Source organism: Acomys russatus, chromosome 1 (assembly GCF_903995435.1).
Source record: "Acomys russatus chromosome 1, mAcoRus1.1, whole genome shotgun sequence".
Lineage (NCBI taxonomy): Eukaryota > Metazoa > Chordata > Mammalia > Rodentia > Muridae > Acomys > Acomys russatus.
In genome coordinates, this window is record NC_067137.1 from 86,327,398 (window position 1) to 86,390,222 (window position 62,825).

The 62,825-nt window shown below is 44.0% G+C and overlaps 3 protein-coding genes across 5 annotated transcripts; 2 read left to right on the forward strand and 1 right to left on the reverse strand.

Annotated features, from left to right (window-relative positions):
* Positions 1-701: 701 nt before the first annotated feature.
* Zbtb25 (zinc finger and BTB domain containing 25) lies at positions 702-21,566 on the reverse strand. 3 transcript variants are annotated; one of them, XM_051147778.1, is made up of 3 exons: positions 21,482-21,566; positions 7,763-7,942; positions 702-1,845 (listed from the first exon to the last, which is right to left on the reverse strand). In XM_051147778.1, exons 2-3 carry the CDS (start codon positions 7,933-7,935, stop codon positions 702-704), a joined length of 1,317 nt encoding a protein of 438 aa, XP_051003735.1. In that variant the 5' UTR covers positions 7,936-7,942; positions 21,482-21,566. The 3 variants fall into 3 exon arrangements, with proteins under 3 accessions (XP_051003735.1, XP_051003718.1, XP_051003727.1); XM_051147761.1 differs by lacking the exon at positions 21,482-21,566 and adding an exon at positions 21,051-21,472; XM_051147770.1 differs by lacking the exon at positions 21,482-21,566 and adding an exon at positions 21,380-21,471.
* Positions 21,567-22,582: 1,016 nt separating this feature from the next.
* On the forward strand, positions 22,583-46,356 carry Zbtb1 (zinc finger and BTB domain containing 1). Its single transcript, XM_051147811.1, is given in 4 exon segments — positions 22,583-22,721; positions 34,821-35,199; positions 35,201-36,726; positions 45,270-46,356. Coding segments are annotated over 3 exon segments (1,926 nt in total). The 5' UTR covers positions 22,583-22,721; positions 34,821-34,836; the 3' UTR covers positions 45,307-46,356.
* A 7,510-nt stretch (positions 46,357-53,866) lies between these two features.
* Positions 53,867-56,679, forward strand: Hspa2 (heat shock protein family A (Hsp70) member 2). The gene is made up of 2 exons (XM_051147824.1): positions 53,867-54,033; positions 54,269-56,679. Exon 2 carries the CDS (start codon positions 54,274-54,276, stop codon positions 56,188-56,190), a length of 1,917 nt encoding a protein of 638 aa, XP_051003781.1. The 5' UTR covers positions 53,867-54,033; positions 54,269-54,273; the 3' UTR covers positions 56,191-56,679.
* The last annotated feature ends 6,146 nt before the right edge of the window (positions 56,680-62,825 follow it).

Below are 62,825 nucleotides of genomic sequence, written 5' to 3' on the forward strand. Positions count from 1 at the left end.
TTCTCCAGTTCTTTCTTTTAGCTGAAATAGTTTTATTGACAGTGAGGTGTACTTGATGTTAAGTAGAGGCTGGAATGCTAGTAAACAGACAGAGCTACTCATGGGGATTTGGTATAGCCATGTCTTAAAACAAACTTTTTAGACATTACAATATATATAGTTCTATATTAAAATAACTATTGATTTCCTATATGGCAGAAAATATTTAAAAATCATTTTCATAAGAACATAATTCATATGAAACTTAAAACAAGAGTGACAGTTTAAAGTGTGTTTGTGTGTAAATGTGTGAGTGCGTGCTGGAGGCGGAACCTAGGGCCTCACATGCTAGGCAAGCACTCTACAGCTGGGCTTCATTCCCAGTCTCTAAAATATTCTTTAAAACAGATCTCATCTACATCATATTCAAGTTCACTCATTTTACTGATTCTGCAACCTGGAAAAACAAGAGATGTTATAAATAGGCATTCACTCTAAAGCTCTACATTAACTTCTGATTATCAAATATGATTTAATTTATGAAAAAGCTCATAGGATAATTTGAAAGTTATGTTTAATAGTCATGTCTTATAATAAAAACTAGTATGTACAACCTCAAAACCAGGGACAGATTATTTTAAGTCAAAAAACTGTGAGGAGGCGATTAAGCCTGGCGTACAAACCTTCCCCGAGACTGCCATAAAATCATGGTGGGGAAACTGCTAGTCAACAAGGATGGCGTCCACGCCCCCTTGGGTGAGCTCTGGCGCTGAGGCACAAGGCGAGTCGTAATGTTCCTGTGACAAGCGAGAACTTTTTAAGGGGACATCGGGCCAGCTATCACAGTACTGCTGAAACCTCTGGGTCAGTGAATTTCCAAACCTGTGGCATCTGTTATATCTGTAAGATTTACCTTTATGTGTGTACATGTGTTCCAGTAACTGGCTCTTTCGAAGAAATTTATGACCACAGATGGTACAACTGATTTTTCTTTTCCTTGAAAAAGAAAAATTACAGTTTAACTCTACTGGCTCTGTGTCTTTGGAGATCAAGGATACTTGACTGATCTGTAAAGGCTCTGAGGTAGCCCGGCTAGAGAGCTCAGGTGGTGGCTGCTGCTGCTCATTCTCCTTGACAATGAAGGAGCTAAGCCTCCTGCACTCTAGAGCCTCGATGCTGTCACTAAGTGGATGCACTTCACCAAGGTCATTACTTTCCAAAATGGAAGCAGGGACCCCAAATGGGAGAGATCCAGACACATGGGTATGGAGGTGCTGTCTCAGGTTACCACGGGATTCGAAACGCTCCCCACAGTAATGGCATAAGTGGACTTTGACACTGTTCTCTGTAAAAGTGGGGCTGGTCACCTCTGACAAGGATGAGGAGTGGCCTTGGGAGCTCACAGATTCTGGGTCACATCTCTCCTGTTTGATGGACACTGGGGGCTTCTGGTGCTCCTCCAGAGCCTGGGCAGCTGGATGGGCCCTCTGCTGCTCGGCATTGCCGTCATCTAGCCCAATCGCAAGAGAGAGCTGCAGCTGAGGGTGGTCGCCTTGGATAGCGGCTCTGTCTCCACTGCTACTGGGAGGAGTTTCTTTGATCTCCAGCCCTTGTTTGACAGCTGCTTTCTGGGCTGTGGAAATCTGAATACCATACAAATTTGAGGTCTGCACAGTCTCTGGTGAGAACACTTGATTCATTTCAGTTGCAATGTGAGAAAGGTAGTCAGCATGAAGAAACCGGATCCCTTCCTCCAAACGGCTATGATCCACAATCTGTTTTGGCCCTTTTCCTGTGTACATAATATGCAACAAGTAGCTGAATATATCGGGCTGGATGTCAGTTGGTTGTATTTTTATGCATTCACTGTTAAAACAAAAACAAAACCACACAAAATGAAATAAACCTAGTTAACCTTTTGGTTTCTAGCAATCTCAGGTTAAAACAAATTCTCCTTTAGAAGTTTAAATCTGGCAACCTGCCTTGATGAAATAGAATAGGAAAAAAAAATCACTCTTCGATTTTGAACTGCACTTAAGGTCCATCAATAAAGCCTTTCTAGATCCAATCTAGTGCCTAACATCAAGAAATACAGACAGATATTTCGATTAGTTCAGCACTGAGCAATTCCTAAGCAATATGATCTGTCCTAGGTGCCCGAGGATCAAAACTTTTTGACTAAAATAGGTGCTCTGCTTTTGTTTTTTTCTGGACAGGGTTTTTCTGTGTAGCCTGGGCTGTCCTGGACTCTCTTTGTAGACCAGGCTGGCCTTGAACTCATAGAGATCTGCCTGCTTCTGCCTTCCTGAATGCTGGGATTACAGGCGTGCACCACCGTGCCCGGTGGTGCTCTGCTTTTATATTCAATATATTAAGAAAAGAACTAAACACAGAAACTCAAAAGGATACCTATATGCTGGTTTCACCATAGCATTATTTATAGTAGCTAATAGCTGGAAACAGCTAAAAATACATCAAAAGATGAATGGAGCCAGGTGTTGTGCTGCAGCCTTTAATCCCAGCATTTGGGAGGCAGAGGCAGGTGCATCTCTTTGAGTTGGAGGTTGGCTTAGTCTAAGTAGAAAGTTCCAGAACAGCCAGGGCTACAAACTCTGTCTGTCTGTCTCGCTCTCTCTGAAGGAAGGAAGGAAGGAAGGAAGGAAGGAAGGAAGGAAAAAAGGAAGGAAGGAAAGGAAGGAAGGAAGGAAAGAAAAATTTAAAAAATGGATATACAAAATGGGGCTGTAAATACAACAGTATGTTACTCTATCATAAAAAACAATTAAGTTCTGATGTGTGTTACCATGTCCATGAAATACCTAAAACAAGGCCTTCAATCCCAGCACTCATAGACAGCCAGGGATAAAGAAACCCTCTCTCAAAAAACCCAAAACAAACAAAAATAGAAATATACAAGAGAAATATATTCAAAGAGATAGAACTGGGCTAGAGAAATGGCTGAGTGGTTAAAAATACTTGCTGTTCTTCTAGAAGACCTGGTTTTGATTCCCAACACCTATATGGTGGTTCAAATTGTCTGTAACTTCAGTTCCAGGGGACTTGATGCCCTCTTCTGTCTTAGTGGGCACCAAGCATGCAAGTGGGGCACAGGCATACATGCAGGACAAATACCCATATACAAGGGACAGGGACAGAGACGTATGGGGTGGGGGAAGCCTACAGTTAAATAAGGGCTGGCTACTGGTGGCTGAAAGAGAATAGAGAGTTACTTACTAGGTACAATATAGTTGCAGGTATAACATTATGAATGTAATTATTGCCATTTAGTTGGATGTTTTAAGTTGGCAATTATAGAGAGACCCTATCTCAGAAAAGCAAAACCAGGGAGCTAGAGAGGTGGCACTTTGCTCTGGCAGAGGACCTGGCTTCAGTATCCATCACCCATATAACAGCTCACATCATACAGGCAAAACACTCACATACATAAATAAATCTTCAAAACAAAGAAAACGACAAACAACCAAAAGTAAAGCAAACTAAACCAAAAATTTATATTTTTAAAGGAATCTAATGAAATTGTTAACAATTAATATGTAAATGATGCTGTTTATTTTGGCTTCTAAATCTTTAAATTATAAATGAAGATAGGTAAAATTTTTATTTTATTTTTTCTGAGACAGGGTTTCTCTGTGTAGCCTTGGCTGTCCTGGACTCATTTTGTAGACCAGGCTGGCCTTGAACTCACAGAGGTCCACATGCCTCTGCCTCCCGAGTGCTGGGATTACAGGTGTGCACCACCATGCCCGGCCTTAGAATTTTTTAAAGCATTAAAATAATTTCTAACTCAGTTTGGTTTCTAGATAGAATAACAGAGTAAAGCTCTGTAAAATTAGAGTAGAAAGTCAAAGGGAAATGACACCATGAAGAAACAGCAGACATGGGGCTGAAGAGATGGCTCAGTGGTTAAGAGCACTGTCTGCTCTACCAGAGGTCATGAGTTCAATTCCCAGCAACCACATGGTGGCTCACAGCCATCTATACTGGGATCTGATGCCTTTTTCTGGACTGCAGGTGACCTGCAGATATAGCTCTCCTACATGTAAAATAAATAAATAAATAAATAAATAAATATTTTAAAAAATAAATAAAAAGAAACCGTGGACAGCATCTGATGGACTCAGTTTCCCTGAGAGTCAGCATACTGGTGATCTAGTTTCTCTAGTCCTTAGTCCTGAGATCCTTGCTTCTTCACTCAGGTTTTGCTTTCTTTGCTCTGCCCTGTCTAGTCACTAGCATGTTCTGGGACAAGCATTTTGGGGTGTAAATTCAAAATTCTATTGCCTGAAGGTGTTTGGTTGATCAATACAAATACAAACAGGGTGGGCCTCACCCTCACAATGCCTATGTTTAGCCAGCACCTGGCTAACAGCAGATGCTACAGAAGCTAAACAGCTCACAGCTCAGAGGAGACTGAGGGGGAGATAGCTTTTGTTATCTACAGTGTCACATCACAGGAAAGGCCTCCAGCAGACAAGGCTTCCCATTACCTGTCTGCACGCCAACGCTGCCTTCTTTTTTTGTTGTTTTAAAGATTTATTATGTATGCAGTGTTCTGTCTGCAGGCCAAAAGAGGGCACCAGATCGCAGTAGAGATGGTTATGAGCCACCATGTGGTTGCTAGGAATTGAACTCAGGATCTTTGGAAGAGCAGCCAGTGCTCTTAACCACTGAGCCATCTCTCTCTACAGCCCCAACTCCATCTTCTTACCGTGCGTGCCGTACTTTCTAGTCACTTTATCTGCTCTGTTGTCGGAATGATCACATCTATAAGTGTTTTATACCATTTTTGTTTCATATTGTTTTTTGAGACAGGGTTTTAATATGTAGTCCAGGCCTAGCACTTGCAGTATAGCCCAGGCTGGCCTTAAACTCACAGTGATCCTCCTGTCTCCGTACCTAAAATGCTGCAATTACAAGCATTAGTTAGCAAACCTTGATCCACGCCATTTCCCCTTCTACTGAAGTACGCCTCCTTATGCTCTTCTGCAACACCTGAAGGACTCTTGACTTTTCTTTCTTTCTTTTTTTTTTTAAGATTTATTTATTATGTATGTAATATTCTGCCTGCATGTATTCCTGCACACCAGAAGAGGACACCAGATCTCATTGTAGATGGTTGTGAGCCACCATGTGGTTGCTGGGAATTGAACTCAGGACCTTAAGAAGAACAGATAGTGCTCTTAACCGCTGAGCCATCTCTCCAGCCCCTTTTTTGGTTTTTCAAGACAGGGTTTGTCTGTGTAGCCCTGGCTGTCCTGGAAGTCTCTCTGTAGACCAGGCTGGCCTCAAACTGCCTGCCTGCCTCTGCCTCCCAAGTGCTGGGATTAAAGGTGTGCACCACCACCAGCCGGCCACTCTTGATTTTTCTAATTTGTAAGGTCTATTACAGACTTCTCACAGCAGGCTTGTTAGAACTCTTCTACTGTGAACGCACTCTGATGTCAGCACAACACTACACAGCTCTGTTCTAAACATTTTAATGTTACTGATCCATCTAATCTTTTAACACAAAAGGTGCCTGTACTAGTCTAGCATTTAACAGACTTGAGAACTGAGTGTTGAAGGTTGAATGTGGCCTGTGCCCTAGAGGCTCAGGCATTACCACCTTGGTAGCCAGCTGATGGGTTTTGGGGAAGGGACTGGGTTAGAAGGACTCTGGCTTCAGCGGTGTGTCAGTCCACTCATGGAATCACAATGTGATGCATCATTAGGAGGTGGTGGAAACTAGGAGATGGGGCCACGGTGGAAGAAGGGTCACTAAGAACACGCCTTCCAGGGCTATCTATCTTGTTCCTGATCTGTCTACATTGTTCCTGCTTTCTTCCTGCCTACTATGAAGTGGGCAGCTTTTCTGTTATGCCCTTCTTTCATGGTATCTCTGCCTTCCCACAATCTTAAAAGCAATGGAGCCAGCCAGCCACAAGTGGACAAAAGCCTAAGACCGCAAGCCAAAACACAAATCCTTGTTTTTTAAGGCATTTTATTGCAGCACCAGAAAGTGACTGACACAAAAAAAGTCAATTACTAGATTTACATTTAATTTCCTATCACACTACAGATTTCTGGAAGACAAAGTATATAACTTACTTTTAACTATGGTCTGGCTCGAACTCTGACATATACGTACTTAGGAAATATTTAAATGATTGAAGAATTAAATATATATATATATATATATAATTAAGGTTTGACATCTTAATTTCACGTAAGGTCTTTTAAAAGAAACAAAACAACAGCCCTCCCCGCATCCAAATATATGTGGAACCAAGCCTGGTGGCATATACCTATAATTCTAGCTACTCAGAAGGCTGAGACAGAAAGATCACAAGTTCAAGGTCCTCCTGGGCTACAGAGTGAGTTCAAGGCCAACCTAGGCAATTTAGTGAAACTCTATCTCAAAATTTATAAATAAACAAATAATTACATAAGGGCTATTCTAGAAGGAATTAAACCTAGACTAAAATTAATCTTTTGCCAGAGCTCAGAATTTGAATCTCCATACTACCTGAATTCAAAAAATGGAAAAGAATTTTTTTTAAAAAGTGGAACAAACAATCTGACTGATGATGTGAAGCATGTGATGGTAGAACTGGCACTGAAATGTTGCTACACCAGAAAGCAGCGACCTAGTGTACAACTTCAGACAGGGTTACAGTCAGCCCAACCAGTCAGCTGTTTAATCCTGGACGGGCCCTCTAACAGCTCAGGCTCAGTTGCTGTTTCTCTACACCAGGACAACAGTGGAATTTACATTATAGGACTTGATGCTTGGGTTTGGCTAAGCATTTTTGTTGATAGATTCTTTTATTTTAGATAGATTTGTTTGTTTATTATGTATACAGTGTGTTGCCTGCATGTACACCCACAGACCAGAAGAGGGCATCTGATCACATTACAGATGGTTGTGAGCCACCATGTGGTTGCTGGGAGTTGAACTCAGGACCTCTAGAAGAGCAGTCAGTGCTCTTAAGCACTGAGCCATCTTTCCAGCCTGGTAGTATTCTTTTGAGACAGGATCTCACTACATAGGCAAGCTGGCCTCAAACTCAGAGATGTATTTGCCTAAGATTGCCTAAGATTAAAGGAGTGTGGGGCTGGAGAGATGGCTCTGAGCTTAAGAGCACTGACTGTTCTTCCAAAGATCCTGAGTTCAATTCCCAGCAACCACGTGGTGGCTCACAACCATCTATAATGAGATCTGGTGCCCTCTTCTGGCATGCACATGTACATGCAGGCAAAACACTTAATATATACTTGATAAATAAATACATCTTTAAAAAAAAAAAAAAAGATTAAAGGAGTATACCACTACACCTGATGGGACTAATCCTTTAATCAATTTTAGTTACACTTGTCTTCATTAGTATGTTCTACCATGGATATCATGTACTGAATTTAATAACAATACATAAATGTTACTATAACTAAAAATTTGTATTAGGGTAACCCCATAATAATCCCTTAAGCCAGTGGGTCTCAACCTATGGGTTATGACTTGTTTTGAGAGGGGGTCAAACAATCCTTTCACAGGAGTCGACTATCAGATATCTTGCATATCAGATATTTACGTAACAATTCATAACAGTAGCAAAATGAATTATGAAGTAGCAACAAAATTTTATCATTGGAGGTTACCATGACATGAGGAACTGTATTAAAGGGCCTCAGCATTAGGAAGGTTGAGAAACCACTGCCTTAAACGATATTGTAAGGCATATATATCACAATATAAAAATTCTCATTTACAAAAGCACATTCTTACCTTGTTTGGTGAATAAATATCATCTTGAAATAGTTAGAAAAAGCAGCAAGTACTGCTCTGTGGGCTTTGAAGTAAACATCCCCTATAGCAACTGTGCAGTCACACAGAAAACCAAATTCTCGCTGCATGTTCAGCTGCTGCAGAAGAACAAGGCTATGGCTAGCAGTATCCATTGCGGCTCTGAGAAAAACCAACATAAATATACATATTTTTGGGATATATAGATATTTATATACACATATATACATACATATGTATGTATGTATACACACACACACACGCACGCTTATACACAAAACTAGTTACAATTCACACAAAACTAGAACATTAAAGCCTAATTTTTTTTGTTGTTTTTTTTTGAGACAGGGTTTCTCTGTGTAGCCTTGGCTGTCCTGGACTCACTTTGTAGACCAGGCTGGCCTCAAACTCACAGAGATTCACCTGCCTCTGCCTCCCAAGTGCTAGGATTAAAGGCGTGCGCCACCACCTGGTTTACGGCCTAATTTTATATGAGATTAGCACTGTTAACTTCACTCCCTATCTAACATTAAGGCCCTAAATTATGACAACTGAAATAAACTCTACTGAACCGTAAGATAGTCTTTTTTCTTTAACCAAGGAAGAAGGTAATTTGTATGAGTAATACATGAGTAAAGAAATGCTCAACCTTTTCCGTGTGTGTGTGTGTGTGTGTGTGTGTGTGTGTGTGTGTGTGTACCCGCACGTATTTGACCAAACCTAGGGCCTTGCACATGCCAGGCAAGCCCCACTGTTACTTCCCTTATGGTTCTAGAGATGAGCCCAAGGCTTCATTTACAGCAGGTAAACACCCTGCTACTGAGCTGCACCCGCATCTTGCCATCGTGTTTCTAATGCTGCTTCTGAACTGCAGAGAAGGGAATGAGATAGTAATGTGTGGCTCAGAGTTAGATGAGAAAACTTAAGTGAAAACCAGGTTGTAAGGGAAAGTGCTATTCAAATGTTAGTTTTAAGTAGGAATAACAGGGCATCCTACCTGGTTGTGAGCCTAAGCTATCTCTCCAGCTGATGGGCATCCTACCTGGACTAGAACTGTCACTTTCTTCAGAGATCCTCTGGCATTTAGGAGACACTGACCTCCTGGTTGTCATAAAATATTTGGGGGACTTAGCAGTCACAGATGTCAAGCCATGCATACCCAGATTTACATGGGGCCTGGGAGCTCACAAGAAAAAATCTATACCCTGATCTCACACACACCTGGATACAGATTCTCCAAGAAAAGAAAAGGGAAATACGGCAAATGAGCCTCGAGAGGAAAATCCAGACGACACGACCATGAACAACAAGGACACAGGAAGTCAGTTTCAGGCAGGTGGGAGACTGAACTCCACCACCATCTCTGCTCTAGCCATGCACACAGCCATGGTGCTTTGGGGAGAAGGCAGCTGAAGTTCAGTGGGTGGCACTGGGGACATCCTTTGAAAGAGCAGGTTTTGAAAATGGCAATGAGGCTTCTTTGGTAACCAGACAGACCAAGGTCTAAGGAGGTCAGTGGTGGAGGGTAGAGCTAACCTTCAGATTAGAGTAGCAGACAGGTGAGCAATCAGTAATACAATAAAAATAGCTAATACTTCACAGTGCTTCCTATGTGTTAGGCACTTTAACCAATTCAGTTCTTAACAGAACTTCACAAGCAAAGGAACACTAAGTTCCCTTTACAGATTAAGGACTGCATGACAAACACCCAAGACCACACTGCTAGTAAGGGGCAGGAACAGAGGGTTCAAACCCCAGCTCCAAAGCCCAAATCTGCCTCCCCATATTCCCTAAAAGGGAACATGACTCACAAACTAGAGGGACACAGAGAAGAGCCACAGATAAAAACCTCCACGGGAAGCTTTAGGAATATTTGCAAATAGGAATTAAGGAAAAACTTGGATTTCCTGTTGGTTAGCAGATGCTATACAGCAAAAGCAATTTATGTATTAGCCAATGAAGTTCAGACTATAACATAATGACAGCGATGCCACTGCTGACGAAAGGGCCTGGTTTTATTAAAAAATATAAATATATTAGTACAACATAATCTCTAAAATGTATTTATAAGAAGAAAAAACAGTATAATACTACATAAAGGAGCTGGGCGTGGTGGCGCACACCTTTAATCCCAGCACTCAGGAGGGCAGAGGCACATGGATCGCTGTGAGTTCAAGGTCAGCCTGGTCTACAAAGCAAGTCCAGGATAGACAAGGCTACACAGAGAAACCCTGTCTTGAAAACAAAACAACAACAACAAAAACACACACACACACACACACAAAAAATCCCAGCACTTGCAAGGCAGAGGCAGACGGGTCTCTGCAAGTTCGAGGCCAGCCTGGTCGGTCTACAGAGTGAGTTCCAGGACAGCCAAGGCTACACAGAGAAATCCTGTCTCAAAAAACCAAAAAAGAAAAAAGAAATAAAAAATAAGCCTATCCTCACTGCCGACACAGGAAATATCCATTACACACATGGTAGAAACTCCTTGGCATGTTCCTCATTTCACCCTCCACCTACCTTGCTTCTAAACACAACCACCATCCTGAATTCAGTGTTTTTACTTTCTTATTTACATGATTATATTCCTCCTATGTAGGACTATATCCTTGACTGAAGGGTAGTATTATTTACAAGTTTTATTTTTCAAATAATTAACTTCAGAAACTCTGTAACTTGATTCTTTTAACTCTATACTCAGATATTACTTTAAGAAAGCTTCCGCCCCCCACCCACCCCTGAATCATGTGTCTGTGTGTGGACACTGGACATGAGTGCAGATGCTCCTGGAGGTGTTAGATCCCCAGAAGCTGGAGTTACAGGTCACTGGGAGTCACTTTGTGTTGGTGCTAGGAATCAAACATGGGTTCTCTGCAAGAGGTGATCTTAGTCACTTTAAGAAATTTTTATGTCGGGGCGGGGCGGGGGGGAGGGTTGAAGAGATGGCTTAGAGATTAAATGCACTGGCTGTTCTTCCAAAGGTCCTTAGTTCAATTCCCAGCAACCACATGGTGGCTCATAACCATCTATAATGAGATCTGGTGCCTTCTTCTGGTGTGCAGGCACACATGCAGGCAGAACATTGTATATGTGACAAATAAATAAATCTTGTTCTTGTTGTTGTTTTGTTTTTTTGTTTTTTTCGAGACAGGGTTTCTCTGTGTTGCTTTGACCCACTTTGTGGACCAGGCTGGCCTCGAACTCACAGTGATCCGCCTGCCTCTGCCTCCCAAGTGCTGGGATTAAAGGCGTGTGCCACCACTGCCTGGCGTTTTTGTTTGTTTTTCAAGACAGGGTTTCTCTGTGTGATAGCCCTGGCTGTCCTGGAACACTCTTTGTAGACCAGGCTGGCCTTGAACTCAGAGATCTGCCTGCCTCTGCCTTCTGAGTGAATACATTTTCTAAAAGAATTTTTAAAAATGTGTATGGATGGGTGTTTTGCATGAATTTATGTCTGTGCACAACATGCATACAGTGCCAACAAAGGCCAGAAGAAGCAAGGCGTGGTGTCATATGCCTTTAATTCCAGCACTCAGGAGGCAGAAGGCAGATCTCTGTAAGTTTGAGGCCAGCTTGGTCTACAAAATTGAGTCCAGGACAGGTGACACAGAGAGAAACTCTGTCTCAAAAAAACAAAACGGGGGTGGGGGGGGGGCAAAGGGCAGAGGAAAGGTATTGCCATTAATTATACGGAACTGGAGTTAAAAATGGTTCTAAGTTATTATGTGGGTGCTGGAAACCAAACTCAGGTCTTCTCCAAGAGTAACAGATGTTCTTAATTGCTAAGTGAGCTCCCCAGAGTCCTCATGTATTACTCTTATTCCATACTTATTTAATAATGTCTCCATTCATCCTCCAATAAAACAAAACCCTAACTCTCCATCATCTTACTTACATTTAAAACATTATTATAGGGCTGATGAGATGGCTCAGCAGTTAAGAGTGCTTCTTGCTCAATCGTGAAGAGCAGATTTCAGATCCCAGCACTGACATAACACACCAGGTGTCTTGCTAAATGCCTTTACCTACAGCTTCTGGCCTCCATGCCACTCATGCACATGCACATATGCAAACACTAAGTAAGCTATAGTGTGTGTGTGTGTGTGTGTGTGTGTGTGTGTGTGTGTGTGTACACATAAATGTCATGGGGCATGTCCACAGATAAGATGACAACTTGCAGAAGTGTCACAGTTCTATAATTCTACCACAGAGGTCCGGGGGTTCAAATTTAGGTTGTCAGGCTTGGCAGTAAGCAGCTTTACTGCTAAGTCATACCACTTAAAAACTTACTATTATTATTATTACTCTGTATGTGTGTGGGCATGCAGCCAGGGTGTGTATATGAAGGTCAGAGCACAGTGCTGTGGGTTTTGGTGCTCTCTCTGCTATGTGGGTTCAGGGCTCATGCTCAAGCCATCAGACCTGGACAGCAAGTGCCTTTGTATACTGAGCCATCTTGCTGGCCTTCCCTCATTTCATACAACAAAACAAAACTTTCAGTATCACTGAAATAATTAAGCAGAAGCTACAGAAACTTTAGCCTATCCTTTGAAATAAAACTGTAAACTGTGGGTCTTACTCCAAGAGAGGTTTTTTTGACCAAAAGTTACTACTTACAATCACCACATTTGGTTTTAAAACATCAATTTACAAGTTGTTTGTTTGTTTTTTAATCTGTTGTTGTTTTCTCTGTTTAGCCTTAGCTGTCCTGGACTCAATTTTATAGACCAGGCTGGTCTGCACAGTGGTCTGCCTGACTCTGCCTCCCTGAGTACTGGGATTACAGGAGTGTGCCACCATGCCGGCAAGGAGGTTTTTTTGTTTTTGTTTTTGTTTTTAAGCCCTGTATCTGAAGTTTTAGCATACAAAGACACTTTAGAGTCAATAAAATGGCTCAAAGTGGAGTATCTCAATCAGCTGTTTAAAAAAATGCTTCACAAAAAACTTCACCAAATTCTTGGATCATAGGTATTATGGTCCATTGGCATAACCAGCTATTAAACCTTACAGACATGAAAAATAGCACACACAAAGCTACAATACAAAAGGCTTGTGGTTAATGGGCTGAGCAACAGTTAAAATTTTCACTTCCTCAGCAGATAACTCATTGAAACACACACATAAAAAGTATGTCGTACTAAGCTAAAAAAAAAAAAAAAAAAAAAGACACAAATGCTAAAATCAAGTACATGGCTAAGCAAGAAGATAAAACACAAAACAATAATTATATTACAAATTGAAAATGTTAAAGTGTCACCAGAACAGCTGGAGATAAGTACGGAGAAGACAGTGAAAGTAAGACATTCAACCTGGTCTTACTTCAACAGGCAGACAGAGATAAAACTGAGTAACATTACTGAGAGGGGTGTGAATATTTTGATGTCAGAAGAATTCAATCTGGTATAAAGAGGCAGGGGAAAAAAAGAGTAAACAGAAGGAAATGCCAGGCCCAGTTCACTGAGGATACAAAGTATGCCACAGTTGTACTTGAAGGTACTGTTTGAAATGTTTGAAAAGAGCTATATAAGATGCTTGTGTGGGAACAGCGCTGTCAGTTACTTATTCTGTGGCAGAGAGAAGAGTATAGAACTGAAAGTGTGGACTATGAAACCCAACTACTTGAAGAATTTCAGCTCTGCCACTAACTAGCTCTATAATCTTGACAGGACATTCACTTCTCTGGGCCTCAGTTTCACTTACAGAATATGGATGATGGCAGTATTCCTGAGAGGTATCATAGGAAGACAGACATGGTGGCACACACCTCTAAGCACTCAGGAGACTGAGGCAGAAAGGTCTGGAACATAAGGCCAGGCTGAACTACATAGTGAGACTTTGTTAATGAGGATGTAGGGTGGGGGGACAAAAGGGTATATAAATTTGATAGCGGAGTCCATAGTAAGTGTTCAGTAAGTACTAGACCATATCATTACTAGGTCTGTCAGTCAAAGAGTCCACTAGAAACCATGCAATGGCGGTGGGAATAAAGGGAGAACACAAGAGCTATGCCACACAGAACCGGCACAGCTTGGCAGCAGACCGGATGCAGTGAACCACAGACTGCAAGTTAAAGGTGAGTCTCAGAACTCCAGGTTGGGTTACTAGACAATGCCACTTATTTTCAGAGTAACTGCCATGTTCTTGGTGTTGATAAAAAGGTAAAACACCAGAGCTACCCACAGGAACTGGCTTAGTAGAGGAGGTTTCAGTGAGTTCAAAGTGTCTACTTCAGGAAAAGGAAGTAGAAATGTTTGGTGATGAGTAAAGACTGTTCTAGAAGGAGCAGAGGCAGAGGGAGGAGGCCTTTGAAATGACAGGACTGAAGTTTCTAAATATGTATAGAGCTATACGGTGAAACCAAACTAAGAGGAAAAAAAATTAACAAGCTAAGTATGAGGTGGGCCTGGTGGTACAGGCAATGCTGTAATCAAAGCTACCCTGGATGCCAAGGTACTTATGTCACCAATCCTGAGATAGAGCATAAGCTTAAGACCAATTTGGGAAACTTAGACCTTGTGTCAAAAAAGAAAAAAATTGTGTGCGTGCATGTGGAGACGGGGGTGGGGGGGTGTTTATCTGTGTAGCCTCATTTTGTAGACCAGCTGGCCTCAAACTCACAGCAATCCTCCTGCCTTGCCTCCCCAGGCATGCACCACTGCACCCAGCTTAAAAATATTTTATTAAAAAGAGTTTAGATGATGGTAGAAGACTGTCCTGCATGCATAAGCACCCTGATTCATTCTCCAGTATTTAAAAAAAAAAGTTAAGTACCAAAACTTGCAAGACAGAAAAGATAGAATAAAACAAAAACAAAACAGGAAAACACCAGAACTGAGCAGGGAGGCAAAGGAGGTGAGGAAAAGGCAGGAACCTTGGGAGAGGAGGGCGTGTGACTCCCACAAGTGCAGGGAATGGCTAAGGCAAGCTTTCTGATTAAAGGGACCGTTCAGAATAGACAACATGAGGCAGGCAGAGTGAGGGGAGGTGGGGCACTGAGGCGCTGCAGCTCCAAGGAGGAACTCGGGGTGGAAGCGAGCCCTCTGAGAGCCAAAGGCAAGCTGAAGAAAACCTGGGAGTTACCTGGATCTCTTTGCAACCGCAGAGATGACCGAGGATGGCTGTCTGAGCATTTAACTCACAGCTCTGAAGTCAGTCCACATGGAAAGGGAAAGGGAACCTCAACTACTAAGAGGACTGAACTGTGTAAGGAACTGTGTAAGGAACTGCCATACACAAGACCTTTCTACTTTAGTTCCCATTAACGTATCCTTTGAAGTCACTGATGCCTGCCTTTTCTAATTGGTTAAACCCACTCCATGAGATTCCAGCTCTTTTCTGTTCAGGTTGAAAATTTGTTCAATTCTTGCCTCACTTTTCTCCAAGCGTGTAACCTTTCCTTTATCTTTGCCAGAATTTCTCAGGAAGGCGCTGAATCACAAGCCGGCAGCCATGCCCTCTTAGGCTTTGGTGCCATTCCTTTTTTTGAAGTATTTTCTGTGCTATTTGCTTACAACCATTTTTGTTTTTGTTTTTGTTTTTGAAGACAAGATTTCTCCATGTAGCCTTGGCTGTCCTGGACTCACTCTAGACCAGGTTGGCCTCGAACTGACAGCAATCCTCCTGCCTCTGCCTCCCCAGTGCTGGGGCTAGAGGTGTGCACCACCGCGCCTGGCTTTACAACCTTTTATCTTTGAACTACTAACTTTTGTATCATTGTGGGGTGTTCATTTTTTCCCCTCATGTCTAGTCATTTGTATCCTAAAATCTATGAGTAGGGACTAGAGCGATGGCTTGGTAACTGAAGAATTTACTGCTCTTGTAAAAGACTTGGGTTCAGTTCCAGCACCCACAGGGTGACCCATAACCTTCTCTAGCTCCAGTTCAAGGAAACTGCATGTCCTCTTCCTCCTCTGGATTCCATAAACACCAGGCACACACAGGGTATGTGCGCACACACACATACATATGAAGAACTCATACACTAAAATAAAATATGATTAACGTAAGAGACTCTAGATTTAGTACTATTCCTCCAAAGAGTGATGTTTTTTGTTTTTATAGTTATGCTGGCTGAACTTAACACTCCCAAGTTCTACCCCCTCAATCACAGGCAGCAACTGAAATCCATGGTTTTTGGCCCTAGGTATGCTGTTTGGAGGCTGCTGTAAACATGTCCAGTTCAGTAGTGACAAGCCTCAGAGTATAAACCAGGTCGGGGTGGCACACACCTTTAATCCCAGCCCTTGGGAGGCAGAGATAGGAGGATCTCTGAGGCCAGCCTGGTCTACTTAACGAGTTCCAGGACAGCCAAGACTACACAGAGAAACCCTGTCTCAAAAATCAAAAAAACCCTCTAACAAACAAACTCAGTGTATACACATCACCCCAACACACCATTTCTTGGGTAGCCCCTCACTTTGCCTGGTCTGTGTTTTGCCTTTTTTTTTTTTTTTTTCCCTTCCAGCAATAAAGTTACTCCTGCCTTAGCCAGCCACCAAAGCATAAAAACAGAAGCATCTACTGCTAAGCCTACTGCCATTTCAATTTTCAGTCACACATGTATGACAAGACATACATGTAGGCAAGCACCCACATACCAAAGTAATTTTAAAAAACAAAACAAAAAAACAAGGGCTGGAGAGATAGCTCAATGGTTAAGAGCACCACCTGCTTTTCCAAGGGTCCTGAGTTCAATCCCCAAAAACCACTTGGTGGTTCACAAGCATCTGTAATGCGATCTGATCCTCTCTTCTGGCCTACAGGTGTATATGCAGACAGAACACTGTATACATAACAACACATAAGTAAGTCTTTAAAAAAAAAAAAAACAAAACCCCCAAAAACTAAAATCGTGTAGAACGTCAAACATGGCCTTACACACTTGTAGTCTCAGTACTTGCTAGAGTAGGGGACTGCTGCAAACTCAATGGTAGCCAGGGCTATGCACAATGAGTTCAAGGTTATCTGGCCTGGGCTTATCTTTAAAAAAAAAAAAAAAAAAAGTAAAATAGGCTACAGAAAAATAATTTACCCTTCATTATTTATTTTAGGAAGCAAAGAGTTTTAAAACTTTAAAAAATTTTTATTAACAAATTAGTATTTTTAACATTTTATTTTTTTGAGAATTTCATACATGCGTACAAGGTATTTTTTTATCATAGTCACCCCAACCCTCCCCATTCAAGCATCACACCCTCCCCCCAAAGTAGTAATATTTACAACAATAGGCTGAGTGCTGACAGCTGGGAGACTATAAAAGCCTTAGTACTTTCTGGGTTGTAGTAGATTAGTTCAAACTAAGATGAAACCAGTTTACACTACTTTGTTTATAATTCAGTTAGCATGATAGTCAGTGTCTTAGACTTTTTAGGAAAATCTCCTTGGCTGGACTGCACTCTGAGATCAGCAGCAGTGGGACGCCCTAGACTACTCAGGTCTTCATTCTCTCACACTGGAAGAATCTGTAACTGACTTTATAATCAATTATCATTAAAAGATAGGAAAGTTGGCAGAGGAAGGTCAAGCTTTTTTGAGCTACTTACTCATCGCTATAAATACAAAGGTTAAAAAAACCTCTAGTGCTATGTGACAAAAGGCTTTCTACGGCGACTGTAACTTGGTACGTGTAAAATGGTAGTCATTTTTAGAGGACTGTGGATGTGTGACGTTTGATTGTCTAAGGAATGAACGAACTTATCCGGTTTTATTTGTGAGACAAGGCCTCACTACACGCCCTGGACTGACCTGGAGTTTACTACTAGCCCAGGCTGACCTTGCACTCCATGTTCTCTTGCCTCACACTCCTGAATGGTGGGATCGTAAGCATGTGCCATAATTCCCAGCAAGAATGAATGCTTACAGACATAACTTCCTCCTGGAACAGTGGAACCTATCACAGTACAGGCTATGCAGAGCTGGAAGGATGCTGAAGCCCCGCCCACAGAGTAACCCACAGAAAGGGCTGAGCTCTGGGGCTTTGACTGGAGACAGCTCAGTGGATGGAGGCTTTTGTACATAGACCTGATGACCTGTGTCCAGTCCCCATATCCCACAAGGCAGTGGGAGAATTGATCCCAAAGTTGTCCCCTAAGCACTCAATTTTGAAAATAAATAATAAACCTGTATTATTGGGGTCAGAGAGATGGCTCAGCACTGGCTGCTTTTAAAGAGGACCTGGGTTTGATTTCCAACATTTACATGGCAGCTAATGGTCCATAACTCCAGACCCATGAGATTCAGTGCTGCCTTCTGGCTTCGATGGGCATTATACACACATGGTACAGACTTTACATGCAGGCTAAATACACACACAAATTTAAAAACCTTTATTGTGTGTGTATGATCTGTGTGAGTACAAATCCACACATGCTACAGCATGTACGTGATGTCGGATCACAACTTTACAGAATCATTTCTCTCCTTTCGTTCTAAGGACCTGTCATCTGGCTCACCTGGCAAATACTTTTACCTGCTGAACCATCTCACAGCTCAGCTCAAGCACATGGATTCTCTGACCCTGAAGGCCTTCTTCTTCTTTTTTTTCTTTTTTCTTTTTTTAAAACAAAACCAAAAAGAACTTCACAGGAGACTCTAACAGACATCTTTAATCCCAGCACTTGGGAGGCAGAGACAGCTTACAAAACAGAATGAAAACAACAACAAAAGCCTAAGGCAACCCAAAGGAACATTCATGCTCTAACAGGGTGCTTGGTAGTTTACAGACTACAGACCTGATTTACTTTCTAGATTACAATGACTGCACTATTACAAACTAAGTACATGCAACAAGTTTATACTTGTTTATAAAATGATTTCAAGGGGCTGAAGAGGTGGTTCACCAGTTAGAGCATCTCTGCCCCTGCTGAGGACATGGGTTCAGGTCCCAGCACCCACATTAGGCAACTCACAACCACTTGCAACTCTTTTCTGCCCATGGTACCTGCACATCTGTAGTATCCATATACACAGGCAGATACACATATACTAAGTAAGAAAACTAAAACTGTCGGGCGTGGTGGCGCACGCCTTTAATTGCAGCACTTGGGAGGCAGAGGCAGAGATCCCTGTGAGTTCGCGGCCAGCCTGGTCTACAAAGTGAGTCCAGGACAGCCAGGGCCATACAGAGAAACCCTGTCTTGGAAAACAAACAAAAAGATGTGTGCTACCATGCCTGGCAAAACACATTGTATGTGTGTACTTGTATGAATTCAGGTGCATGTGTGTGCAGGGGCCTGTGACAAGCAGAAGGAAATCAGATCCCCGGGAACTGGAGTTACAGAAAGTTGTTAACCACCACATAGGTGCTGGGAACCAAACCTGGGCCGTCTACAAGCACGTAAGAGCTCTTAACTGATGAACCATCTCGCCAGCCTGAAGGAAAACATTTGACTGAGGAGCCCTAAGTGATGGCATGAGGTGGAGATGAGAGGATCTAACCCCACAGCCGGGTTAACTGTCAACTGCAGCAGGACTTTCTTTTTGGCCCTCCTCTCAAAGCACTGAGGTTCACATGCTCTGTGGAATAAATAAGCAGAAAGGAGCACAGGAAGTGGTGCTTTACCGTTCATCAAGACGAGAGCACCTGTACTGCTTTTCTAAGGGATGCAATCCTACAGCCCTCCAACTCTTCTGTTTCTTCAAAAATGGACACACTGGTCAAATACAACCTACAGCTTGTGAGGAATAAATCACTTCGGGTCAGTGGTAGGGAAGGCATTATGCAACGCTTCCCAGCAGCGCAGCCACGGTCAGGGTATTTTACTGCCAAGCCACTTGGGCCCCTCCTCCTCAGCTAGACAGTCTGGCTCCTTTGCATTCCCCTCAGGAGATAGGGTGGAAGTACACAGCTCCACTTTGTAAGGCATAGAGGGCAGCTGAAAGTCCTGCCTTGCCTCTCCGGGCAACCACAGGCGCCAATAAATCAGCCACAGGCGATTCTCTCATCCCCTTCCCGGCTTGACTTGGGAGCAAGATATAATGTGCGAGAGATCACTGGCTGGACCCGGAAGATGAGTGATCTAGGCCTACATTCCTCTGCACACTATCTCATCGCCACAGTCAGGTATCTCTCTCTGGTGTATTTCTGCAGGCTTAAAACATATTTGCAACAAGGAGACCATACTCTACCTTTTTAGGGACTTCACCTACGAAAACAGCTAGGGACGGCTAGCACATAAAACTAAGTGACCAGACCTGAGCGGAAACTCTTTATAGCTAAGCAAACAAACAAAAACGAGATGCTTATTATAGCACTGAGAACAAATGTCTAGTGTCTGTGGAGGGGCACTTCTTGCTGACCACCCCTGACCTCTCCCTGCATCCTGACTGCATCCTAGCCACCTGCGCTAGTTCATGTCTCTCCCACTGTTGGCTAGTGGGGGTTTACTCTTAAACTAAAACATATCTAGGTTGCTAAAGGAATGATGCCTAAGCCTAAAGAGGAAGCAAGTGTGCAGACAAGAGGGCACGCACCCGTGGTCCCTGCGCCGAGGAACCTGATGTAAGACCCATCTCTAGCTCTACACTAGCCTGGACTATAATAGCCAGGCTCTAAGTCTCTAAAACAAAAGAGAAATGGGCCAATGCCTAGCCCTGCAAGTACAAGGCTGAACAGGTGTTGGGGGTGTGGAAAGGGAAGTGACCTTTTGGCCCCAAAATACACTGTGCTCACCCAGAAACACTGTCCTCTCTACTACTCCCTAGAGCCATCACAATGGCCACCACTGACTTCTCAATCAACCTCAGAAGTCCTGTAAGCCAAGCGTCATCACTTCTGGTGCATACACTGCACCAAGCAGGATGAACTGGCACAATATCGAGTTCCGTGGCAAAAGTGTCTGTAGCCCTAAAGCCGAACTACGAAACGTGCAGAATCCTGATCAAGCAACACTATGATCCTTCGGCTGGGTGTCATCTGTGAAATGAGTGGGATGAACTTGATGTTACCTAAGGTCCTTTTCGGCTCTGGAAACCCAGATGTACTTTAATCCTGTCAATCAACAAGCTCTGCAGCTTTGAAAGGACTTGCTCCAGGGGGATGGGAGTTAATTTACAGAACACAACATTGGCTGCTATCGGGTTCCAGGTACAGCGCTGTGCGTTGCCTAAGCAACTGGTAACGGCTTGATTTCTCCAAATGAGAGCTAGGGAGACAGTGATAAGATGTGGGCAGAATTCAAAGAGAAACCATCTGGCTAAGATAAAATCCGTATGAGAAAAAAGAATTACTAGGGTTGGGGGCTACTTTCCCTAAAAACGGGGTACTCACAAATTGGAATGGGGAAAGGGACAGTGGCGACTGCGAAGCCTGATCTGGATACCCGCCCACTAGCTAGAGTCGTAGGCCTGGCGCGGCCGCCCGGATCCTAGCTGCCACAGGCGGATTGGGGCTTCTGAGCCGGGTCAGCATCGGGACGGGCTCCAAGGCTGTGCGGCGCCCTCGCGCGCCATCCCGCCCGCGATAGGCCCCGGCGGCCCACGGCCAAGGACGGCTCCGGGCACCGCGCGCCCAGCACTCGCTCGCCGTTGCTAATTTCCTCCTGGGCCCTGACTGACATCTCCAACGGACCAAAAACACCCCTGTCCCCAGCTACTTGCATCTGTCCCGCGACCGGTGCAGCTGCAGCCGCCGCCCGGGCGGCTCGCGGCGGGAGGGACTGAGCCCGGAGCAGCCCACAGGGGCAGGGCCGCGTTGCTTACCCAGACTCCGCCGCGGCGGCGGGCGGGCTTCTCCGTGCGGGAGGGGCGGGCTCCCGCGCGGCGCACAGCACGCGGCAGCGGCCCGCTCACGCACCCGGCGAGCTGCTCTCGCGCGGCTTCCCGCGCCCGGCCCACGTGACGGGGCTGCCAGGGGAGCCGGCAGCACCGGGGCTGGTGTGCGTGCCTGCGTGCGTGCCTGCGTACGTGCGCGCCTGCCCGAGTGGCGGGGCGGGGGTCGGCCCCGCGCTTCGAGCGCCAGTGCCACGGTCCCCAGTCGTGACTGGAGGCGGAAGTGTGGGGACAAGCTTGAGCGTCACAGGCTCCCCACACGCCTCCGCGTGACCCGGGACTCCCCCCACCCCGGCGTGTGCAAAAGCACGGGTGCCCCCCTCGACCCAGGGTGGGGACGGGCAAGGATGCACCCGCGTATAGGGTGGCAGCGGGATAAGGGCGCGGGGCAGGCAGCCCCACGCGGCGGGAGCCAGGGAGGGACGAGGACCGGGCGGGGCATGGCGGGGGAAGTGACTCAGGCCAGAGGCGGACGGGCCCACGCAAGGAGGGGCGAGAGGGCACGGGGAACGGACGACCCCGAGCGGACAAGCTTTAGGCGGGACGGGACCAGAGTGTCAGCGTCCCCACAGCGTCCAGGGTGGAGCGCGAGGGCGGGCCTAACTGCGGGACCCGGCGGGGCAGGGGTCTGACATCTGGGCAGAGGGCGAGCAGCATCCAGCTGGGGGGGAGTTGGGAGGATCCCAGTGGTGTCCAGCTGTGCAAACAGGAGGAGGGTTAAGCGGACCCCAGGGGAGAGGGGCGAGAGTGCTGCCCAAGCCGCCGCCCGGGCGCCCGCGCTGCGGGCAGTGCCAGCCTCCTCGCCCCGACGCAGAAACTTGTTGCAACCAACAGGCGACCGCGGGTGCCCCTAGCCGCCAGCGGCGGAGTGGGTGGGCGGGCGAGAGGGAGGGGAAGGCTGGCGGACGCCGCGGCGAGCTGGTGGGCAGACCCGGAGTCGCCGCGTAAGCGGGGCCGGCTCAGTGCGGTGCGGCAGGCGCGGCTGTGCGGCAGCGGAAGTCCTTTGTTGCAGCGCAGTCCCTGGCAGAGCCTGAGTGTCTCGGCGCAGCCCAGCCGAGCACCGCGCGCCGTCAACTGCAGCCCGCGGCCCCTCGCCTCCGCCCGCCTTCCCCGCGGCCCCGCAGCCTTAAACTCCTTAAAACCTCCGCAGCCGCGCGTCCCACAGCGCCCGGTGAGTATCTGCCAGTCGTCGGGGCTATTTGCGCAACTTTGATCGGGGCCGGGCCACGGGCCTGGCGGAGTGCGTGGCCGCCTCGGTGTCGACCGGTGCGGGGAGCCGGAGCGTGGAGAGCGCGCGACGAGGAGCCGGTGGCGGGAGGCTGCTGAGCCGCTTGCTCGGTGCCGGCGGTCAGTCCGGTGCGCGCGGCCTCCTCGGGTCTGGGACGAAATCCCTCTTCAGACGACTTCCCAAATTACTTCTTTTCCCTTTATTTTATTTTGTGGGGAGGGGGGAGGGGAGGGGAGGCGGGAGGCTGCGCTTGATTGACGGGCCCAAAGCGCGCTTCGCTAACTTCCAGCTGCGCTTGGGCGGCCGGTGGGAGGGGAGCGTCCGGGAGCCGGAGGCCGCAGACTTGGGCGCGCTCCGAGGGAGGAGGTGGCTGGGCCGCGCGGATTCCTGCTTCGCTCTTTCCCACCCCCTCTCGTCCGCACACACGCTTTTTGTTCGGGTCCAAAGTGGTAGGTCTCGTGGGTTTGGGGATCTTTTTTCCGCTTATGAGATTTTTTTTCTCCTCCCCAAGTCTGAGGAGAAAGTGCCTTTTTTTTTTTTCCTCCAGTGGTGGGCGCTTACAAGTAGAAGTTCTGGTAGACGCGGTGAGCGTGTGAGTTGGGTGGTGGCGGTCGAGAGTCCTTGCGGCTGAAGCGTGCAGGCGTGGGTCTGAGCTCAGCCGCCGCTCCCAGGCTCCCTTTCCACCTGAGCCACCCGTCCACGTGATCGGAGGGGTTGACAAGACATTTTCCAACTCGGACGCTTCAGGAACAGGTTAATGAAAGTCCTTGTTTTCTGGGGACAGAGTATTGTATGTGTGTGATCATGTTCCTACACCGAGTGTCTCTGTGAAGGTACACGTAGATTCTCCACTGGTCAGAATGTATTTCCTTACAGTATGCATCGCTGCGGCAACATTTTTCCCTTTGACACTGGAATCCACAAGGCGTTCCATGCTTTTTTTTTTTTTTTTTTTTTTTACATTTTTGAGACAAGGTCTTGCTAGGTAGCCCAGGATCACTAGGACATAATATTCTTGCCTCAGGAAATCTTAAATTCCACTGTGATAGGCGTGAGCCTCCACACCTGGTTTGTGTTCTGAAGCTCTCCAAAACCACTTAAAATTAATTTCTTGAGCCGAAGTTTAAGGCACCTTGAAGCAGATTTGGGGAAACGATGTAGTTCTTTTGGCAGCTTAAAGGCAACTTTGGCTTTTTTTTTTTTTTTCTTAATTTAAAAGAGATTCTCTGGAATTTTGTCACTTCAAATGGATGTGATCTGGAGAAATGGGGAGAGTGGAAGTGCTGGAGGCTGAAGCCTTAAAGATGGATGTCTGGTCGGTTGCCCAGAACCGTAAAACTTCCCTTTTGAATCCGTTTTGCTGTGGTTATCTCCTGAAGTCTCAGTCATACTGAGTGGCATTAGGAGCCACATGAGGTTTCTTCCTCTTAAAGAAATAGATGGAACTAGAGTAGACAGGCGAAATGCCTTTCCAAAGGTTAATAAGAAATTCTGAGATAGAGTGTTGTGTTACAGCCACTTACATTCATTTTAACAACATGCTTTCTTCATATACACCAAAGTTTTACAGGGTGTGGTTGTGCATGTGTATAATCCTAGCACTTAAAACCCAGAGGCTGGACCAGGAGTTTGAGGTTAACCTGGACCTGGCCTACATAGCAAGACCCTCTTTTTTTTTTTTCCCCCCCAAAAGGCAAAACTGGAGGCTGGAGAGTCTCATGGTTAAGGGCTTTTCTTCTAGAGGAACTGAGTTTGACTCCCAGCACCCATACCAAGCAGTAACTTCAGTTCCAGGGACCGCTATAGTCTCCTCTGGACTCTAGGGCAACTGCCCTCATGTGCACATACCCCTGCCCCCCCCCCCCATAATTAGAAATAAAAAGTAAAACAAAAGCATCTCGGTATTCATGATGCTCAGTAAAAGCTGGGTGAGCAGTCCTTCCAGTTGACTGTGTTCTTGCAGTTTCTAACATAATGCCTGCTGTTTTGCACCAGCGTGGGTGCATCACTGTCAGAAAAGAGAACCCAGTTTTAGCCAGGGCACGAGCACAGCTTCTTGACTGTGTGTGTGTTGTGTGTGTGTGTCTGTTGGTGTTTCAAGACAGAGTTCCTGGATATCCTGGAACTCACTGTAGATGGGGTTGGCCTTAAATGCTGAGTTCCACCCAACTCTGCCTCCCAGTGTGGGATTAAAGGCATGCACCACCATGATGGGTGGGTTTGGTTTTGTTTTCTAGAGCTCGTCTCTCACTGTTCGGTTCAGTGCTGCCTGTGATAACAGGCTGTGCCGCCACACCAGGCTTTTGACCTTGTGGGTTTTTTGTTTTTGAATCGGCCTCACTATGTAACCCTGATTGGCTAACCTACAACTCTAGGCCAGGCTTGGCCTCGAACACAGTGCTAGGAGTAAAGGCGTCTGCTGCCAAGCCTGCTCATGACCTTGTGTTTTGATTTCATGGTAGCTGCTGAATGTACGGTCTGCTTCCTCATTCTCTACTTTTGTCCGTGTCTGGTACAATTATGGGCCTTTTAAAAAGTGTCCAGTGTTCCTTGCAACACCATTCAGGGGAAAAAAAAAAAACATTGCTGACTTTTTTCTTTCTTTTTTTTTTTTTTAAGGCTGTTCTTTGGCCAGAACTCAGTCTACACTATTGCCTAAAAAAGGGGGAGAGGGAACACCCAAAAAAACATTTGTATTAGAAATGCAAAAAAAAGTAATTGGGGCATGGTGGGGCATACCTTTGATCCCAGCACTCAGGAGGCAGAGGCAGGCAGATCTCTGTAAGTTCCAGGCCGGGCTGGTCTACAAAGTAAGTCTAGGACTACAAGAGAAGCCCTGTCTCCATCCCTCCCCCCACCACCAAAATGCAAAAAAGTACTTTTAGGCTGTAGTGTGTTGTCATGGGGGACATTAAATATGTAAAACATCTGCTTAAAGTTCACTTTGGACGCTAGTATTTTTTGATAGTTTCTTATGGTAGTGTCTCAGGTAATAAAACAGTGAAAATGTTTTGCTGTTCATTCATATATTTTTATGTGAGCCTAGTTAAGTTATGTCTGTTTTCCCTCAAGGTGGAAATGCCTTTTTAATGATAAAAGTGTGTGCTCTTTATAAAAATTCAACCTATACTACAGAGATAATCACTGTGAACAATCAATTCCTTGTTTAAAAACATCTGAGCATCTTCCCTGTTCTAGGCTGGTGCATTTCATAACTCCTTGAGAATTGCCAGGTAGAGGGAAAGAGAGGGTTTTTTGCATTGAGCTGATGTCATATTCTGTAATTTAGTAACCTGAAAATTTTTATGTTTAATAGGGCTGCCGTTTTAGAGTAGTCCTCATGAAGTTTACCTTGGCCAGCTTTTTCTAGCCTTTTGCAAATGTTGCAGTCCATTATCTGATTGCTTTATGCAAACTAAGCTCATTAAAATAAGCCCTTCCTGTGTCGAGAGAGTTTTCTGGTTTCCCATTGAAAATGAGTGGATACACATGCCACAAAGACCACAGCCAAGATATCCCTGTGCCTTTTGTGATGGTGTGGGATCCTTGTGCTCAGCATCCAAAGCTGCAAGAGAAATTGGATGATAGGAAGGAAATTAGAAGGACGGTGGGCATTAATGACACTGTTGTTTTAAGTGCTGGCATGGGAAGGAGTGACAGTGGTGGGGGGCGGTGCAAGGACTCTGGCCTGAATTTTGGCCACATTGAGCATCTTTTGGTTTTTCAAGACAGAGTTTTTCTGTTTAGCCATGCCTGTCCTCTGTCCTAGATTACTCACTTTGTAGTGTAGACCAGGCTGGTTTATCCAACTCACAGAGATCTGCCTGCCTCTGCCTCCCCCTCCCCAGTGCTGGGATTAAAGGTGTGAGCCAGCACGCCCAGCAATAACACTGAGCATCTTATACTCTTTAAGTTTCTGAGTACCTTGATATTTTGTCCTGTTGTCATTAGTGTGACTTAGCCTGCTGATTTAAAGGATGTGCTGCAAAGTTAGTTTTCTAATAAAGCTCAAACAGCACATACAGATTTAATCACAGTCACTTGAGAGTGTTGAGGACATACTTTGTTAAAAACACTGCTATGTGTGAATATAAATTGTTCTCAAAATCTTATTTGAAGGCTGAAGATATAACTTAGTGGTGGGGTACATGCCTATGCTGCCTGGGGCCCTAGGTTCAGCACTACAAAATATAATGCTGGGTATTAAAAAAAAAAAATCAAAGGATGGCAGGGTGTGTGTGTGGGGGTGCATCGTGCATGACTTTAATCCCAACACTCAGAAGGCAGAGATAGATGGATTTCTGTGGGTTCAAGGCCAGCTACACAGTGAGACCCTGTCAAAAAGAAAAATAACTAATTATATTTTCTTTCGGTTTCATGTGAGATGCATGTTGTCATTTTTAAGAACTGAAGAGCTTCTTGCCACATGAACTTGCCGTCCGTCGGTGGTGGTGGACACGGGTGGCCAGCAGACGGAAAGGCAGATAGGGCTGGAGGGTGCGTTCTGCCTGCCTACTAGATAAGATAGTGCAGGAACGATGGGGGCTTTTACAATGGTGGAAAGTGTGACTGTGGGAGGCTTAGAGTGTTGGGGGGCACTTAATAATCATACCCAGAAAGGTCTGTGTGGATCCCAGAAACTGAAACGCTGCATTTTGAATCAAGAGTTAAGAGTGTGGGCCCCAGCCTCTGTTTACACGATGAGTAGTTAACACCTGTTTTCTTCATCACACAATAAGGAGGCAGGCGGATCTCTGTGAGTTCGAGGCCAGCCTTGTCTACAAGTGAATACAGACCAGCCAAAGGCCACATAGAGAAACCCTGTCTTGAAAAACTAGCAAAATAAGTAAACAAATAAGGATAAGTTAAGACCTATCTCAGGGTCAGGATGTTGTGAGAATCTGCTAGCTAATGTATGGAAAGGACCTTATGAGTTGTCAACAACTATAGAAGTGTTTCAGTGACAGCCATAAGAAAAAATCTTGCCCACTTCAACATTTATTCCTTGAAAAACCGATTAAATGTCAAGCAACTACTAGAGGCCAGGAGTTGTGATAATGACTAACGTGACACGTTGATCTCAAGGAACATACAGTAAACCAAGAGTGACTGACTCATACAACCTCCAGTTTAGATGATCTGTTATTTGTCTCCCTGAGGTTCAAGTACAGGCTTTTACAGTTCAGAAGAGAGGTGCCTGCCTCATCCTGGGTCAGAAAGGATTCCCCAAGAATGGTTCCAAGTGTTTTGTGATGGGGGAGGTGTGGAATCTTAAGAGATTTAATAATGGAATTGTGTTTAGAATGGATACTTTTTTTTTTTTTTAACTGATTCTTCTTATTGGTTTTCATTTATTTTAATTAGATACAAATTTGAAGTTTTCCTGGCTGTGGTGGCACATGCAGAGGCAGGCTGATTTCTCGGAGGCCAGCCTAATCTACATAGTTAGACCCTTTCTCCAAAGAACTTTTGGTGTTTTCTCCGTTTTGGTTAGAACTAAACAGAAACTGCTGGGGCTGCCGAGCTGGAAATGGTGTACGTTATTCAACTTCCAGGCTCTGCTGAAGGGAGGGAAATGAGTAATCAGTGTGGGGAGCTCCCCGGCAGGGCATTCGCAGCTTTTACTCATTACTTACCTTCTAAAATAAAGACCAAGCTGACGGCTGCCTTCGATTTGAGTTGCTCACTATCGTAGCAGTGTGAGTGCATAAAGCGGGTACTTTGGAATAAGTAAAAGTCGTACAAAACAAACCCTGACAATACAAACGCCATATGCTAAGGGGACCAGCTCTCTGCTGTAACTTTTAGGTCAAAGGTGCCTACAGTGCCCTCTGGTGTTCAGCGAGTGGCAGTACTGCCTCTCAGATAGAGGGTTAAAATGGAGGTATAAATACCTTGCCTTTTGTACCAGAAGAGACAGTTAAAAACTCCATTTTCTTCCCTCTGCCTTCTGTGTAGATGGATTCCTTTTCTAGACCTGGAATCCAGTTGAGCTACAGAAATGGCTCATAGCAATTATTATCCATTGTCCTGCCATGAAGCCAAAGAAAGTAGTTGGGTTGCCCAGGTCCTCAAAAGATTAAATTATGTAGATTGTGCCACTGAGTTTTTGTCCAGTTTTACAGCATATAAGAGGTTAAAATGGTGGACGGCAGATCAGCATACTTTAGAAGTGACAGCTGTTGGCTTGACCAGGGGAACAGAAACAGACAAGCCACAGTCCACAAAAGAGCAGCAGTCCCTGCATTGGGCGAGACTTATTGATGAGGAGAAGTCAGGTGGTGCTGTCACAAGAGCTCTTAGTAATGGGAAGAGCCTGGCTAGGATGGAGACCTAGGTCTTACACTGGCAGCCGCTGAAACTAGATGTGACTGACCATACCTCTTAGAGTAGTTTTCTCACCCTGTGAGCCTCGCTCTTTCACGGGGGTCACAAATACTCTGCACATCCGGGTATTTACGATTCATTAACATAGCAAAATTACACTTGGGAAGTAGCAATGGAAAGACTTTTATGGTTGGGGGCGGGTTGGCCACAGCATCAACTGTATTATAGGGTCGCAGTGTTAGGAAGGTTTGAGAACCACACCTTAGAGCCTCAATTTGCTTTCTGATCTGCAAAGTAGTAAGTTGAGCTTGATTTTTCATGAAATTTTATAAATTGTATTCAGTAAGATGACATTAACTTGAAAGTTGGATTGCCAACAGCATTGTCATTGCTGGTTTATGCAAGAGCGCTTGGCTGAGTGGGATAGTTGAGAAGGAGGTAGGACTCAAGGGGTGGAAAGGCTCCCTGGGAGCTACTGAGCGGGTAGAACTGGTACCTATGCCTAGCAGTGCCAGTTTCCAGGACATTTTTTTTTCTTTTCTGTTTCACATAACAAACATGTGCTAAGTGCCAGCCATGTGGGAAGACTGTGCCGGGCACAGGAACACAAAGGCCTTTAAGTATTGTCCCTGTCCTTGAGGGCCCCGTATAGTGGTCATTACTGTACCACCCTGCTCCTTAGACCAGTTGAGTGCTAATGACACGCGGCACTAACAGCATCAGGACACATGGTGCTCTAACAGACTTTTGGGTGTGAGCACAAAACTGAGCCACCATTTATAGCATTGTTTCTATGGGAATGTGTGTTGCAGGCTCCAAATAACTTAAAAATAAGTTTTGGAACATTATCCAATTATAAATTCAGAACTTCCTGTACTAAGTACTGAATTTAATAGCCAGAATGCCTAATTTTTTTATTTTTATTTTTTTTCATTTGTCACTTAAATGGCTCAAAGTAAAACCTTTATCTTGAGGAATCTCTACAACTGATTATTCCCACAACTGTCTCTGTCCCTTTATAGCTCTGCAGTATGGAGCTGTTGGGATTAAAGGTGCACGGGACCAGCGCTTTATGTACATATTTACAGACCCTAATGTAATCAGGCAAAAGCTTATTTGCCATTTAAGAGATTTAGCCATTAGAGAAAATCATTCCTTAAATTTTACTAGTAAAATTTTCCTATAATTTGTTGACAGGAGTGCTGACCCAGCATGCAGGAAGCCCAGGGTTCTGTCCCAAGCACTTAGTAGACCAGGCACGGGGATGCAGACCTGGTTGGGAGGATCAGAAGTTCGAGGTCATTCTCTACTACAAATTGACTTTGAGGCCAGCCTAGGCTACACGAGTCCCTGTCTTTTGAGGAAAAAAAAAAAAAAAGCTGGGCGTGGTGGCGCACGTCTGTAATCCCCAGCACTCGGGAGGTAGAGGCAGGCAGATTGCTCTGAGTTCGAGGCCAGCTTGGTCTACAAAGCGACTCCAGGACAGCCAAGGCTACATAGAGAGACCCTGTCTCGAAAATTAAAAAAACAAAAAAACCCAAAAAAACAAAAAAACCCAAACCCACTTCCTTAGTATCCTTACTTAGGGAGCATATCAATAAAGACAGCTACAACTGCATTACAGCCATCATTCAGGTAAGGCTCGGCCCTTGGGCACCTGAACTCCAGTGCTTAGGTGATGGTCTTCACAGAAGACAACCAGCGAGTGCCACAGGAGCTAATAGGAGCCCTCGTCTGTGGTCCCGGGACCTCGCCTACCGCCGTTAACTGTATCCTGATGGAGTGTTTAATGGTCCTAGATGTTTGCTTTTTATAAAAATAAGACTCTCGGGCTTAGGTTAAAAATCTATGCTCTAGGTTTATGGCTGTCTGAATTGCTTAATACAGTTGATGTGTTTTGTGACCATTTTTGACTTTTAAAATAAGCTGGCAAACATTTTCAAAGCAATGTTCAATTGTAGTATAAGATCGCTGCCTCTTTATCACTGGAGTACTGACCTGGGTGTCAGACATTTGGATCCAAGTTGAGGGTTTTACTTTCTGTCCCAGCCCAGCTACCAGCTGTGATAAACGTGTTCTTCCAGTGATAGCTGGTAACACAAACAAATAGTCACAGATTTTAATCACAGGTGAAATAGAAGGACTCTTCATGTAAATAAACCTCCTAATAAGCTACATAATATAAAGTTTACTAAATTTTGGTGACATTTTTGTTTGTTTCGACACACAAAACAGGATCTCGTTGTGTAGCCTTGACTGGCCTGGAACTCACCAGGTAGACCAGGCTTGTCTGGAACTCAGAGATCTCCCCATCTGCCTCCCAGTGCTGGGATTAAAGTCACACCCAGGAACGTTTCTTTTAGATTTATTTTACTATTTGTGTGCATGAGTGTTCTCCCTTTATGTATGTTTGTACAGCACATGACTACTGAGGCCTGACCCTCAGCTCCCCTGGGACTAGAGTTACAGACAAGCAGTTGTGCACCGCCATGCGAGTAATAGAAATGGGTCCCAGGTTCTCTGCAAAAGCAAGTGTTCTGAGCCACTGAGCCGTCTCACCAGCCCCAATATTGTTTATGTTATACATAAAAAAATGAAAGGAAAGCAACCTTTTTGGAATTTGAATGGAGGTGTTTAATCAAAGTAGATGGTTTACCGGGCTTGGTGGCATATGCCTTTAATCCCAGCACTCCAGAGGCTGAGGCAGAGGCAAGTAGCTGTGAGTTTGAGTCAGCCTGGTCTACAAAGTGAGTCCAGGACAATCAAGGCTACACAGAGAAACCCTTTCTCAAAAAACCAAGCAAACAAAACAAAAAACTAACCAACCAAAAGTAAATGGTTTATACAATTTGAAGGGGAGGGGGGAATGGAGTGGGGTTGAGACAGCGTTTCCCTGAGGAACCCTGGCTGTCCTGGAACTGTATAGACTGGGCTAGCCTAAAACTCGGGGATCCTCCTGTCTCTGCTTCTCAAGTGCCAGAATTTAAGGAATGCACCACCACACCCAGCAGCTTTATATGTCTCACAGTAGGGTGGGAAGACAGGAATGCCAGACACACAGGGTTTGTATCCTCCACAGCAAGCTGCCTTCTGTAGTGCAGGCTCTTCCTGATTACATGCTGAGCGGAACCCATAATCTAGAGAAGAAAACTCCTTGTGTCCTTGGGCCTTGGGACACCTGTGCTGGTCTCAGTACTGGTTCCAATTACTGATTTATTGAATGAATAAATGTGCTGTATTAATTGTTTAGCTTAATGTAGAGTATGTGAATTGTAGCTAATTGAATACTGATTATAGCCTCATATGTATGTAGTTGGCTTTCTTTTTGTTTATATTCATTTTGGTTAGTAGCTGACTCACTTTTTTTCTTTTTTTTTTAAACTAAGGGAATTTTAGGCCCGTCATGGCGGTGCATGCCTTTAATCCCAGCATTCAGGAGGCAGAGGCAGGTGGATCACTGTTAAGTTTGAGACCAGCCTGGTCTACAAAGTGAGTCCAAGACAGCCAAGGGTACACAGAGAAATATTGTCTTGAAACTCCTACTCCCCCCGCAAAAAAAAAAAAAAAAAAAGATGGGGAATTTTTGTTTCTTTAAGATGGAAGTAGCATTTACTTTTTTAAAAAATTTTTTAATAATGTATTCAGATTACACCCTGATTGTTATCTCCTCACTTGTATCTTCCCGTTCTCCCCACCACCCCACCCCCCCTTTTCACCCTATTTCCCTCCCCTAGACCTCTGGCAGAAGGGAACCTCCTCCCCTACCTTATGACCACAGCCTTTCAGGTCTCATCTGAATAGCCTGCTTCCCTAGAAGGGGAATTTTTTGACTCTGTCATTTGGCTTTTACTTGGAAGGAAACTTGAAGTTATCTAATTAGATTTACCTCCTGTGCTTCAACAAGCATCGCCACCATTACTACCGCAGCCAGTATTATTTCTGCTAATTATCACATCGCATTTTACACGTTAGCTTTGTGGTCCCTTGTGTTTTTTATGTAAGTCATTGTTATTCCCTCCTTAGTACTGAGGCAAGTGATAGTAAGCAGGATGGGAGGGCAGGACTCGGCTCTGCCTACTGAGCTGCACTGCCTCACGCAGTTTCTTCTCTGCTGCTCTGTGTTGGCATCGCTAGGTTTGTTTCCGTTTCCAGCGGTTAATGCCAGGAAGCCTTTTTCAGAAATTTTGGTCCTTTTTGCTTCTGTCTCTTTATTTTTTCATTAAAAGTTTCTGTGAACCCTATAGGGGAATGACTGGTGACCTCAAAATCTCACCTACCTAAAATGGGCGTGGGTCAACGTTGTGTACTTTCTTACTTTTTGCATTCCATTGTATTATTGTGTAGATTTGTTTTATGTAATTCTGGTTGTGACATAATGTTGTTTCCGCACCCTTGTTTGTCTTTAAAGTGTTTTAAGAGTGATTTATTTAATGTTACGTGTATGAGTATGGTGCCTACATGTGTGCCTGTGTACCACATGTGTGCCCACATGTGTGCCTGTGTACCACATGTGTGCCTGTGTACCACATGTGTGCCCGCATGTGTGCCTGTGTACCACATGTGTGCCTGTGTACCACATGTGTGCCTGTGTACCACATGTGTGCCCACATGTGTGCCTGTGTACCACATGTGTGCCCGCATGTGTGCCTGTGTACCACATGTGTGCCTGCATGTGTGCCTGTGTACCACATGCGTTCCTGGTGCTTTCGGAGGACAGAACAGGGCACTGGGTCCCATGGAACTAGTTACGGATGGTTGTGAGTCACCTTGTAGGTGTTAGGAATTGAACCTGGGCCTTCTACAAGAGTAACAGGTGCTCTTAGCTGCTGTGCCATCTCTCCAGGCTTCTTTATCAATATATCTTAAAGGCTAGTAAATTAACCTTAGTGTAGGTAGCTCTTATCGACAACGTGATGTCTTTGAACGTACATAGCTTTTGTACTTAGGCATGTCCTCAGCTTAGTTGTGGTCATCCAAGACACAGGTTTGAAATTTATTACCTTCTTGAAACACTTGACTTGGCTTCCAGGAGATACAGTGGCTTCTTCATTTCACAGGCAGCATCTCTTCCCCCGGGAATCTGTTAGCGTTTAGGTAGGGAAATAGGGGGACAATATGTGTCTGTATGTAGCCGGGTATCATGGAACTACAGGTATGTGAGCCAGAGCTGATCTGTGAAGAAAGATAAAAGCAAAGAGAAATGAACGGACTTGGTATTCTCTTGAATACTACTAGACAAGTTTTAGAGCTATTTTTTGTCTATGTGGGCTGCCTGCTAGCCTCATGGGTCTGCCCCATGCCCATCTTTTTAAACATCTGGTTTCTGGGGGGTCCTCAGGCTTCTTGATTGATTGATTGATTGATTGATACAAAGTATAACTAAGTAGCCTTGGCTGGCCTGAATTTCCTGTGTAGACCTGGCTGCCTCTGACTCCTGAGAGCAGGTGTGTCAGACCCTGGCCCTCTCGCTGTATCAGCACTCCACCAATGAACTAGCTTGGGTTTGGTTTTTAACTTAAAAAATATTAAGGACTTTGCTTTTGATGCCTTTTGTTCAATGAGAAGACTGAATAAATGGTTAGGTGTTTTCATCTTCAAATGTAAAAGACGATTTGATTGTAATAGCAAAATTATTTAAGTTAAAAATTGTGCTAAAAGTATCCTTTTTCTCAGTGTGTTTATGAAACCTGGCTGTCGTGTTTTTGTGTTACGTAGGTCTGATCAACAGAAGATGGCCAAGCCCAGCCACAGCAGCTATGTCCTCCAGCAGCTAAACAACCAAAGAGAGTGGGGCTTCCTCTGCGACTGCTGCATCGCTATCGACGACATTTACTTCCAAGCACACAAAGCCGTCTTGGCTGCCTGCAGCTCCTATTTTAGAATGTTTTTCATGAACCATCAGCACAGTACCGCACAGCTGAATCTCAGCAACATGAAAATAAGCGCCGAGTGTTTTGATCTCATCTTGCAGTTCATGTATTTAGGAAAGATTATGACCGCTCCTTCCAGTTTTGAGCAGTTCAAGGTGGCGATGAACTACCTTCAGCTGTACAATGTCCCCGACTGCTTAGAAGACATACAGGACTCGGACTGTTTCCAGTTCAAAATGTTCGTCTTCTGCTTCCAGCAAACAAAACAGCAAGATGATCTTCGGGGTAAGAATGTATGAAGACACAGTGGCTAGAAATGGCAGCGAGGCCAACAGGTGGTGTGCAGAGCCCAGCTCAACGGTGAATACACCACACAACAGAGAGCCAGATGAAGAGTCTTTACAGTTAGCTACCTTTCCTGAGCCACTGTTTGATGTGTGTAAAAAAAGTTCTGTGTCCAAATTATCTGCTCCGAAAGAACGCGTGTCCCGGCGCTTTGGACGGAGTTTTACCTGTGACAGTTGTGGATTTGGCTTCAGCTGTGAAAAGCTGCTGGATGAGCATGTGCTGACCTGTACTAACAGACACTCGTACCAAAGCACAGCCAGAGCGTACCACCGGGTGGTAGATACTAGAGATGGGAAAGATGGTAACGTCAAAGCCGAGCATGGTGGGAAGGATTCTTCTAAAACGTTCTCTGCACAGACAGACAAATACAGAGAAGACGCTGGCCAGGCGCCTGATGATTCAGCTTCGACCACTGGAAGCAGAAAAGGCACAGTGGAGCCTGGCGAAGAAAAAAGTAGAGCTGCTGAGACGAAAAGAATTATTATCAAGATGGAGCCAGAAGATATTCCTACGGACGAGATGAAAGACTTTAACATTATTAAAGTGACTGACAAGGACTGCAATGAATCCACTGACAATGACGAGCTAGAAGACGAACCTGAAGAGCCATTCTATAGATACTATGTTGAGGAAGATGTCGGCATTAAGAAAACTGGTAGGAAAACCCTAAAACCCCGCATGTCCATAGGCGTGGATGAGAGAGGTGGTTTAGAGAACATGAGGCCCGCTAACAACAGCAGCCCCATACAAGAGGACGCTGAAAATGCTTCCTGTGAGTTATGTGGACTCACGATAACTGAGGAAGACCTGTCATCCCATTACTTAGCCAAACACATCGAAAACATCTGTGCGTGTGGCAAATGTGGACAGATACTTGTTAAGGGCAGGCAGCTTCAGGAACACGCTCAGAGATGTGGAGAGCCTCAGGATCTAACACTGAATGGGCTAGGGACCACAGACGAGAAGATGGACATGGAAGAGAACGCTGATGAGCAGTCTGAGATAAGAGACATGTTTGTGGACATGCTAGATGACTTCAGGGACAATCATTACCAAATTAACAGCATCCAGAAGAAACAGTTATTTAAACATTCTGCCTGTCCCTTTCGATGTCCTAATTGTGGCCAGCGCTTTGAAACTGAAAATTTAGTGGTTGAACATATGTCTAGCTGCCTAGACCAAGAAATGTTTAAGAGTGCCATCATGGAAGAAAATGAAAGAGATCACAGACGAAAACACTTCTGTAATCTGTGTGGAAAGGGATTTTATCAGCGGTGTCATTTGAGAGAACACTACACTGTTCATACTAAGGAGAAGCAGTTTGTCTGTCAGACATGTGGAAAGCAGTTTTTAAGAGAGCGGCAGTTGCGCCTGCACAATGACATGCACAAAGGCATGGCCAGGTATGTCTGTTCCATTTGTGATCAAGGAAACTTCCGAAAACATGACCATGTACGGCATATGATTTCTCATCTGTCTGCTGGTGAGACGATATGCCAGGTCTGCTTCCAGATATTCCCAAATAACGAACAATTGGAGCAGCATATGGATGTTCACCTGTATACGTGTGGAATATGTGGAGCAAAGTTTAATTTGAGGAAAGATATGAGATCACATTATAATGCCAAGCATTTGAAAAGAACCTGAGGGGTTTTCTACTGTACGGGATGTTTAGTTGCTAGGCAGAACACCAAAGCAAAAGGATATGAGCTATTTAGAAACTGATTTTATAAGAAGTGTTGAAAGTTTTTTCAAGGCCCTTTTACTTTTTAACATTTTTGTTTAGGACCTTAAGTGTATCTAGGCATTAAGTGTTTATCATTTTTGTTGCTTTTGAGAACATTCTTTGTTCCTAGTTTTCTTAACTATATTAAAATTACTTTTCAATGTAGACTATAAGTGGCTGTTATCCCTTCAATAACTATTAAACTAGTTTTGGGGTTTTTTTAAATCAATAAGGTAATGACTTCACTATTTCTATGTACTTTCATCTTAAGGTTATCCTAAGAAATTTTAAACCCAAGATCATTGACCATTCCTGCTTAAATTTTTAAAGAATTTTTTAATAACTATTTAAAACTATTCCTATTCATTTTTAGCTTTTTTTTTTTTTTTTTGCTTTTAGTGGTGGTGGGTGTTTGGGGGGCTTTTGGCCTTTTGTCAGTTGTATAGTGGGGTATCTATGGTTTGTTCTCCCTTATAAATGAAATCTATATTCTTAAATTGACAAACTTATTAGGCAAGTGAGGTGCACTGAATCTGACCTTTAAGGTTGACATGGGCTCAAGCTTGGCCTGAGATTGATGGACCTAAGGAAATTCCTATAAATGAACATTTCCTATAATTGATAAAATATTATCATTTAATAATCACATTTTAAACTTATATTAAGTGTAAATCCCAATGACTTTCCCTCACTTGAAAAATTAGTGGGGATAAGCCATTTTGTTTTGTGATAATGAATTTAACTATGATAGTTAATTAAAAAGACATCTTGTATTCATTAAAATATTTTAATTTAAAAATATTCTGATTTCTAAAGTGTGTTAGTTTATCAATTATTTTGTTTATAAATAGAATTTAATAGCTTTTTAGGAATATGACATCTAAAGAAAAATGACTTTTCATTTTTAAAATTACTTTGGAACTGAGATTTGAAAAAGCTGCCGTGTATATTGATAATTCTAATAAAATAAAGAAATCAATTATAAATCTGGTTGTTCTATAAAAGTAGAGTGCACAAAAGTGTGTTGCGTTTTACAATAAGATTTGGAGGAAATGTGTTGTGGCAAATTGCAGTTTATTTGCTATACTCTATGTCATTTTCTGTAAAAGACACAAGACTTGAGGACTAGAAAATAATGACAGCATATAAGTAGAAACAGCTTCCAACTTCCCAGGTGAAGTCATCCTGTTGTTAGTTGATGTTGACAGGGTCTATCCTATGCCAATTACATGTGAACTAAAACACTGGGAAAACAACCCACCAATAAACATATCTGCCGAATAGAATGCCTTTTAATGTGAATTACTTGGAACACCCTTCTTATACTGAAAGGGATTTCAGTTAGCGTCTATATTTAAAAGTATGGCTTTGATTGTAGACAGCAGTTTAAAAGCATGGCTCTTTTTTGCTCTCATGATATTTTTAGGCTATGCAAATCGTCTTTTCACATGCTGTTTGCATAAAAGCACCAGTTGCCGAGAGAACTGAGAGCCGAGTTGGCTAGTGCAGGGTTAGGTGACAGTCCTAGAGCACAGTGTGAGCCTGGAGCTCTCTGGGCGTGTGTTGAAGTGTTCGTGAGGAGAGAATAGCTCGGGAGCCAGGACAGAGCTGGAACGTGACCCGAGAAGAGGCACAAAAGCGTAAATGAGATCTTGAGAATTGTTTTTCAGTGCTCACACATGGTTAACAGAAGAGGCTAGAAAAGTCTTGGGTGTAATCGTTCAACAAGTATTTAAAACTGAAAATGAAACATAAAATTTATATCTAGATTATTAATGAGAGCCTGATAAATAAATGTTCTCTAACAAAACTAGACATCAAAGAGAGAAGGTGAGTTGAAATGAAATGTTCAGATTCTGTAGTGTCCAAGGGGACCTCATTTCCTTTGGGGTCACATCCTATCAATTTCTGTAGCAAAGGCTTTCCCACAGTTAAAGGCATTTTCTAAATATTTCCCCTCTTTGAAGAAGGAACCCTCTTTCGTGAAGAAGAGAGATTTAATGCAGTGTTTATCATCTGCTAACAACTAACAAATAAGCAAATATATAAACATAACTTTACCCAACTGTGATGCTGTTTCAAAAAGCCATGTTTGATGATGGTTTCTATTTCATACTATATAGTATACATGTTTTGGGGGGAATTAAGCTACAGGGTAGCACAGAATGTACAAGGTACAATTTTCTTTAACAAGACAGGGTTCAGGTAAAGGTGCTTAGCTAGTAAAATTAAGCATCACTGGTTCCTCTCCCTGGCTCCCTCTTGCCTTGCTGCCTGGGCTGGGGCTGGGGCGGGAAGGCACTGCCCCCTCTGCTGTTGCTGCTGCAATGACTCAGGGCTGGGCCCTGCCTGCCGCTTCTGCTTTGCTACGTCACACTTTTAGGATCCAGATTTCCAGATCTGAATAGGAAAAGGGAAACTAGAGAGATGTCCTTTCCCACTGTTGGTGATAGAGTTTTCGTTTGAAGGGCCCTTTCGGGAATTTCTTAGTAACAGTGAACACCCTAATTGGATTTTCCCTCCTGGTCTTCCAGATCAAGCGCAGAACCTCAGCATGCTGGGCAGCTGTTCTGCCCTGAGCTGTGTACTGGAGTTTCCCTTTTGGAAACAGGAAAAATCCTGGAGAAATAATCTGTTTCTAACAAGGGCAACACTACTACATGGATCTAAAATTATTTCATAAAGGCTGGACCTCAGAACTGCAGAGGACTAGGACTCAACTTGTTTTAACCTTTTTCCCTTGCAGCCCAGGCAGGGTTTGTGACTCATTGCCTAACCCAGGCTGGCCCCACGATAATGCTGTCCTCTTCCTCAGCCTCCCATCAGGAATTACAGATGTGAGCTAAAGTATTCAGCTTCTGGTGTTCTCTCAGGTTCTTTGGGTTTGTTTGTGTTTGTTTGTTTGTCTGTTTGTTTGTTTGTTTGAGGCAGGGTCTTGCTTGGTAGCCTAAAGGTTGGAATGGAAGCCTGTTCTTTAGCCACCTTTGGGAATGCTGGGATTACAGTAATACACCACCATACCCGGTTCATTTCTTAGCTAGATTGCAGAACAGTGAAAACTGATGGGATCGTATCTGTAGAGTGCTGAGGCTGTAAACAAGCTGTGTTAGTGCATTTGCCAGAAAACTAAGAATTTGACATTTACATCCCAGATTAGGAAGCCCGTAGCCTGACCATAGCAGGGCTCTCTGTAGTCCCAGCATCCATTCCTTCCGTACTCTATACTCAGGTGTTTTTGCACACACAGTTTTATCTATTTATTAAGTATACAGTGCTCTGCCCACATCTATGCCTGCAGGCCAGAAGAGGGCATTAGATCACATTACAGATGGTTGTGAGCCACCATGTGCTGGGAATTGAACTCAAGACCTCTAGAAGAGCAGTCAGTGCTCTTAACCTCTGACCCATCTCTCCAGTCCAATTTCTCATGGTTTTTTGTTTTTAGATTTTGTGGGTTTGTTTTTGTTTTGTTTTTCCAAGACGGGGTTTCTCTGTGTTATCTTGGCTGTCCTGGACTCTTTATAGACTGTGCTGGCCTCAAATTTACAGAGATCCGCCTGCCTCTGCCTCCCAAGTGCTGGGATTAAAAGCGTGCACCAGCACGCCTGGCTAATTTCTCATATTTTTAAAGTGAAATTTTTCAGAGAAATGACCCACATGGGAAACTTTGACTGTAAGCAAAAATCAAATTAGAAGGAAGGATTACAGAAGGGTGCTGGCAGATTTAAACTGGTCGTTTATGCCTATAGTCCCAGTATGCAAGAGGCTAGGCTGGGCTCAAGGCTACCACTTGAGTTCTGGGCTATGCTGGTTTTTACATAGTTAGACCCTGTCTCAGAAAAACGAACGTTGCCAATAAGGACAGCTCATTAAGACAGAAGAATAATGGGCTTGAAAACAAATGAAGCAAATACAGGAACATGAGCCTAGGCAGGTGGACAGCCAGGGTTACACAGAGAAACCCTGTCTCAGAAATAAAGAGCATGGTGTAAATTTGAGCATAAATCACTATATGGGAGTTGTAGGCTTTAAGTCATTTGATTAGGCTAATCTTACTGTAACTGAAACACCCAATGGGACAGTGATTGTGAGCATGCCAAAGATGTGCTCGAAACTCTGTAGTTACTAGATCTCTGAAAAATCTTCCTAAGAACTAGTGTAACAGTTGAATATGGAAAAGTAAAACCTATCATTGTTTAAAAAAAAAGATACATCAGCACCGAAAGAAGACCTGAGTGTGTACATGTACATGTAGCTAATTTGAAACTGGGTTTACCATATCTTAAGAGCTGGATATAATGCCACATGTGTAAACCCAGCATTTGGGAAGTTGAGCCAGGAGCATTAACTCAAGGCTGGGCACAGTGGCACATGCCTGTAATCCCAGTAGTCAGGAGACAGAGATAGGCAGATCTCTGTGAGCTCAAGGATAGCCTGGTCTACAAAGTGAGTCCAGGACAGTCAAGGCTACACAGAGAAACCCTGTCTCAAAAAACAAAAACCTCAAGGCCAGCCTGGTCCAGGTGATAACCTGTCACAAGTTGCTTTTTTTTAAAAGACGACTAGGGCTGGAGAGATGGCTCAGAGGTTAAGAAGACTGGCTCTTCTTCCAAAGGTTCTGAGTTCAATGCCCAGCAACCACATGGTGGCTCACAACCATCTATAATGAGATCTGGTGCTCTCTTCTGTACATTTGTAGGCAAAATACTGTATAAATAATAAATAAATATTCTATATATATATATATAAAAAAAAGAAGACTTGAGACCAGCCTGGTCTACAAAGCAAGTCCAGGACAGCCAAGGCTATACAGAGAAACCCTGTCTAGAAAAACCAAAAAAAAAGAAAAAAGAAAAACAAACAGATCTTTGAGGCCAGCCTGGTGTATAGAGTGAGTTACAAGACAACCAGAGCCACACAAAGAGAAACCCTGTTTTAAAAAAAAAAGAAAGAAAGAGAAAAAGAGCCTCTCCCACCGCCCCCCTCACCGCAACATCTGTTTTGATGAGTTCCTCAACTTTGTTCACCATTCTCTTTTTCTGTATAAGTGCTTCCCAATGATAAAATGCCAGTTCTCGCCCACTAACTAGATTGCACACCAGTGGAAACTGAGGGGACCTTATCTGTAGAGACTTGTCCTTAGTGCTTGGTGGCTGAGGCTCAATAAACTAGGTGTGCTCCTGCATGCACTAGGAAACTAAGGATTTGACATTACATCCCAGATTAGGATGCCCATAGCCTGTCTATAGTAGTCCCAGCATACGTTCCTTCAGCACTCCAACCTCAGGTGTTTTGCACACACACTTTTAATTAAGCCTTATCCCCTTTGAGGTAAGTATACTGGTTTTCCACAAAGATTAAGAGACAAACTATGTCTCCTAAACTATATATAGAGTATACATTAGACCTGGGACTTGAGCTTAATCTTTGATTTGGGCTACATTCTTTTCCTTAATAATGAAGATCTGTTCCATCTACAAAGAAGTGCCTTTTCAGCATAAGCCACATAGAAAGATCATGTGAGGCTGTGTTTGGTCATCTGTCATCTACAATGCCTAGTAAGGTGGCTGGTAACAGTGGGTACCTAAGGGACAACCTCTGGTGAGACTATGAGAGTAGAAAGCAAACTTGATTTGAATGAGTTATTCAGAGTGTTGTTTTAGACATAAATATGAAACACTGAGCAATGTTTTGATTTTTGCTTCATTTAAACTTAAAATCCAATAATCAGATGAAAGTTAGTTTGGATTCAGATTGCACATGTCTGAGTCTGGGGCTTCCCTTCCCTTCCGTCCGCTGTTCCTGTTCTTTGTGTTTTGATCTCTCCACTAACCTCTATTTCCTCATTGGTTACAAAGCTAATGAGTTGAAATCAGATGGCTTGAGCACATCTTCCCAAGAAAAAAAGGCAAAATAACAGAATAACCAGTTTCCTCCTTTTGCTTTAGTAGATGTGGATAAGAAACTCATTTCTTTGGCCAGCAAACATTTCCCACCCCCATTGGTATAGTGTGGTTGCTTTGCTAAAGGAACCTGCTTAAAAACAAAAATTGGTTACTCTTACAATGTCTAGTCCCATTTATAAAAATATCTAGAATTCTAGGCAAGCTCCTCAAAGGCAGTCTTACTTACAAAAGCGAGAGATGACCCAGGAACCCAGCAAGTGACAGCTTCGCAACCACTCAACCTAGCAGCAGCACACACATGTACACACGCATGCACGCGCGTTAAATAATGCTTTAAGGAGAACAACAGGCAGCTATTATTTAATGTTTGTATGGCAGATTCTATGCTAGACACACCACTTTAATAATTTAGCTATCATATGTTAATGACATTTTAAAAGTAAGAAGACTGGAGAAGGTTCTGTGACTGGTGCCAATGTACTATTTAGTCAGCTCACTCTTCACTGCTGTCTGTCAAATCCTAGGACATACAACTTGGTAATGGGTATAGTCTCAATAAAAACATGATATTTAGCTCTATGTTTATTTGCTGGCAAACACAAAAGCAGAAGGGTTTTCATGTTTGTGTCTATCAGTGACAATTAGTAAATAGAAATTAACCAAAGAACAGTAACAGCTTATACATCTGTACTAATTTTGAACCGATTTAATACTAGCATTCAAATGTACAAATATACATAACTGAAGTTAGTATTGAGTTTAAGTCTTTAACTTTCTTATATCCAGGAGAACAAAATCACTGAAGCAATTAATAATGATTTTCTTTCTGTCAAATGTGCTAAGTACAAAAGCATAGGAAAGACTAGCACCTGAGGAAGGTGAGGAAATGCACTAAAAAAAAAAAAACTGGTCATGGTAGCAATGTGCCTTTAATTTCAGTACTTGGGAGGCAGAGACAGGAGGATCTCAGAGTTCAAGGACAGCCAGAGCTACATAGAAAAACCCTATGCAAAAAGAAAAAAAGCATAATAGGCTGTAATGACCTATTTGAAAAAGGACTAGAGTTTATACAGCCTTTCAGCCATGCTTAGAAGAATGCTGTGTTTTTATTCTCTTTAAACCAGTAGTTTATACTTGTTTGTTCACTCTATCAAGACAGGCCTAGGGTTTTGTTTTGAAGATGGGGTCTCAGCTCAGGCTGGCCTTGAACTCCTGATCCTACTGCCTCCACCTCCCAAGTGCTCGTATCACAAGCATGTGTGCACAGCCGCAGTGCTGTTTCTGGTGACACAAATTTAAGCACTCAGATTATGAAAATCACCTTTAAGTTGGGCAGTGGTGGCACACGCCTTTAATCCCAACATCGGGAGGGAGGAGCAAACGGATCTCTGATTCGAGGCCAGCCTGGTCTACAAAGTGAGTCCAGGACAGCCAAGGCTACACAGAGAAACCCTGTCTCGAAAAACAAAAAGAAAGAAAAAGAAAAGAGAAAGAAAACCATCTTTTCCTCCAAATGCTTTGTTCCCTAATGTGAGAATATTTTAAGGGACTCGTTTTTTTTTTTTTTTAGGCTATAAGTATTAGGGTAAAACCTTCCTGTGAAAATATCACTCTGCCCAGTATCAGGAGGACAGTTAGTAGAGTTACAGACCAAGGACTATTCCTGGCTGTATTTGTACTTGGTTTTCATTTTGCAGAGTGTACACTTAATATTTGAAGAAAGTAGTGTTTGTGTGATGGCTGAAGACTAAAGCAAGCATGAACTTAAATTCACATCTGTATGTCAGTCAGGCATTTGTCATTAACCAACACATTGTCAACTATCTTACTTGAAGGGAAGCACTTCCCCTCCACACTCTCACTTGTCGACATCTCATTTTATGCTGCACTTGTGTACCAAGCCATTCCTTAAGTCATATGAGTAATAAAAACAAAGGGTGCTTGTATTTGAAGAAATATGCCAGTAATAATACTTTATATGCCTTTAATCCCAGCACTCAGGAGGCAGAGGCAGGCGGATCGCTGTGAGTTCAAGGCCAGCCTGGTCTACAAAGCAAGTCCAGGACAGCCAGGGCTACACAGAGAAACCCTGTCTCGAAAAGCCAGGCAAACAAACAACAAAGCAAAAACAAAAAAACATTTATACTTGAAAGGTATACATTTGAGAAGTAAATTCAAGTTCTAGGAGCTATTCTCTTGTTCCTACTCTGTGCCAAAGCTAAAATATTCTGACCTACGAAGCATAATGTTGTCTTGTAGAGCAGTTGACTTGTGGTACTATTTTTCTTGAGTTTTGTCTTTTTCTGTGTGGCAGTGGTGCAATAGGGCTATCTAAGCCTCTGGAGAAGTGACAGATCTGAATGTGGAGAGGACATGGGGAAGAGGCATTCTACAGCAGATAACCTTTAAGTGCAGACCCAGGAAATCACTCTGATGTGGCACCGTCTTTTCTGTCTTCCTGACAGACATCATCATCCCCAAAGTTCCAGTGACAAAGATCCAAGGAAACTCAATAAAGATCACTTTGGAATCACTTTGTTGTAACAAAACTGATTCACGGTGACTCTCCTAGTACTTACGGAAAATCTGCTAAAGAAAAGTGACTGTAAAAGTCATGTGACATCAGTGATCAAAGCTACACTAAAACGAAACTTTGTGCCATGTATCGTCACAGTTCCTTTCTAGAATAAAGGGCTTGCTAGACTACTGTACATACATTATAAAGGGAGAAAATTGCATATTGCCATAGACACATACCATTCTAAACTAAAAATAACCAGAATTGTAGCTTATATATTATGAAATGTAGTTAAGCAATTTAAAAGGGTACTAAAAATATCTGTAGAGTATAAGTAAAAAGAAATGGGTACAGAAAAAGAAAATCCAAGACCAGATAATGTAGCTGTTACAGAAATGTAACACTGGCCCGCCTGTTTCCTCACTCTACCAGTCACAGACTTGTTTATGAATAGTAGTGGTAGATCCTCACTAATCATACATTACACTGTCTTCTGAACTTATCAATGTGAATCCACAATGTAGAATACATGTGTTAACCTCAGAATTAGTGTATTCTGCCATGCTCATCTTCAATTTTCAAGACAAAGTACTAAATGAAATGATAATGTGTTGATAAAAACCTTTCCTGAGGAGATTATGTAGTGAGATTTGAGTCTGGCTGTGACTACCAATGCTTTGCTACACATCACTCTTTAACTGTATGAATCTTGTACCCGTATTATCTCCTTATTGTGAATATACTTTCTTTTACTTTTTGTAACTATGTGGCTGATTTCTTATGGCTTCTTTGTTTTTTGTGTGTATGTAATATCAAATGGTTAAGTTCTTACTTTGGTTTATGCAATTTTTTTTTTCAAATATTTTAATAAGTTACACAAAGATACCTGTCTTGGGACATGAAAAGTGTGATTGGCACACACCTGTAGTCCCAGTACTTGGGAGACAGAGGCAGGCTGAGCTCTATAAATTCAGTGCCATCCTGGTCTATGAAATGAGTTCCAGGCTAGCCAAGGCTATACATGAGACCTTGTCTTTAAAAAAAATTTTTTTTTATTAAAAAAAGAAAATCCTAACTTTAAGTTAGTAATAACTTGAATACTCATTCTAGAAACTAGCTGGCTGAAAAATCAGAGAAAGAATCTGCCATAGTAGGATAATGGGGATAGAGGAGAAAAGAAAAGAGAAATCCACCAAAGAGTCGAACAATGGCAGCCAGGCTTGGAGATGTATGCTTGTAATCTTAGCCCTTGGGAGGTGGACTCGGGAGGGTCAAGAAAGGTTCAACGCCAGCCTTGGCTATAGAGGGAATTCAAAGCCAGCCTGGGCTACATGAGACCCTATCTCAAACAGACAAAACATTCCAAATATTATCACTGCTTTAAGACAGAAAGTCTGGACAGATGTTAGAGTTTAAACACCCACCAGAGTTAGTCTCTTTGGGGAAACATAAGCATACAGAACTGCAGGCTTCTTAAAATACATAGAAAACAGAAAACCTCCCAGTAATTAAAGAAACCAGATCAAGGTAGAAGTGATTAAACAATTTTTGACTACATTTTTTTTATCACACTAGATTTACTTTTTGAAAAAGTGGTTTGAATTTTTGACTGTACTAACTACAAGTGTAATGAATTACAATAATTACAAGTGGCATAAGCGCATATTATAATGTGATTATTTTCTGTATGTTAATTTTAAGTGAAAATTTTGGATTACATAGTTATTTTTGTTAATATTTTAAAATCCACTGCTTTTACCTAATAAAATTTCCTCCTCTACATTCAGAAGTTAAACTGTCTGCATATTGCTTTCATTTGTATCGCATTGTTTTGCAACCTGATTGTTTTAAAGCACAATTAGTCAGATAAATTACCAACTCCTCCCTTCCTCTGGTGTCATCAGAGGTGGTCATGTGTGGCCCGAAGAAAATAGCTAAAATTTTATTGTGAATCGGTTTTTTTGTTTGTTTGCTTGTTTTTAATACAGAAGAATGATTTAAGAATACTGTTTCGTGACAATTATGGAAACAAATTTATTAGGTTTATTCCTGAAACAAAATAATTACATATAAAAATTAGATGAGAGTATTAGCTTTTTCAGAGACTCACTCAAAATAGCTTACTATTCAAAGAAATAGCTTATCCGGTATAATTTGCTTTGCTTATTTTCAGGTAAAGGATTTTTTATGTGCTGACAACAATGGAGCGTTTGATCTGCTTGTCCCTTCCAAGGGCAGCCTCACTTTGCTAAATTGTTTAAGACTGTCCCCCAAGTAACATGATTCAGTGCAAATTGCCTGCAGCTTCCTGTCATCTCTCTCCCACTCTTGGAAAGCATCTCTCCTGGGTACAGGCCGCCCGTCTCCTAGCCCATCTTCCTATGTACCTTCAGTTTAGTTGTAACTTAACAGTAAGCTTCAGGCCTGGAGAGATGGCTCAATAGTTAAGAGCACTAGCTGCTCTTCCAGAGGTCCTAAGTTCAATTCCCAGCAATCACATGGTGGCTCACAACATCTATAATGAGATCTGGTGCCCTCTTCTGGCATGCAGTTGTACATGCAGATAGAGCATTCATACACATAAAATAAATAATAAAAACCACTAAGCTTTGTTTTGTTGCGTTGTTGTTGTTGGGTTGGTTGGTTGTTTTTTGAGACAGGGTCTCACTCTGTAGCTCAGGTTGCCCTAAACTGGTGGTGGTCTTCCTGCCTAAACCTGGAATTACAGGTTTACATCAACATACCAAACAAGACAACATTTTTTAAGAGGCAAAGAAAACAAATGATTTTCTTCTCTCTGTAGGGAGAGGGAATTGGAGAGTGATTTTAAGATCAGGCACTTTAGGCAGATTAAGGCACTTGCCAGCACTCTTGAAGACCTGAGTTTGCTGCCCAGAACTGTGAACACCAACTCTCTCAAGTTGTCCTCTGATGTCCATATGCACCAGGACACATGTGCATGTGTGCTTACACAGTAAATATGTGGGGGGGGGGGGGAACAGCACCACCACCACCAAGCACACTTGGGACAGGAGGATTAAGGCCAGCCAGTGTCAAGTAGTAAGACCCTGTCACAAAAAGGGGTGGAAGCACTTCAGAGAATTACAAAATGGTACTATTATTAGAGACCTTAAATATAAACGTTAGTTGACCTCCAGTCTGCCTAGCCATCCTCAAATTAGAAGCTGTTGCTCATTTTTTCTCTCTCTTCAGGCCTATTCAAAGCAATCCCAACCCTAGGGAAGGTTGTACCTGGTAGGATCAAAAGGGCTCAGGACAATTTAGGATTGTCTACTACTACCAGCTAACACTGGTGCACACACATGGATACACTAATGCACACACCGACTTAGGCCTCATGTTGGCTCTAGATCTCTAGTGCAGATGTTTTCAGATGTGGACCTGTCTCAACTGTTAGCCTCTGCAATGTTATTTAATACAGAACCATGTAAGAGGATTTCCTTCTTACCCGGGAGAAACAGGAAGTTGTTTTGGGATTGAAATACTGTGCCTTGGGTAATGTGTAATAAACAATGAATGGGCTGGGGATGTAGCCCAGAGGTTAGGGGCATTACATGCTTTGTGTGCCTGAAACCTGGGGTTCAATCCCCAACACCAAGGCAAAACCCAAAGCCCACCAGGCTAGGAATTCCTACTGTGTTATAGAAACTCCTCTGCGTACTGGGGATTAATTGAAAAGTGTTTACGGTATGTTAAAGCTCTTGACTTTTTTTTTTTTTTTTTAAGCTCTTGATTCTTTGACCAAGCTATGAAAATTTAGTCTTTGGATTAAAAAATATTTTGAAAGCAAACTAGTATGTATGTATGATCTGGTAGTAAGAGATTTTACCTGTTGGAAATCAGTACTAGTTTATATGTAAGCAATGGGACTGATGAATTTTGTTCCAGTCAAATGTTAATTGCCATTTTAAAAATCAACTGTAGGTGTTGGGGAGGTAGTTTCATCGACAGAGAGCTTGCCTAACACCCACGAAGGCCCGAATTTGATCGTTATATGAATAAACTGGGCATGTTGGCACATGCTTATAGTCTTAGCACTTGGAAGGTAAGGCAAGAGAATCAGGAGTTTGAGGTCTTCTTTGAAGTCAGACCAGGCTACATAAGACCCTGTTTAAAAAAAAGAAAAAAGAAAAAAAAAAAAAGGTCATTGTAAAAATATAAAAATACAATTACTAGTAACGCTGCCATCTAAAGTCTGGTATCGTTTTCATATATATAGAATTATTCTACTAATAGAATAAGATACAAAAGTTGGAGCTAGTAAAATAGTCCATTGGTTAAGAACAGTTGCTGTATAATCAAGAATACCAGAGTTTGCTGGGCAGTGGTGCCACACACCTTTAATCCCAGCAGTTGGGAAACAGGCAAGTGGATCCCTGAGTTCGAAGACGGCCTGGTCTACAGAGCTACTTACAAGACAGCCAGGGCTACACAGAGAAACACAGAGTCTCAAAACAAAACAAAAAACAAAAAACCTCGAAGGCAAATAAAAGAAAAACATAAAAAAGTCCCAGAGATTTGCTCAGATCTCAGCATGCATATGACAGAATGGGTGCACGGCACACACAGCTGTAACTCCAGCTCTGGTTAGGTGTCACAGAGGGACAGTTTTGGGGCTTGCTAGCTTCCAGCCTGCACAAACAACCAAAAGCTTCAGCAAGACAGCCTGAATCGAAGGAGAGGGAGGGGAGTGATAGAGAAAGTCAGTTTTCACTGTTTTCTGACTTGTGCAAGTGAATGGACATGCACTGGCATGAGTGCAAACACACACACACAAATAATAAAAAAAAGCATACAGATGTCGAGTATCTTCATTTTCACTTAATTATATCAAGGGGTATTTGCTGTGTCACTGAAACTCTTGTAAACAGGACTGGAGAGACGGCTCAGCAGTTCAGAGCATTTGCAGACTCCATTTCCAGAAGATATGATTCAGTTCCCTCTATTAGCCCGTGACTATTTATCACCCCAGCTTCAGGTGACCCAATGCCCTCTGTGGCGTCTGTGGCACTGGCACATACACACCATACAAATATATATATATATGCCAAAACACTGTTGATTTAATAATTTATAATGGACTGTGGTTTTAATTGTGTATTTACTTTGGGTTTGCTGTTTCAATCTATAGCTCATGCTGGCCTGGAACTCATTATGTAGTAATCTTCCTGCCTCTTCATCCCCAGTGCTGAGATTAGGTGTGTGCCAATGCACCCACCTGAACTGAGTTTTTAATGAATTCTGAATTATAATGATCAAAAAGGAAAAATGTGTTTTAAAGCATAATACAAACAAGGGGAATATAGAAGATATCAACAAGATGAATATATGCCAATGTTCTATGGCTGAAGAAGCTTCACATAAAAGTGCTGCTACGGTATCTCTATAGGGAAGGTTCAAGGTACCAGTACAATATGAAACGTAAATATCAATTTTTCAGGTGAAAAGTGAAAGCAGAAAAATATAACCAATAAAAATGCAGGAATAATTCAAGGCCCGCCTGGTTTACAGGACTGCCAGGGTTACACAGAGAAACCTTGTCTCAACAAAACAAACATACAACCCCTGCTCCCCCACACATACACACATCTCAGAAAATTGTCAAAGATGATTGTGATGGAAGGCTGCAAGTTTTGTCTGCAATGACTGCATAGAGAGGACATGGTTACTTCACAAATGAACCTTTCCCTTTGAGGCTCTAAGGGTCTCTGGACAGGAGGGGTTTAGGCCTGACAGCACTCAGTCTTGTTTTGCTTAAGGTCTATGCAAGGTGAGTCGTGTGCAGTGTCATCAGAGGCCAGAAGAGGGCATTGGATCCTTTAGAACTGAAGGAACAGGTGGTTGGTAGGCCCCGGGTGGATGCTGTGAAGCAAACCCTGGTCCTCTACAAGAGCAAGTCCTCATAATTGCTGAGAATCTCTCCAGATTCCTTTAAAAATATATTATTTATAATAAGAATACAATAAAGGTGTTTTGTCTGCATGTATGTATACCATCTGCTTGCCTAACATTTATTTTTTTATTTATGTGTATGTGTGTTTGTCTTTGTGAGTTATGTACCCTTGAGCACAAGAGCTCAAGGACGTCAGAAAAGGGTAACATTCCCTAGAACTGGAGTAAACGGTGGTTGTGAGCTACTGTGTGTGCGCCGGGAACTGAACCCAGGGCCCTGCAATACCACTTAGTACTCAACTGCTGAGCTGTCTCTTCAGCACCATCCTCCTTTCTCCCCCCTCCTCCCGCCCCCCAGCCCCGTGCTGGGTCTATAAGCGTATACTACCATGCCTGGGCTGATCTTTTCTTTTCCTATTTCAATTTCTTCCATAGAAAATAGAGAATTGTCGTTGGCAATGGAAAATGTATTTTTAAAACTACAAATAATAGAAAAAAAGGGATGTACCAAGCAAAGACAATGCATGCAGTAAACCTAAGACCCCCTGTCCAGATCTAGCCAATGGTCAGCTCATTTTCTCTGGTTGTGGGAAGAGCAGGGGCTGCCTCTGTCATGAACTCTGGTGCCCCCAGTTCCATCACTTTCTCTTGGTGGGGAGGCCCGAAAGCACACAGAGGAAGGGGAAGCAGGCTATCTGGATGAGACCTGATAGGCTGCGGTCCTATGGTGGGGAAAGACGTTGTCTTCTGTCAGAGGTCTAGGGGAGGGGAAGAGGGCGGGAGAAGAAGGGAGGGTGGGAACGGGAAGATGCAATCGAGGGGTTAACAATTCAGATGTAGTCTAAATAAATTATAATAAGAAACCTTAAAAGAATCTGTATGTTTTCCTGATTAAATTTTATAGAATTCTGAACTGGAGAGATGACTCTCTCCAGCTGGTTAAGAGCACTTACTGCTCTACCAGAGGACTCGGGTTCAATTTCTGGCACCTGTGTCAGGTAGCTGAGGAGCACCCCACCTATAGGGGCTCCAACAACTCCAGCCTCTGCAGGCTTTTGCACACACCCCACCACCACAGTTTAAAAAAAAAATTTTTTTTTTAAATCTTTTAAAAATTTTTATACAATTCTGTCAACATTACCTTTTGGACACAGACAGCTTTCGTGTTTCTCACACACAAAAAATTCTCCGTTACTGTCTCACGCTAAAACTTACTAGCCAATTTCAAACGGGTGGTTCTCTTCTGAAGCTTCGAAGACAAACAATCCCAACAGCACGAAAAACTGCAGAGCATATCCTGACCCAATCTTCAGTTCCGAACTCATCTGCCCGCACTCCAACACCTCAACTTGCATAAAGAATTCCTTTCTTATACTTCTGGGCAGAAGTTAGGCAGTCACCTCCTCAGGGATGCACTTTTTGACATTCTCCCTCAGGCTGTGTGTGCCCCTGCCTGCCCTGTGTTCTCACTGGACTTCTCTCAGAAGTTGTTTCGAATTATGATTACCCCCTTCTCACACAAATGGTCTAAGGAGCCACCATTTCCTTTTTTCTTTTAATCTCATACTAGGCACCTGTCAAAGTTTACCGGCAAAGACTGTCCTCAGCTTCCCATCCCTAAGGTGAGGCTGTGGCTCTTTATACAGTCTCCGGTTTCCTCCAGGAGTCTTTTTACAAGAGCCAGCTTCTGCCCACCCGCTGGTGCCAGAGCACTTTCCAGAATTATTCTCATATTCCGGCTAAACAAGAGCCTTTTTCAGTTACCTCCTCTCACACGTCTGTGCTGCCAACCTAACTTCTTCGTAGGGAAAAAGACAATCTCTTGCAGCCGAGCTCGGCCGCAAAGTGACTAGCTCCTAAACAGGCTCACGTGTGCGGGGATGGGAGTCAGAGGGTGACACTGGCTTATTTCACCGTATGGCCCAGAAGTCAAAACTGCCGATTAGGACGCTTGAAAAACAAAACAAAACAAAACAAAACAAAAAAACCAAGGAAAGCGGAGGGAGAAGCTTGGGCGAAGGCCGGACAGCGGGGCCGTGACCTCTCGCGCAGCGCGGGAAGCCTCCGGCCTCCGGGGTAAGCACGGCGCAGCCTCCCCTCGCCGCGCACCCCCACCCAAGACCTGCGAGGAAAAACTCGCAACTACCCAACTTCACAGACCCCCCCCCCCCGGCCCCGTGGCCAGCCCCGGTCCCTGAAACGGCAGGGGCGGGGAAGACGAGAGCCCATCCCAGCCGTTCTTTATTTCATGCAACCGCCCCAGAAAGAATTCGGTCCCCAGGAGCTGGGTCAGAGGCGGAACCTGGCACCGAACCGTGCTTAGACCTTTCTAGAGGCCAGCTTCCCTTCCGCGTGTCCCGCCCCGCCCCGCCCCACCGCCCTCGGCCTCTGCGTTACTCATTGGGTATGTGACCTGCCAATCTGAAAGATGTTAACGAATCACACTTTAGAAAAGACAAAGCAAGCGGGAAAGGGGGCTTACACCCTGGCTCCCTAGGCGCGAGCCTAACGCCCCAAAGCGGCTAGAGGCACTGGGCGGGGTTTCATTTGCATAACGGCCGCCCCTCGGTCTCCCCGTCCCGGGCTGGAGTCCCGCCCCTCGCCCAACTAGCTATCTGTTGGATCACCGGCTGGTCACTCCGACCAGGCAAGCCTGTGGGGGCGCAGGACGGGTTGGAGCGGGCGGTCCCGGGGAGGGGGGTGCGGGGCGGGGGAGGGGTGGATTGGCTCTGGGGCAACTATAAGAACCAGGAGGCCAGCAGAGGGATCCCGGAGACCGAGTCGCGCTCGTGGGGAGTTGTGTAAGGCGACCGTTGGGTGAGGTCCCGGCTTGCCTCTCCGGACTCTCTGGTCTTAACGTCGCTTTTGCCTGTGTTCTTCAGTCAGGATGTCCGCCCGCGGCCCGGCTATCGGCATCGACCTGGGCACCACCTACTCGTGCGTGGGGGTCTTCCAACATGGCAAGGTGGAGATCATCGCCAACGACCAGGGTAACCGTACCACCCCCAGCTACGTGGCCTTCACTGACACCGAGCGCCTCATCGGCGACGCGGCCAAGAACCAAGTGGCCATGAACCCCACCAATACCATCTTCGACGCCAAGAGGCTGATCGGACGAAAGTTCGAGGACGCCACGGTGCAGTCAGACATGAAGCACTGGCCCTTCCGAGTGGTGAGCGAGGGTGGGAAGCCCAAAGTGCAGGTGGAATATAAAGGGGAGATGAAGACCTTCTTCCCGGAGGAGATTTCCTCCATGGTCCTCACGAAGATGAAAGAGATCGCTGAAGCCTACCTGGGGGGCAAGGTGCAGAGCGCGGTCATCACTGTCCCGGCCTATTTCAACGACTCGCAGCGCCAGGCCACCAAGGACGCGGGCACCATCACGGGCCTCAATGTATTGCGCATCATCAACGAGCCCACGGCAGCGGCCATCGCCTATGGCCTGGATAAGAAGGGCTGCGCGGGCGGCGAGAAGAACGTGCTCATCTTTGACCTGGGCGGTGGCACCTTCGATGTGTCCATCCTGACCATTGAGGACGGCATCTTCGAGGTGAAGTCCACGGCCGGGGACACCCACCTGGGTGGCGAAGACTTCGACAACCGTATGGTCAGCCACCTGGCGGAGGAGTTCAAGCGGAAACACAAGAAGGACATTGGGCCCAACAAGCGCGCCGTGCGCCGGCTGCGCACCGCCTGCGAGCGCGCCAAGCGCACCCTGAGCTCGTCCACGCAGGCCAGCATCGAGATCGACTCGCTCTACGAGGGCGTGGATTTCTATACGTCCATCACTCGCGCCCGCTTCGAGGAGCTCAACGCCGATCTCTTCCGAGGGACCCTGGAGCCGGTGGAAAAGGCACTGCGGGATGCCAAGCTAGATAAAGGCCAGATCCAGGAGATAGTGCTGGTGGGCGGTTCCACCCGCATCCCCAAGATCCAGAAGCTCCTGCAGGATTTCTTCAACGGCAAGGAGCTGAACAAGAGCATCAATCCCGACGAGGCAGTGGCTTATGGCGCCGCTGTGCAGGCGGCTATCCTCATTGGCGACAAGTCGGAGAACGTGCAGGATCTGCTGTTACTCGACGTGACGCCATTGTCGCTTGGCATCGAAACAGCTGGCGGTGTCATGACCCCACTCATCAAGAGAAACACCACGATCCCCACCAAACAGACGCAGACCTTCACCACCTACTCAGACAACCAGAGCAGCGTGCTGGTGCAAGTGTATGAGGGCGAACGGGCCATGACCAAGGACAATAACCTCTTGGGCAAGTTCGACCTGACTGGGATCCCCCCAGCACCCCGTGGGGTCCCCCAGATCGAGGTCACCTTCGACATCGATGCCAACGGCATCCTCAACGTCACTGCTGCCGACAAGAGCACCGGGAAAGAAAATAAAATCACTATCACCAACGACAAGGGTCGTCTGAGCAAGGACGACATTGACCGTATGGTGCAGGAGGCAGAGCGTTACAAATCGGAAGACGAGGCGAATCGCGATCGCGTGGCAGCCAAAAACGCGGTTGAGTCCTATACCTACAACATCAAGCAGACCGTGGAAGACGAGAAACTGAGGGGCAAGATTAGCGAGCAGGACAAAAACAAGATCCTCGACAAGTGCCAGGAGGTGATCAACTGGCTTGACCGAAACCAGATGGCAGAAAAAGATGAATACGAACACAAGCAGAAAGAGCTGGAGAAAGTGTGCAACCCAATCATCAGCAAGCTTTACCAAGGCGGTCCTGGCGGCGGCGGCGGCGGCGGCGGCGGCTCCTCCGGAGGACCCACCATCGAGGAAGTGGACTAGGCTTGCCCTGGAGTCCGCGTAAACCTCTTTTCCTTTCCTTTCTTTTCTTTTTTTCTTTTTCTCCCTTTTGTTTTGGTTTCTTTGAGATTCCTTGTGCCAAGTAAGATCTATTGTTGGAAGTCGTTAGCGTGGTACATACATAATGAAAGGTGCAACAACTTAGTTTAGTTATAAAAGGTTGGTTCTAAAGTTTGATTTGGGGGAAAATGAGGTTTCTCTTATATAGATTGCTGATTTGAGCGTGGGGTTTTTTTGGTTAAGCTTAGTTTGCACGTGGCGGTTTGCTGGAAATCAACCTGCTGTTTGCACACCTGTCCTTGGGAAGCATGGTAACACTACGATACAGAGAAGCTGGAATTGTTTATTTTTATGTAGTACTTTGAGATTAAAGTAAACATTGCAGTAATTTTAAAGACAGGTATATTCTGTAAACACATAAATGCGAACTTAAAGTAAAGCTGAAATTGATCTCAAAATTGCGTGTGGAGTTTTCAATTTCTTCTTCCCATGTTTCACTCATAGTCTTTGAGAAGGCTGTATGGTGTGAAATTTATCTAATCCAATTTTCTCTAAGTCTCGAATGAAGCTCCTGCCTCGAATCACCAACAACTTAAGGGGTAAAGAGTCTTGGTAAACTATTCCCTGCCTTTTAGTATGCAGAAACGTGATGGGGGTCTTTAAGTGAATCTAAACTCCTACACCTGGCTTTAGTCTTTAAGTTTAAAACAACAACAAACCTAGCTGAATGTTGCAGGAAAGTATGAGGGTATTCCAGAGTCCTGTGTAAAATAGTTTTTCTCTAGAGTTAAAAAAAAATGACAGCATCTAGTTGTCATAGCCAAAGGGGGTATGGAAACATGCACTTTGTGAGGTGCGGGTTCCTAAAACAAGAGCCCAAAGGCAATTTTAACCTAAAACAAGAGCCCAAAGGCAATTTTAACGTGATTTAATGTTGAGCCCCAGTCTAGTCAAGCCTGTTTTCATTTCCTATAAAAAGACCTCAACTGTCTGCGCTCAGGGCAGGTTCTGTAAGAACCTGAAGGTTTGGCAGTTGTCTTTACCCGGGAAGGTGGTTCCTTTTAAAAAAATTTTTTAACATATTTGGGGTTTATTTTGGGGGTGGGGGAGGGGATGGACAACTTAGGTGAGTGGTTCTCCTGACCCTGTGTCCCCAGGACTGAATTCAGGTTTTCAGCTGGTAGCAAGTGCCTTCCTTTACTTGCTGAGCCATTTGGTTTTTAGTTTGTAATGGAATTACATTTAGAAGTTTCTTTAAGAGGAACTTGAGACGGACGGAGGCTGGAGAGATGGCACAGAGGTTAAAGAGCACAGTATACATAATAAGTAAATTTTTAAAGAATACTTTAAAAAAGAGGAACTTGGGAGACGTTTAGTACTTGATTTGAAAATACAGTTTTAACAACACATAGACATATCAATATCTTCCTAACACAAAAATTTGCTGGATTTTTTTTTTGGGAGGGGCAAGGGGAGTAGTTTTTTCAAGACAGGATTTCTCTGTGTAGCCTTGGCTGTCCTGGACTCACCTTGTGAACCAGGTTAGCCTTGAACTCACAGAGATCTACCTGCCTCTGCCTCCCTGAGTGCTGGGATTACAGGTGTGTGCCACTGTGCCTGGCGGCTTCGTGTTATTTTTAAAATACTAGTGAGTTTTAGAAGCTATACTTTCACTTTAATACTGGGCCCTTTGTTAGGTGTATTTTTAGAATAATATAACTTAAAGACAGTCCGGGAACTCCTATGTAGACAAGACTGGCCACTAATTCAAAACTCATAGAAATCCACCCACCTCTGTCTTGCAAGTGCTAGGATTAAAGGCTTTTGGGGGGGGGGGGGTTGTTGTTTTTGTTTTTTGGAGACAAGGTTTCTCTGTGTAACAGCCCTGCCTGGCTACCTGGACTTGCTTTGTAGACCAGGCTGTCCTTGAACTCAGAGATCCACCTGCCTCTGCCTCTGCCTTCCCAGTGTTGGGATTACAGGCGTTCACCACTGAGCCCAGCCAGGTTAAAGGTTTTAAAGTAACTTTTTACATGAGTTTTACCTGGACAGTATCCATTATATTACTCTTTCATTAATTCTTTATTAGTTCAAGGTGATTTCTGGTTTTTTGTTTTTTGTTTTTTGTTTTTTTTGGTTTGTTTTTTTGTTTTTGTTTTGTTTTGTTTGTTTGTTTGTTTTGGTTGGTTTGGTTTTTATTTTCCAGTCCTGGGGAATGGGGGACCAGAGGCCTTTTTTGAACTCCTTGTTCATGCCTCCTGAGCACACAGTGTCCCCAGCCCTCTGATGAAAATATCCCATCCTAACTTCAAATAATAAGGCCTTTCTACAAGTGCAAATAGGTATGATTCATTTCAGGCCTCCCTTTGGAAGGCATTGGCTTTTAAAGTGTCAGTAACAATGCTACTACTGGGCTGACCTCTGACCTCTGGACAATTGCTGCTACACTAACCTCAGTGTATTACATACCTCATTTACTATTACATTGAAAAGTAACTTGTAAAGCTAGCCTTTGTGTGTGTGTGTGTGTGTGTGTTTGTTTTTGTTTTTGTTTTTTTTGAGACAGGGTCTCTCTGTGTAGCCTTGGCTGTCTTGGACTCGCTTTGTAGACCAGTCTGGCCTTGAACTCACAGCAGTCCACCTGCCTCTGCCTCCCAAGTGCTGGGATTAAAGGCCTGTGCCAGGTTTTTAAATTTTTAACTCTATCTCCTCAAATGTATCCAGATTTGAATATTACTAAGATAAAACCACTAAAAGTAACTAGTGTTTCCAAGAGTTAACTGAAACTGGTAACTCAAGAAAGCCTGGGAACTCCTTACCAAATGTTAGGCTAGCCCTGGTCAAATAACAGTGGAAACAATGCTTGCTCTTAGGAGAGGTTAAATTACAGTTCAAGGAATAATTAACATCATTTGAACTTCCAAGTAGTAGCCGGGGTGACTAACGCAAACACAATATGTTTACAGGATAAAAAAGGGTAATTTAAAACAGACATATCTGAATGCTTAATATGGCTCTATTTTAAGGTGATAAGTGGAGATATCTCTCAGAATAATATATGTTTATAGTAATTGAAATATATGACATTTTGAAACAAGCTCACTTTAAATTTCTATTTTTTTTAATTTTTACAATGTTCTGCCTGCATGTGTGACTCTCCACAAGATTTCATTATAGATGGCTGTGAGCCACCATGTGGTTGCTGGGAATTGAACTCAGGACCTCTGGAAGAGCAGACAGTGCTCTTAACCACTGAGCCATCTCTCCAGCCCCACTTTAAATTTCTTATACCATTATTTTTTGTTTTGTTTTGGTTTTTCAAGACAGGGTTTCTCCATGTAGCACTGGCTGTCCTTGAACTTCCTTTTTAGACCAGGCTAGCCTTGAACTCACAGATCCAGCTGCTTCTGACTCCTGAGTGCTGGCATTAAAGGGGTGTGCCACCACTACTGGCTAATAATAAACAGTGCTTTGTTTTTGTTTTAGCTTTTCAAGACAGAGTTTCTCTGGGTAATAACCCTGGCAGTCCTGGAACTCGTTCTATAGAGTAGCCTGGCATTTTTATTTTATTTAGTTTGATTTGGTTTGGTTTGATTGCTTGGTTTGATTGTTGGTTTTTCGAGGCAGGGTTTCTCTGTGTAGCCTTGGCTGTCCTGGATTCACTTTGTAGACCAGGCTGGCCTTGAACTCAGAGGGATCCACCTGCCTCTGCCTCCCAAGTTCTGGGAATCCTGGCTCAAAAAAACAAAAGCAAAAACAAAAACAAAGCCGAGAGAGAGAGAGAGAGAGAGAGAGAGAGAGAGAGAGAGAGAGAGAGAGAGAGAGAGAAGAGAGGGAGAGAGGGAGAGAGGGTTTCTTTGTGTAGCCTTGGCTGTTCTGGGCTCGCTTTGTAGGTCAGCCTGCATCTGCTGAGTGCTGAGAGAGATTAAAGGCGTATGCTGCCACTATCTGGCTCAATTTTATATCTTAAACAGGAGTACAGTCTGAATATCTAGGTAAAATAAGATCTTTTATGAAGCTAAGTGGAGAGGCACATAAGACATTCCTACTTGAAATTGTGGGTTGTGGAAGTTGTGTTGTAAAGCATGTCCCCCTTGCTTTTGAATTCTGGAAATTAAAATAAAAACAAGCCAACCTTGACTACCTGAGTTCCGTTCTCAGGCTCCACAACATAGAGGAGAACAAATACATTGTCCCTGCTACACTACCTGCCTACACATACATGTACCCACACACATAAATGAAAGTAAAGATTTAATTTAAACACGCAATCATAAATTCCATAACCATTACTAAGGGAATATATGTGTTAGAATTAAGAAATAGGGTGGTGGCGGTACAGGAAGCAGACAGGTGGATGTCTATGAGTTTGATGCCAGCCTGGTCTGCAGAGTTCCAGGACAGCCAGGATTACACAGTGAAACCCTGTCTAGAAAAAACAAAGGAAAATAAGAGTAGAAGAGGCAGTCCTGCATGGTGGCACACCCCTTTAATCCCAGCACTGGAGAGGTAGAGACAGGCAGTTCTTTGCGAGTTCAAGTCCAGCCTGGTCTACAAAGCAAGCCCAGTACAGCCAAGGCTACACAGAGCAACCTTGTCTGGAAATACTAAGAGAAAAAAAAAAGAGAGAAGAGGAGAGCTTCCCTTCCTGAGGACCTGAGTTCAAGTCCCAGCACCCACACCAGGTGGATTACTACTGCCTGAAACTAGCTCCAGGGGAATCTGACACCTTTGACCTCAGTAGGCCCGTGTGCACACACAGACACACAAAATAATAAAAATGAATTTTAAAGGATAAGCGACTACCAAGAAGAGACTTGATACCCTATGAGCATATACAGGGGGAAGAGGTCCCCCTCAGGCACAGTCATAGGGGAGGGGAGTAAGGGGAAAATGGGAGGGAGGGAGGAATGGGAGGATACAAGGGATGGGATAACAACTGAGATGTAATATGAATAAATTAATAAAATATATTTTAAATAAATAAAATAAAGGATAAGAGAGCCAAGCATGATGAGGCATGCCTTTAATCCCAGCACTGGGGAGGCAGAGGCAGGTAGATCTGTGTGAGTTACAGCACCCTGGTCTACAAAGACATCTAAGACAGCCAGGGTTACACAGAGAAACCCTGTCTCAAAAAAACTAAAAAGAAAGGAATAAGAGTAGAAATGGTCAGCTGCTTCTGTATGTTTAATGCATACACAGGCATGAATAAATGTTCTCAATTAGAAACCATACATGGGGGCTGGAGAGATGGCTCAGCAGTTAAAAAGACTGTCTGCTCGTCTGGAGGTCCTGAGTTCAATTCCCAGCAACCACACAGTGGCTCACAAACATCTATAATGTGATCTGATGCCCTCTTCTGGCCTGCAGGTGTACATGCAGATAGAGCACGGTACACATAAAATAAATCTTTAAAAAAAAAAAAGAAAGAAAGAAAGAAACCATACACAAAGTGTCTAGTTTTATTCTTGGTATGACTCTTGGGATGTAAATATTTTAGAGCATATTCATTTCTGATTTCATGGGGCAATACTTAATTTTAAGGTATCTTTAGAACAAGTCACGACGCACAGGTACTCTTCACCACCTTCCTGCAGAGAAGCTTGGTTGTAGATTGACATTAGGAAAATAAGCAGCCAAGAATGTGTAGTTAATATACGGCATCACAAGTGTTCTGTTTTTCGAGTCTATCTTGCTATGTAGCCCAGACAGTCTCTGAATTCCCAGTCTTCTTGCCCCAGCATCACCACTGTGAACGTCTCAAACATTGCTCTTTTCTTTACTGGACAGAATTACAACACTGGAATTCCATGACTTTTTCACTAAGCATGTGGGGTTTTTTTTCCCCCTTTGTTTTTGAGACAGTGTCTTCACATAGCCCTGGTTGTCCTGGAACTCACTGTACAGACCAGATTGTCCTGGAACTCACACAGATCTGCCTGCCTCTGCCTTCTGAGTGCCAGGACTAAAGGTACGTGCCACCATGCCTGGCACAAGTATATACCAGGTCTAAAATTCTGAGCCCAGAAATTTTGTTCTGTGTTACATGTTCCTTGTTGCTCCACCTCTGACCACCTCCCCTACCCTCCCACCCTGCCCCCCACCCCAGACAGGATTTCTCTGTGTAGCCTTGGCTGTCCTGGAACTCACTCTGTAGATGAGACTGGCCTCAAACTCACAGAGATATGCCTGCCTCTGCCTCCCCAACTGCTGGGATTATGGCATGCATCACCTTGCCCATGTCTTAGGGCTTTTTTAATTTTAAAAAATTATTTTATAAGCCGGGCGTGGTGGCGCATGCCTTTAATTCTAGCACTCGGGAGGCAGAGGCAGTCGGATAGCTGTAGGTTCAAGGCCAGCCTGGACTACAAAGTGAGTCCAGGACAGTCAAGGCTACACAGAGAAACCCTGTCTCGAAAAACCAAAAAAAAAAAAAAAAAAATAGCTCTGTGTGGTGGCTGCACGCCTTTAATCCTAGCATTCAGGAGGCAGAGACAGGAGAATCACTGTAAGTTCAAGGTCAGCCTGGTCTACAAAGAGAGTTCCAGGACAGCCACGCCTGTTACACAAAGAAACCCTGTCTCAAAACAAACAAACAAAAAACAAATCTATGT

Bases quoted from the DNA above. Each gene is read 5' to 3' on its own strand.
- Zbtb25 (XM_051147778.1), bottom strand. From the start codon at position 7,935: ATGGATACTGCTAGCCATAGCCTTGTTCTTCTGCAGCAGCTGAACATG. The intron at 1,846-7,762 runs GTAAGAATGTGC...TTGTTTTAACAG, and splicing joins ATATTTATTCACCAAACAAG to TGAATGCATAAAAATACAAC.
- Hspa2 (XM_051147824.1), top strand. From the start codon at position 54,274: ATGTCCGCCCGCGGCCCGGCTATCGGCATCGACCTGGGCACCACCTAC.